This window comes from Pteropus medius, unplaced genomic scaffold (genome assembly GCF_902729225.1).
Source record: "Pteropus medius unplaced genomic scaffold, Ma_sr-lr_union100, whole genome shotgun sequence".
In the NCBI taxonomy this organism is placed as follows: domain Eukaryota; kingdom Metazoa; phylum Chordata; class Mammalia; order Chiroptera; family Pteropodidae; genus Pteropus; species Pteropus medius.
Genome location: NW_024342473.1, coordinates 8,860,999 through 8,921,152, shown reverse-complemented (window position 1 = coordinate 8,921,152; position 60,154 = coordinate 8,860,999). Strand labels below are relative to the sequence as shown.

Here is a 60,154-nt window from a genome sequence, read left to right as displayed (position 1 = left end):
GCAAGCAGAGAAGTCATTGTTTGTACCCTACAGAAACTTGCTTTTAGTCAGGGAATTGTTTTATAAGTATTTGAAAGCGCGAAGGAACAAATCTAGAGTGATTCAGAAAAAGATGATAATAACTAAGATTGTCTAGTACATTATAGTCTGTGGATCATCTTCACATACCTTTCTTTGTTCCACCCTCCCATTGGTTTTCTGATAGTTATTAATATTTTTCCCATTTCACAGCTGAGGAAACTGAAGCTTAGAGAGGTCAGATGCTCAGGACAGCTAGTAAGATCTCACTTATATGTGGAATCTAGAGAACAAAAGAAATGAACAAACAAATCAGAAACAGACTTATAGATACAGAACACTGGTGATTGCCAGACCAGAGGGGACTGGGGACTGGGTGAAAAGGGAAAGGGATTAAGATGTACAAATTAGTAGTATGAAATAGTCACAGGGATGTGAAGTAGAGCATAGAGAAAATAGTCAGTAATAACTATGTATAGTGCCAGGTGGGTACTAGATTAATTGGAGGGATCGCTTTGTGAGTCTAACCACTAGGCTGTACACCTGAAACTAATATAAAATAAGAGTGAATGTCAACTCTAACTGAAAAAGAAAAAAGATAACTAGTAAGGGTCAGATGCAGGACACTGTAGTGGTACCATGGGCTCTGGGGTCAGGCACATTGAATCTTAAATTTTGGCTCTAACTTATTAGTTTCGTAAACTTGTACAAGTTGTTACCCCATCTGAGACTGAATCAACTCATTTTTAAGGTTGACAATAGTATTCACTTCCTATAGGTGTTGTATTAAATGAGAAATGTGTTGATGGTGCTTAGCACAGGGTTGGGTCCACTATATGCATCTCATGAATGTAGCCTTTGCTATGAGGAAGTGGTGAGCCAGGACTGAATCCTAGCATCGCTATCTTCTCAACTAGAAGGCTCTGTATGTACTGTGGACTCCAGTGTCTTCCTCCTTAAGTTCAAAATATGACCCAGACACTTATAAGTATGAGCATGGCCAAGTTACTTAATTGTGCTGTTTCTGTTTCCTCATTTACAAAATGAGGATCATTTTGTGGCTACCTCACAGGCTGATGTGAAGATAAAATGGTTTATGTATAAAATGATATATAGCACTTAGAACAGTGCTTGGCATACAGTAAGCTCCCTAAAGGATGAAAGATGGAGGTGGGGTGAGTTTAGCTAGGAAGGCTTCTTCCTAGCAGCATTTGTCACTTACATTTTGATGGAACAAATGTCAGCAGAAACTGAAACTGCACATCTTGCTGATCATCCACCTTGCACAGCTGGGGGAGGCATTGTGGCTAGCTTTGCAAACCTACCTCCACTGCCTCCTTGCACCTGTCAAAACTGCAGGGGCTGCTGAGCAATCCGTAAAAAATCTGATTTGCAATATAGTAATTTTTTTCCATATATGTCTGTCCACACTTGAAGGCAGCAAAACACATTTGAGAATTCGCCATTCTGCATGAACTTGTCAGCTTGTTCTGTCAATAGGCTTGATGTCTGAGCATTGTTGTCATCCCTGCTTGTTATCTGCCAAGCTCCATTGTTTCCCTCTCAAGTGGGAATTGGAAGATTCTCTAATAGAATTACATCTAACAGATGTAATTAAAAGCCACAGCCCTTAACTTTGTAAAGTGGAAGTTTTCGTCTCTGCGTGTGCTCAGCTGTGTTTGACCCTATGGCCCTAAAGCCCTTGCCCTTTTCTCTCATCCCCTTCTTTCATTTTTCATTCCCCTTTTCCTCTTCCAAGGCCTGTCTAATGGGGGTGGGAATCAGCTCGGCTTTGCTTGCCACTCTGTATTTGTCAAATTAAGTTGCTATTTATTATACATTTATCAGGTGCTTACCTACATGATCTTGTTTAGTCCTCAAGTGACCCCCTGAAGATTTGAACATCCACCTGCCTGATGACAGAACCAGGAATTTAAACCATGATCCTTGCAAGAGTTTGCCTCTTTTACCTGTAATAGGGGACCGTAGTTTAATTGTATTACTTAACGTTTTGGACAACTAAGAAGGGTCAACTATAAGCAAGCTCACGTTCGATTCTAAAAAAGAGGAGAAAATAATTCTAGATCCAGAAATAAAATTAGACAAATTCTGGGAGCTTCTTATATATATAATTCAAATGAGTTTTATTAAAATCTGACTGGGTAATAAGAAGAAAGGGTAGATGTCTGGCTTGGGAGTCAGACCTATGTAGGATCAAATTCTGACCCTGTATGTGATCTTGAGCAAGTTATCGCCTCGATTAAAGTCTTAATTTCCTTAATTACAAAATAGAGATAATAATACTTAAAATTATAGTGTGGTTATGAGGACTAAATAAAATAACATGTAAAGCACTTGGCTCATGGTTACTACTAAATTAGTTTATATTGCCCTCTCTTTGAATCACACCTCTCTTTAGTGGGCATAGAAGGGAAAATTTTTCAAAAACAAAAAAAACAAAAAAACACAACATGAATGTGATTTTATTATAAAAGAAACAATAGTCTTTGCCATGACCTGTCCAGACAGGTAAGAATGAACTACTCTAAAAATTAACAAAGTTGACTAGTGAGGATGTATACACACACACACACACACACACACACTCACACGCACACGCACACGCACACACACACATACACACTAGTGGCATCTTGCCATTGAGTAAGAGTGATTTTTGGCCATCATTATAGCCATTTCAATTAGTTTCTTGGGAAACCATTGCCAAATAGCAAAAGAGATCAAATGAAATTAATAGAATGTTCAGCTTCTTAGAGGAAGCTCCTTTGGTACACAGCATAACTGCCAGGAGAAGTAAGGGTACATTTTAAATATGGGCAATGACCTTAGGAGATCCAGGTTGGACTTAAAGAAAGCAATTTGAATTTAAGTTTATTTTACTCTGGAGGGTTCGGGTTTCCTAATTGATGATGCTCAGCGCAAAGATCATCTATCTTAGAAAACAAATGATGGAGACGTGCACATCTTTTTGTTGTTCTGTTTAACATAAAATGCATATTCACAGCCATTTGTTGGTAACCTAAGAATCCTAAAAAGTAACTTGGGAATGCTGCTTTTGCCATAGACTGGCTTTGGGGACAGTTACTCACTTAAAGCTGTTTCACTGTAGGAAAAAGACTAAGTGAAAATGCCAATTTCTTGGTAGAAACAGAATCATATTTTAAAACAAAGATATGTTTAATAAAGATTCAAGAACTATTTTTCTTTCTTTAGAGTACTGTTTATTGCTTCTTCTTGGCAACTGCTGCCATGTCAGTTTTAAGAATAACATATGGAGAAATTATCAAATTCCATCCATTAGGTAAATGTGATTTATCCTTTAGTTTTATAAAGCAAATAGCTTGGTGGTTTTTCACAAAAGGAGATGTTCTGCTTGTGTTAAATGACTAATGGTACAATTTGTTTTACATTATCAAAAAAGGAGAGTAATTGACTTGAGAGCTTGCTTAGAAAGGGTTTTTGAAGAAGCATTTCACCTTTCAAGAATGGGGCGCCTGAGGCATTAATGACAGTCCTAATCAATCTTCTTCCATTTCAGATAATTGAAGACTGTTTTAAAAAATGGTATAATGCAAGGAAAAGACAGAATCTAGAAAAGGCACTGAGCAGAAAGAAAAGCTGATGAATTTAAAAGTTAAGGATTTAAAATGTCAATATTTTCATCTTCTCTTTTTGTAGTATCTTTTCCATAAGCTTTTAAAAGTACAAACGTGAGGACAGCATGTTAAATCAATCCATGTTATACATCACTATAAAAAAGGTTTGATGTTTTTTCAAGATCAAAATAAAGAAATATTCATCTCCATCCTGTTTTTTTTTGTTTGTTTGTTTAACTTCTCTTACCATATACCTCTTCCTCCTATATTTGAAACCAGTTCTGTGTCAACTAAGGTCCTGAGCCACTGATGAAACTAAGAGAGGATGGGAGAAAAAGAAAACTCCCAAGCTTGTGACTTTAGGAAATCTTCTCTAAAAATTTTTCTCTTTCCTTTGCTCATAATCACTGTCCTCTTAATTTCCACATTGTTGAAGATAATGTAGCTTGGTTTCAAATAGATTACTGGAGGTTGATTTAAGAAGACTAAAAGAAACAACTAAATTCTAAAAAAAATTAGGTTCATAGAAGATATAATAATTAAACGACTCTAAGGATAATAGAGTATCCTGAACTTAGTGAGAGATTACATTTTAAAAATATTTTTAAAGATAGTGAATGTTAATTCATAAGCATAAGTAGCTTGAGAAAATATACATATTTTGGGAAAAGGTAAATTGGCAGATGTCAGTTAGCTATTCCTGAATAACAGACAACTCCGAAATATAGTGTAAAACAACAACCACTTATTATTTCTCATTAATCTACATGTTGATTGGGTGGTTCTGCTGATCTTCACTTAGTTTGGCTGATGCTTTGATTTTAGCTGGGGCTTAATCACTGTTTTGACAAGTAGCTGGCAGTTTGCTCATCTACGATGGCTTCAGCTGGGATGACTGGACTTCATTGCATGTATTTCATCCTCAGCAGACTAGCCTAGTCATGTTTCTTTGTTTTCGGCCATCACAGGGGTCCCACGGAAAGTAAGAGTGAAAAGTGACCTTTATTTACTTTTATACTTGGCGCTCCTTTCGTGTTAACACTTTTCTTCTTTAGCCCAAATCATCTCTTGTTTTTCTATGTAAATTTATTTCACTCCTTTTAATTTTTAATCCTCTTATTTGATAATTAACCTTTTCGTTTTAACCTCTCCTTAGTCTACCACTGAACTTTTGCTCTCTGAGTGACAGCACGACAGGGCAGAATGGAGGCTGTCTCTGCAGTGCCCTCCTGGCCCTGTCGCCTCCTTAACGAATCTCTTACTCTTCGATCTTCACTTTGGGTACCTCAGAAAACTAAATAGCTGATCTCGTCCAGGACAACTCCTATTTTCTCTTTGACAGATGGCGCTTTATCCTCGCTGAAATGGTGACAGTCTTGATAACTTATTCTATCCAGAAACTATTTCTAAAGATTACTTCTGAGAAGTGGTACTGGGGGGTTGTGAATGGGAAAGGAGATAGAGAATCTGTCCTTTGTACTTATACTTAATGCTACAGTTTGGAATGTTTCCATAATCATGTAGAACCTTCATAAAACACACAAAAACTAATAAACCTTGCATTCTTCAACATTTATAGGCAATGGCTATGGGACAAACCATGTCACTGGCATGCCAAAGGTGACATGGGAAGTAAGTACTCTGCTTTGACGTGGGTGAGAAACCTCTTGGTAGATATTTCTGAGATGTGGCACTATAGAATATCTGTACCCAGGTGGTGGACATACCCTAATGTGGTCCCCAATGATCCCTGTTTTCTGGTATTCATGCTCCGAATAATCCCCTCCCTTTGAGTGTGAGTGAGACCTGTAACCTACTTCCACCCAAAAGAATATGGCAAAGATGATGGAATGTCACTCGCATGATTATATTACATTAGGTAAAACTCTTTATTGCTGCCCCTTGCTCTTGCTCTCCTGCTGTCTTTATGGAAGGAAGTAAACTTGCCTTATCTTTCTCTTGGAACTTCTTTTAATTTATTTCCTACTGAGGCTATTCTCCTCCCTCTCACCTTGCAAACTAGTTAATTATTCAAAACCCAGCCTAGTCATCCCTTCTGCAAAGCTTTTTCTACCCATTTATTGCCTTGCACATCCTTCTATAAGTAGATTCATCACATTACACTTTTGCATTTAAATTTCTATCTTCCTAAGTTATGAGCTTTTGTATCTCTAATGCCTGGCACATTGCTTAGCTCATAGTAGGCACCCGACACTATTTACTGACTTTAAGTTAGCAGGATTTCAGTGTGACATCAGAAAATGTATCAACACTGACTCATAAGGTTGGCACTACTGGCAATCTTCCCCCAGCACCTTGAAATTAGGAGAAGTGACACAGAGGTCATATCTTTTCATAGGTATTAAGAGAAGTAGCTTTATGGAAATGTAAAATGGTGCAGGTGCTGTGGGAAACAGTTGGGTGGTTTCTCAAAAAGTTAAACATAGAATTATTATGTGATCCAGTAATTCCACTTCAGGGTATATACCCAAAAGAACTGCAAGGAGGGACTTAAACGGATACTTGACACCAATGTCCACAGCAGCACTGGTCACGACAGCCAAAAGGTAGAAACAATCCAAATGTCCATTGAAAGAGGAATAGATAAACAAAAATACATAAATGTGTGTATATTGTATATTAATGCAATTATAATTATTATTTTATATTTCAGCCTTCAAAAGGGAAAAAATTCTGACACATGCAAAAACATGGATGAACCTCGAAAACATTATGCTAAGTGAAAGAAGCCAGAAATATAAGGACATATATTATATGATTTCACTTATATGAGAATAGGCATCGAGACAGAAAGTGGAATAGTGGTTGCCGGGAGCTGGTGGGAGGGAATAATGGGGAGTTATTATTGTTTGTGATGATGAAAAAGTTCCAGAAATAGATAGTGATGATGGTTATACAATACTGTGAGTGTACCTAATACCACTGAATTATATACACTTGGTAAAAATTTATGTATACTTTGCCATAATAAAAAAAAAGTAAGTTGGTCTCCCCCCCACCCCGGGGTAGAGGAAGAGTAAAATTTATCTAGAGAGTGAACCCACATCTAAAGGTTTGGCCTCTTGTTCCCAGGAAAGAGGTGACATCTACAATTGGAGCCTACTTTTCCCCTGCAAATTATTTAGAGAGAAATAAAGAAAAAAAAAATATCTCGTTGCTTTTTCTGAAATGAATTCAGATTCAAAGAACATTCCCATGTCATCTGTATTAGCCCTTAATATTTCCAATTAATACTGTGGTGACTGAATCAATTTTGTTGTTAGATCAATCACTCTGCAGTAAGAGACTGACTGGTAAATGTTTACAGTATAACTGGAAATTTCAGCCAACTGGGCTAAACCTATGTCAGCGATTGGCTTGTGCTACATTTCCTGCTCAGGCTGGGGAGGAAGACCTGAGCCTTCTTTGTTGTAGACTAGCTTGAAGACCTGGGTCAGAGAACGCATCACATTCTCCTCCCCAGAATTTCACCAGATAATCCTAATGCAAACTGACAGAGGTAGTCGGAAAACAGACTGTATCTGTCTTCATTCGGCATGTGTTAAACACAGACAGCATGTGATTGTATTATAAACTCTTGAGACAGACCTGCTTCTGGAAACCTTCCCTAGTCCTTTGCTGCTGCCATGGCAACTGCTAGAGCTTTTGGTTGTGTCTTGGCCCTTCCTCCAGCACTTGACTGCTGAAGCGTGACTTCTGTTTACTGCTCTAAAAAGTCCAATTTCATTGATTGCGTTGCAGTCTCTCTAATGTCTCCTATTTGCAGCTCAGAGCAAAGTTGCTATTTAGGGTCTGAAGCCCTCTATCTGTGGGTGCTGCTCAGAGGCTGGGTGTTATGTAACTTGGAGGTATGATGGAGTCGGCTCCTTTTTCATTGTAACTCCTACAATGGAAAAATAACTACGGTCATGGCAGTAAGTAGGGAGAAGCAAAGAACTAAATGATGTGCAACTACTTGTTCTCTGACATCATATGACAACAGTCGTGTTCTGGGGGCAGGGTTTCATGGGGGTGGTATCATTATAAAGCTTCAGGATAGAAGCAACAGCCAACACCGAGAAATATCTAGCAACAATTTATAAAATGTTGCTTTCAATCTCCAATTACATTAACATGATTTTCGAAGTTAGTGGATTAAATACAATACACAATCTAACAAGTTGATTTAAAAATTCTTTAGACTTCGTTTTAATACAAGATATATATAGGTCACTGTGGTATGTGACTGGTAATTTTTGATGCTGGACTACTGTTTTTTTAGCGAGAAAAATGATTGTGAGAAATTAGGAACAAATTCTTTTTCTTCCCCCTCTTTAATTACTCCTACCCCCATTTCCACCCCTGACCTATGGATGTTGCTGTTTCTCCTTAAGAACTGGATCTCTGAAGATGGGGCGTCCCCTCCAACACACTCACAGCATGCACCCACATCTGGGGCCTGGCGCACCCGGGGCCTGGCCCGTGGCTCCACCTGGGGCATGAACCCAGGACTTTCTGTGTGCAAAGCAGATGTGCTAACCACTACACTATGGAGCCACCTCTAGGAATAAATTCGTATATTTAAAGTAATTCCTTTCATAGGAATACATAAAAGGTACTGGGTCTAGGGATAGTCAGATCTTAATATAGTAACAAGAAATTGCTTTTCTGCATAATAAGGGTTTAGGAATTTGTAATTTATGGCCTTTATCGCTTTGCCGCGCTTCATAGTTTTGTGCTGCTTCTCAGAGTATATTAACGAATATTCATTAAGTCCCTGTGAGCAAAATCCAGAGAGTTAAAAGACTGACATTATCATTGTCTCACCTACTTTGTAAGAGGAGAGAAGTGAAGATGGATTGAGTCTATTCTTTCCTTCCTAGAGGAATGTGGCTAGAATAGTAATTCACTTGCCTAGAACTGGCTGGCAAATATGGGAAGGTGGTTAAAAAAGAGGCTGGAAGGGAAGAACAGAGCATCTATATTTTAAAATTTTACTTATGTTCCAATGCACTGGAGAATGAAAAGCAAGGCTCTTGGCTTCATCTTAACTTCAGATCAGGTTGCTTCCACTGGTGACTATGTAAATGAATTCAAAATGCTTAACACATCCCAACTCATGGGTCCCTTCTGTTTTCTTCACACCACTTTAGAGATCTGCTTGTTTGTGTTCTCAGTCTCTCTGAGGCATTCACCTCAGATGCCTTGATGCCAAATAGTCTTTTGATCAGAATGATGGAGGGTACAGCACAGAAGTGGATATCCTGCCCTCAGGGAAATGCTCAGCAGGGAGAATCCCAGAGCACCTGTTCCCAGCCCAGAGGCCACTTCTCTTGCAACACAATGGACCTTCCATCACATGACCCTTGAGAGTGAGGGCCAGTGCTAGACAAAGCAGTTGTTATGATGTGCCATCAGTTTATCAAATCCTCGAAAGTCACCACTGCTCTTCTGATTGGCCTTCCCCTTTAGATTAAACTTTCTGTTGTTGCTTTTGTTCAGTAAGCCTTTACTGAAGACATTTGGTTACATTCTGTAGTTAAGGAAAATATCTCTGTTTTGGAATTGAGGTTCAATTTAACACTTTTCTTACAACATTCATTTATACAGAAAAGTTAGGTACAGATGCATTTGCATATGTAGCAAGAAGAAAACTTGCTATTTTGAGGCTTGACAGAGCAATTAAGGGGGTGCAGGAAAAGGAGAAAGGAGAGAGGTCTCTTTAGGGAAAGTAAAGAAAAGGAAGTCAGAAAAAGAAGGTGATTTTAGAAACAGTGATGTCTGATATGGATAAAATCAGTCACATATTTTTATACAAAAATAAAAAATTGAAACCTCCCTCTCACTCCTATCCCCAATTCATACAGATTACCTCTCCCACTAACCCTGACCAAGTAACAACTACTATTTTCTCAGTAAGCTTTCCAGAGTTTCTTTGTGCATATACAAGCAACTATGAACAAATCTATTTATTTCTTTGTTCTTTCAACAAGTTATCAAGGGTTCTAGGTGCAAACAAAGATTCCTGTCCCCCCAAAAGATTATATTCTAGCTGGAAGAGACAGATGATTAAGCAATAGATGTAATGTGTAATATGTTTTTGCACTAGTAGGTTGCTTCAACAATAAATATGTGAGGCTTTTGTTAAAAAAAGATGTAATACATTTGAAAACTGTATCTTCCGTTACATTAATGGAGCAAAAGAAGAAGAAAACATCAAGGAAGGAGAATCGATATGGGGAGGTGGGTTGCAACTTTAACATGATAGTCAGAGGAGGCCTCATCGAGAAGGTGATATTTAAGCAATGGCTTGAGTTGGAAAGTACCCATGGGGGAAAAAGTTCAATTCCATTCATGATGGTAAAATTGGTCATTTGTGTTTCCTATGTGCACAAGTGGCATTCTAAATTATAGTGGGGCGGCCAGCACATACTGCTGCACAGAAATGGATATATATGTTCCCTCTCGGTCAACCCTCTTCAGGAAAACTATTTCTTTCTTGGTATCTCACCAATGTCTAAGCAGGACTCACAAATATTAAGCTGTAATACATAACTTTCTTCTTCTGGGAAGAAACCAGAAACTGCTGCAGTTCAGCTATGGTGACCACATCTATGAGGTAAAGCAAAGCAAAGCAAAGCAGGAGCAGTTCTGTTCTTTTGCTTCTAGCAGCGGCAGATGGTGCATAGAGAGGGTAATACAAAGCCCTTTCATTTATTGAGTACTTACCACCCATCAGGCACACTACTAAGCACGTTATCTACCTCATTTGACTCTTACGACAGCCTTACATTCTTGTGGGATAGGTATTTCTATTCTATTTTTACACTTTAAACTTATAAATTTTATAAAAATTTTAGACTCAGGTTATGGAAACTGGCCAAGGTCACAAAGATCCTAAGTGCCTAGTTCTGAAGCCCAAGGTTCTCAAGTGGAATAGGCTCACTGCAGTCCTTGCTTTGCAAAGTAAATACCAGGCAGGGGAGTCATTCGCTTTTCTTCCCTTCAAGTTTAGAGCAGCTCGGTACTGGCTTGGAGTAGTATAGATAAAATGTACACTACCTCCTGGCAGGTCATTCTGTTTTTGCTTATGAATGCCTAATACTTCACATTCAGCTTGATATTTTTCCCCTTCTATTACACAATACCATATCGAATGCACACCTGTGCGGCTATCAAATGTCCTCATTGGCTGTCAGGTCTCTAAGCTTACCTGTAGATTGTTAAGGCAGTTTTAAAATGAATTTCAGGGTTCCCATGTGGAACTCACAGAGTCATTATCTTGTCACTATGATAAAATAGTACAGTTGTCACTTAAAAGTTTTTTGTTTTTTGTTTTTTTTTTAAATGCATACAGCTCCTCGTATTCTTAGGTGGTCTCCCATCCAAGTGCTAACCAGGCCAGATCCAGCTTAGCTTCCAAGATCAGACAAGATCGGGCACGTTCAGGGTGGTATGGCCATAGACTAAAAGTTAAGTTTTAACAATACAATCTCACATAGCTTCCTCTGGAACACTATTTGTCAGGTTTAAATTCTTTGGCTTGTTGCTGACAGAGTTTACAGGAGAAGGAACAAGTTTTAGTTAAGTAGATCTATTTTAGGAAAAAAAATAGACCCTACTTTCAATAATGTTTACATTAAAACTATATCTCTGATATTTCTATCTCTATCTGAATTGTAAGTACTCATTAAAGACAAGAAACATAATGTCCTTATGGGGTAAAACCTACCCCTAAGCCAATGCCAGGTGTCTTATTTGAGTTGCTGGAGATGGATTGTCAATTATATTGTTACAACATCAATATTTAGTCTTTCAAAAATGTGATTATTTGCCTATTATTCTGTTCCTTAGGAAGCAAGACCTAAAATAAACTTAAAGTTTATAACCTGGATAAAGAACTGACTCAAACACTTCTGTCATTGAAGATGTATTTTAGATATTAAAATGTCACTTTTGAAGTATTCCATTTTGTGGAGAGGAAAGGTCTGAGAAGTTTCTCGGTTTTATGTGTGCCTGATTTATTAATCAAATGCATATGTGATTTCAAAAACATCATTTTAAGAGATCTATTTATTTACTATTTCTCAATATGCCACATATTCACTGCTCATTTAAGATGCTTCAACCATAAATGATGCTGATATAGGAATGGTATAGGTGGGGACAGAGATAGAAAATAAGTTTCTGGCATTCTGTGTGTTTTTAAAATTATTTGGAAGCAATATTGAGAAATATTCCTTAAGCAGTTGCCAACTTATACTTTGCAGTAAATTTTAGTTTGCTGTCCAAAGACATTTCCTTACAGGAGGAAAACACAAATCATAGGTATAAATCTACTTAGTATTTTCTGGAAATTCTTGCAAACTGCCTAACCGTTCTATCCTTTAGAGCTGAAAACAAAGCAACTGAAATCACATATGTGGTTGCAAATGCAAAAATTTTCTTATCTGTTTTGTTGTCATTATCCTTATTATGATCATTAATACTAAGGTTAGGAAAACTGCTTTCTATTGGCTTTAGGTATATCTTTGGTCACCTGCAAAACCATTTTTAAAAAATGAATAAATGAATGAATGAGATGTATATGCTTATGGCTGAATTGGGGAAAGAACTGGAGGATCTTAAGTATTTTGTAGTTTCTATGTGAGTAAGCATCACCACACCCATGTTCATCTTTTCCTAAGCTGCTTCCTGCATGAATCGTTCTAAAGTTCTCCCAGACACAGTGGGACTCCCAAATGCCTGTGATGTAAAGCCTCTGCAATGTGAGAATGTGTAGGAAGTGTTTTTAAGATTTTCTTTCCCAATCATCTTGCTTTCTGGCAGATGACACAATTGAGGTGCAATATGTAGGTGGACATTTTCTAAATTATAAAATATAGGAGAGTAGTGGGTGACTACAGAGGCAATGACATTAACAAAGTAGCAAAGAAAATAAGATTTGAGAGTTAGAAAAAGCAATAATTCTTTCACAATTAATAAAGAGCTATGAAATGTGACGCAAATAGAAAAAATAAAGCAACTAAAAACATACACCCAGCACTCTGCAGTAAGAAGTGCCAGAAAGGCAAACATGATTTTATTTTTGAACCCAAAACTTTCATTTTGTATGCTTTCCCACTAACCTAATTGACTATCTTTGGATTTTACACACACACACACACACACACACACACACACCCCTACATACAAAAGTATAATGTAAGCAAATGTGATTATTTACAAAAGAAAATTAGAACATGAAGTGCCTTCCAAATATAAAATAAAAACCAGAGAACGTCCTCTTTGTGGAGGATTTCATGTGGTAACATTGGGTGGTTCAGTCCCAAGCCACTGGACCAGGGAGCATGCCACTGTGAGTTTAGCAGCAGCGGGGGTTTCGATTCTCAGCCTTGGAGACAGAGACTAGGTTTTGTTGTTACAACTAAGAGCGGATCCATCTTTCCAGGACTGACTGACTGACTGCAGACTGATGTGTAAAATCAAAATGCCAGTTTCTTACTGTACCATGAAACATAAAACTGTCACATAGGCAGGAGTCCTTGCATTGACATGATCAGCTCACTTGCTCTCTGTAGAAGACTAACAGTGGAAGTCAGGCTGGCACTAGAAGATTATATAATGAACATGGACTCAGAACACAGGAAGTGAGACCAACTGATCAGCTGAAACTATTCATCTGGTGGTGGCCAATGCAGATGCCTCTAGGGGCCAAGCAAATGAGAGAGCTGAGTGAGGGTACTGGTGAGGGCTGTGGACAGCTAGAGAGTTGTCTGCAGGGGACAGCTCTTAGACAATTCTAGCTGAGTGTTGCCATATGGGAATGTGGGCCTTTTCAAGAAAATTAATAAATAGAGAATCTTACATAAAACTTTTTCATTTAAGAAAATGTTTCCAGTTAATTTGAATATTAAAAGAAAAGCTACAGGAGCCAGACAAATCCATCCGTGAGCCAGGTTAGCTGTCCGGCACTCCAGATTGCATCCTCTGCCTGGAGTTTCCATAGGCGGATGTGTCTGGCTCAAGGAGGGGTGGTCTTACTATGAGACGCGAGTGATTAGAGTCCCCTGAACAATGTTTAGACAGCTATAGCCAACACTTGCCTTAATAATACTAGTTTTCCTATATTTCTGTGATGGGCCAACATCACCCCCTTCTACACACCTTCCATGAACACATTTTTTAAGTATCATAACATATTCACTCTTTCATAGCCCAGTCTTGCTGACCTGACAGCTGTTTGGTCTATAAGCAGATTTGCATTCTTAGCTCTGATCACTACATATTCATTGCATGGTTTAATGCTCAAAGTCAATCTCCATTTCCCTTATATTCAAGTTCTGGGGGGACAAATCACTGTATATCCATGAACTGACACCACTGTCTTATCAAATGTATGTCATTTTATCAGAATAATAATTTTAGCTTTTCCTGTTGGACCTGGGATAAATTATTTTTCCTACCTTTTGATAAAAGCAGTGATCTCCTAGGTAGCTTGCTTAAGATAGAACTCATCAAATGGGCCATCTGTATCATATCTGTATTATAGTTTTGAAAAGATAGAATAATATTTGAGATCTGTTTAGGATAAAATAAACTGCAGAAATGATTATTAACGTTTTTTTTTTTCTAATCACAGCTGGCTCATTAGATATGTTATTTTAAAAATCAGCAGCACAGTCATAGAAACATTTTCTTCTCAATTTGCCACACCAGTAGGCATATGGTGCTGATGCCAGCATGACAAAATTAAGGCAGCAAGGCCTTAAAAAACAACTCACATTATTATGTTTTACTTGCGTGCTAACTTGAGATTGAGCAGCTGTTCAACAAGTGTGGGAGGCATTTCAGAGACAGATTTTAGATCTGGACCTGAGATTCTGCAGGATGGAATGGAAGGTTCTGTTCTCTCAGGTGCATCAGTGTGGGCATCGGCTCCTACATTTGCAATTTAACCTGTACCTCACCATCTCCAGCCCTCCAGAGAGAAATTAAAATAAGTTTTATTTTGTCAGTCTGATCTGAAAGAAGCATTAGGATATTTGGTATTTGGAGACATTTTACCTGACAAATGACACCTGGCCCTAAAGTTTTAGTTTACTTAAACAATTATCCTATGCAGGGAGAATTTCCAGAGCAGCTAATTGAAGAGAGAGGAAGCTGCTTCAGTAATCCTTTATAGAACCTACAAGTCCATCATTTTTCTTTTGCTTATGAACCTGGGATAAATTATTTTTCCTACTTATCCAAATCATATCAATAAAAGAAATTTTTTGTTGTAGAAATTTTCAAACATGCACAAAACTGGAGGGAATAATACGATGAATCCCCATGTATTCTCCAACCATTCTCACCAATTTTCAACATATGGCCAATTTGTTTCATTTATACCCCAACCTAACATTTCTACCCCCAATGGATTATTTTAAAGTAAATCTCAAACAGTATCTAAAGTATTTCAGTGTGTATCTTTAAATAATACTCTTTTTCTAAAACACACAGTAGCAGTCATTTTAAAAATTAGACAATAATTCCTAAAGATAATCAAAGATCTAGTCAATATTCTAATTTTTCTGATTATCTCCTAAATATTTTGTAATTGGTTTGTTCAAATCAGGATCCAAACAAGTTCCACATATTATATTTGGTTGTTGTGTCTCATAAATACCATTCTTTCTTTTAAAACAATTCTTTATTGGGATATAAAATAAAGATACAGAAAATTACACAAATGTACAACATGAATTTTCATAAAAGCGAACACCTTAGTAACTACTATCAAGGTCAAAAAATAAAACGCTGCCTCCCATTTCAGAAGCTCTTTCCATAAGACTCACCCCAATGATAAAAACTTTCTTCCCCAATTATTTTTATAGTAATTGCTGCTTTGCAAATAGCTTTACCACTCAATTGTGATAAAATGATCCTGGACATTATAATATAGTTTTTCCCATTAAAAAAAAAGATGTATTTTAAGTTTTAACCTAATCATCGCTTTCTTTTCCTTACATTCTATCTGATAGGTTCTCTCCCCTGGCAAATAGGACATATGGGATTGGGAGGGATGCCAAGAAATCTTTGGTCCTGTAGGGCAGAGGGTGTTCTTCAGGTTAAGGGTTTGGAGGAAGGGGAAAGGGTGGAGCTGCCTCTGTCCTTTAGTCCTGATGAAGGTGAGGAGATGCAAGTCCATTAAAAAACATTCGCTTCCAACCAGACTCCTTTCTCAGTGGTGTGGGTGGGTCCCATTCCGTATTCTGGTTTCTCTCCATGCTCTTTGCTCCTTTCTTGTTAACAATCATCATGCTGGTCCTCATTATGAAGCAGGTCCCAGTGCAGCCTGCTGTTCTGGCTAGGTGACCAGCTATGTGACCTCCCCTGGCACTCACACTGCAGGACTCAGCTTCAATGTAATGAAGATACCTTTCAAGAGAGGAGATAAGGACCCAGCAATGCTCATCACTGACAACCTTGTGAGACTGTTTGATAATGGTAACAGCTGTGAGCAGCGTCTAAATGGCCCTATAATCCTCTGCACTGGCTCCAGATGTCGCTTTGGAAATAACATTGCTGGAAATTGTTGTTTCACTTGATGATCTCTTCAAATTCAGCTTCTCTCACCATAGAGGTTGGAATGCCCAAATCTTGGCTGCCATGGTGGTTCAGAGAGTTCAAAGCCTTCATGTGAATATCTGGTGGAGGCTCCACTGTAGCATTTGGTGAGAAAATGATGGCTGGACTGAGGTGAAGGGCAGGTGTACTGGCCCAGGGGGAGGTACAGCTAAATGAGGAGGTAACAGAAAACACATGAGATGCTAGTAGTGGATGCCAGAAGGAGTAGGGACTCCAAAGTTTGAGGAGAGAAGTGGTGGGGAGGGAAATAGGGGCGGGGTCAGATCCATCAGGTGAAGGGCTGAAGGAGAGCGACTGAGGTAGATAAAAGGTTCTTGGAGGGTATGGCTCATCCACAAACAGAATCGCTAGAATCTCGGGCATGGTCCTGAGGAGCTATTCCCACTTGAGACTCAGACATATTCAATGTTTCTGAGCCTGTGCCTCAAATTGTGACAGATTCTCCTAGGTTGCTGGCCTTATGTCCATTTTTTCTCCTTTCAGAACTTTTCCTGGGAAGAGGTCCAACAATTTGTGGACAGAATCTTCAGAGGCTACCAACTCCCATACCCTTCAGACTGGCCACAGACTCCTACCAAGCAAATAACCTGGATCAGCTGCTGGTCTCCACAGTAACTTCCATTACTTGTTTGCACTGCCATTTGTGAAGACTCGCCTTTCCTAAATTATTATCATTCTTATTTATTCTGTATCTGACTTATTTTCAGTCTGTAAAACATTAAATGGTTCTGTTTCCACCTTCGCCGAGAAAAAAAAATCTTTCCTGATTTAGCTCCCAGATCTTGAATCTCCCAGAGAGCTGTCAAACCCTAAGTAACTACTTAGGGCAGACCCTAAGTAACACTTGTTAGGTTTCCTGGATCCCATTTCCTTCACATATCTTCCCTCTGAGGAGCACAATATTGCCCTGGCTCCAGCCTCCTCAAACTCAAAATTCTTCAGAGTCCTCCTTTCCTGACCTCTTTCGAGAGATCCTGAGCCCCTGGCAGGCATTGAGATTCAGACAGGTTGTTGAGATATTCCTTTGTCCTCAGTGTTGTGGTTTTTCAATTAGAAATTCCTCAAAATCAAAAATAAAGTCTTTGTAATTCAGTTCCTAGCATAAGGCCATGCACAAAGCAACACTTAATATAGGTTTTGTATGAAGATTGAACCAGATGTAAATTCAGGGAACACAGAAGAAAAATTTTAAATGTGATATCTTAATATCTAACAAGTGAACAATATTTTGCCTTGGGTTAATATTAGAAGGCTTAGTGAGCAGTTTCACATAACCAAATACTTCTAATACTTATAAGCCAAAAGTAATTTAAAAACACAGACAACAATAAGTTATATGAGTTAAAGAAAGGAGAGTCACAGGACCAGCCATATTCCTATATAATGTTGAGTATTCTCTGTATAAGATAGTAATACAGTAATAGCCTAAAATCCATTACCAGTGGTATTCCCTTGTGTCTATACAGCCCTAAGAAAAATTATGGCATGGGATAGGAGCTAAGTCCACTAAGCAAGATATTTAAGTAATATTAAACATGGCAGAATGATAAGGATAATCTAATTTAACTCCCTGATTTCACACTCTTGGACTCTGAGGTAAAGAGACTTCTATTGTGTAATAGCAAGTCTTCCGACTGCTGGGCCCATATTCTTCTAACGTGTTATATGGATGTGGGGAGTAAGTCTGTTGATTCTTCTCAAGCTGCACACTTATCAGGAAGCCAGGAAGGACTTCCAGGAATCCATATAAAGGAAAAAAAAATATCTCAAATGTTTTATGAGCAAGGATATATCTAAATGTTTTATGAGCAAGGATATTCATTATAGGCTGTTTATAATATCCAGAAAATTAGAAGTTATCTGAATTCCAAGAATAAGGGAATGGTTGAGTAAATAACAGAATAATGGAATGAAAGGATTATGCACGATGGAATATTGTACAGCTGTTAAAAGTATTCTATAAAAAATTTTAATACCATGAGGGAAAGCAGGATACCAAATTTATGTATATATTGTTATCTCACCTGTGTAGAGATACATGTATATATATATTTTCTCTGCATATATATGTATATGTATATGCAGAGAAAATACAGACAAAAGCATACTAAAACGGATAACTATGGTATCATAGAATCTTCGGGTGCTGGAATTAGGTGGTGGTTTTTATTTATTTTTAAATAATGTTCTATATTTTCATAATAATTTTCTAACAGAAAAAACTTTTAAGCAGAAAAATGATCTAAAATATATCAGTTAATCAAAAACTATAAATTTTAACATGAAAGATAGTTTTAAATAACTCTGCATCAATTTTTGAATAATAGAGGGTATATGTCAGGAGAAGCCAGACTTTCTTTTCATCATAATGTGCTTCTGTGGATATTTTTGACACAAATACTAAGGAAATAGCATCAGAGATTATCACCTGGTTTTATAGCTAATTTGTGACCCTGACAAGAAAACTATTAAACTTTCTGATATTTTTTTTACCTGGGTCCGACATTATTTGAAATTCATTCATACACCATGGGTTACCTTGATTTTGCTTTGTGAGATAGTATAAAAATCATGGTCATTGTGAGTTTGGGTCCTCCAAGAAGCAGATGCCAAGATGAGTTAGATGTGCAAGAGAGGGTAACAACTGTGAAGGGTAAAGGGGGAGAGAGTAGGAGTAGGCAGAAAGAGTCCTTGGTGGGAAACAAAGGTCTGACCACTCGGAAGCGGACAGGGAAGTAAGGTTCAGTAGTAAGAGTCTCATACTACAGTGCAGTTCCAAGAAAGTTTCAGCCAAGCCAATGGGGAGTTCGTGAGCCAAGCTACCCGTTGAAGGAGTTTCATGTTGCACAAGAATAGCAGCACATCATTTGTATTGCATCATGCTCAGTCATTGACTGGGAGCGATCCGTGGGAATTGTGACCTTGGTGCAAATGCAGTGGTGCATAAAGAGGGGCAGCTACTAGGACCATAGTTAATTATGCTCCTCCTATCTGAGCAGCACGAGTTCAGGGCCATCATAATCATTAAGGTGCACATTACAAAAAGATAGGTGAATGGTTCCCTAAGTCTTCGAAACACAGAATGTGTGACCTTGACATTTTCTTGAAGTTCATCACTATAGGAAGATGTGCCAAGAAGCAACATTTAAAGGAATTTGGAGTGAAGCACATTTGAATTTGTGGGCTGATAATGCCTATCACTTTCTAATTGCTTTACAAGTATAGAGATAGATTATGTGCATATTTAACCTCTTTAGATGAACTGTGGCTGGGGACTGGCAGCTCTTCTATTCTGCTGTACTTTGGTTTTGTTTTTGCTAATTGTCTACTTCAGGTAAAATAATAAAGATAATAATATATTGTAAATGAGACACCAATTCAGAAATTTGCAGTTTTTCCTTTGGAAGTATTGGCTCATCAGAGACTATAATTACTGGAAAGCAGAAATGTAAAGTTGTCATGCAAACTGAATTGTTTCTACTATTTCTCTGAGGCCTTTAATCAATCAGCCAAAGCAATCAGCAAAACCAGTTGTTTATTATTATACATTGCAAATTGCCTAATGACTAACTGGGTTTCTTCAGATTTCATTAACTAGATGTTGAACTGCTGTGATAACATAAACCAGCATGCCCAAATGGCTCTTAAGGTGGGAAGATTGCTGAAAATTTACTGTAACTAATATTAACGAATAAAACTCCTTTCAATTATTTTACATTTGAAATAAAAAAAAAACTATTAAATTGTGAAATGGTCAAAATAGCCAGGAAGTATGGATAATATAATAAGTGCTTATTAATTTTTAAAATCACCTTGTGACAACTGAAGGGTTACTAGTTTAAATATTTGTCTCTGGGATCTTCTTCATTGGTGTGCCTTTGAGTTTCTGGGGCAGAACAAACCTGTATGCCCTGCTCATGATGTGAATTCAATGACTGTTTTTTTTTTAGTTTTATTTTATTGCGGTTAAGAACATTTAATATAAGATCTACCCTCAATAAAATTTTAAGTGCACGATTCCGTATCACAATACGTTATCAGCTTGCTTAACTGAAACTGCATACTTGTTGATTAGTAATTCCCCATTTCTCCCTCTCCTCAGTCTCTGGCAATCTCCATTCTACTCTTTGATTCTATGAACTTACCTATTTTAGATACTTCATTAGATAAGTAGAGTCATGCAGTATTTGTCTGTGTTTGGCTTATGTCACTTAACACAATGTCACTTAAGTTTCCTCCATGTTGTGACATATTGCGGAATTTCCTTCTTTTTTAAGGCTGCAGAGCATTCCATTGTGTGTGTATGTGTGTACACATTTTCTTTATCCCTTCATCTGTCGATATACACTTAGGTTGTTTCCACATCTTGGCTATTGTGAATAGTGCTGCAATGAACATGGAAATGCTAATATCTCTTTGAGATCCTGATTTAAATTCTTCTGGGTATATTCCCATAAGTGGGATTGTTGGATTTTATTTTATTTTTAATTTTTTGAGTAATCTCTATACCGTTTTCCATAGTATGGAAAACACCATTCTGTGTACTCACCAATAGTGTGCAAGGGTTCAAACATTTCTCTACATCCTTGCCAACACTTACTGTCTTTTGTTATTTTGATAATAGCTATCCTGAGAGATGTGAGGTGATACCTCATTGTGGTTTTGATTTGCATTTCCCCAATTAATGACACTGAGTTTTTTTTTTCCCATTGGCTATTTATATGTCCTCTTTGAAGAAATGTCTATTCAAGTCCTTAGCCCAGTTTTTAATTGAAGTATTTGTGGTGGGGAAGTTGCTGTTGTGTTAAAGGAGTTCCTTATCAATTTCCAACATTAACTGCTTTTCAGATATACAGTTTGTAGATATTTTTTCCCATTCCCTGAATTGCCTTACACTCTGCTGATTGTTTGACGTAGTCTGAATTGCTTATTTTTGTTTTTGTTGCCTATGCTTTTGGTGTCATATCCATGAAATGATTGCATAGACCAATGTCATGAAGTTTTCTCTTTACGTTTTCTTCTAAGAGTTTCAGATATTACATTTAAATCCTTATTTTTTGAGTTGATTTTTCCATGGTATAAGATAAAGATCTAATTTCACTATTTTTGATGTAGGTATCCGGTTTTCCCAACACCATTTGTTGAAAAGACTATCCTTTCCCCATTGTGTATTCTTGGCAGTTTTCTTGAAGTTCGGTTGACCATTTATGTGTAAATTTATTTCTGGACTCTCTATTTTGTTTCATTGGTCTTTATGTCTAACTTTATGCCAGTACCACATTGTTTTGATTATGGTAGCTTTGTAATATATTTTGAAATCAGGAAATGTGATGGCTCTGGTTTTGTTCTTTCTCAAGATTGATTTGGCTATTCATGGCTTTTTGTGGTTCCATATGAGTTGTAGAATTGTTTTTCCTCTATCTGTAAAAAACACCAGTGGGATTTTGATAGGAATTGCATTGAATCTGTAGATTGCTTCAGATAGCATAGACATTTTGACAATATTAAGTCTTCCAATCCATGAACACGGATGTCTCTCCATTCGTCTTCTTTCATTAATGTTTCGTAGTTTCATCTCCTTAATTAAATTTATTGATATTTCATTCTTTTTGGTGTTACTGTATATGGGATTTTTTTCTTAATTTCCTTTTCAGATTGTGTGTTGTTAGTATGAGAAACAACTGAACTTTGTATTTTGATTTTGTATCCTGCAACTTCACTGCACCAGTTTATTAGTTCTAATAGTTTTCTTGTGGAGTCTTTAGGGTTTCCTATATTTAAATAAGATCATGTCACTGCAAATAGGGACAATTTTACTTCTTCCTTTCTCCCCCCCCGCCCCAATTGCTCTTATGAGAACTTTCAGTACTACGTTGAACAGAAGTGTCAAGAGTGGGCATCTTGCCTTGCTCCTGATCTTAGAGGAAAAGGTTTCAGTTTTTCACCATTGAGATGATATTATTTGTGAGCTTTTCACTTTTGGCTTTTATTTCAATGACTACTTCCTGATTTGATTTGTGTTACTTTAGAAAGTCAAAGAAAAAAACAAACTACTTTAGTCTGTGATTCATTCTAAAACTGTGGTTCCTGGACCAGCAGGATCAATATGCACCCTGGAACTTGTCAGAAATGCAAATCTTCCAGGCCCACCCCAGATCTACTGAATCTGAAACTTTGGAAGAGGGGACAGACATTTGTGTTCCAACGAGCCATCTGGGTGATTCCAATACATGCTGGGATGAAATCTGGCTAACACTATTTCTCATAGTGTATTCTTCGGAAAAGTATTCTATGGCATATTAACAAGTGTTTTGTGATAGAGGAGTTCCTTATTTAAATAAGTTTAGGAAATTCAGGGCTAAAAAGGTTAAGTAGAGCCTATGGACCATAGCCCTTCATAGATGTCCCCCGAAGGTCATTTATCCTGATCTGTCACTACAAGCAGGCACACGATTATGCCCCCAAATGCCACATCCCATGTCCTTTCTCCCAAGAGCCTAGTGTCCCACCTCTCTCAGCCTTTCAGAGAGAGAGAGAGAGAGAGAGAAAGAGAGAGAGAGAGAGAAAATCTATGCTCCTTCCCTCAGTCCAAAACTCACCTTTCTGTTTTGAACTCCAGAACTCCAGTCTGACTGACAGGTGGGAAACTCAGTGTGGTCTGATGCCTCACCCCTTCTATTGCAATGCAATCACAGTAATTAATGGGCAACATATTAACCAAAGTCTAGATTATTCAGTGCTAAATAACTACCCTTTGGGCACATATTCAGTGTAGTTCAAATATATATTTAGAAAAATGGCATTTTTCTTCAAGGACATAGTCTTGCTAAAGACACATCCAATTCCTATTTCTAAACTGAATGAAAATATCTCGGTCTGAGGCATAGATTTTGTTTTATTTCAGTGGTTCAGCAATTGCGCAAAATTAATGTGGAGTTATTTGCTTTACATCTATCTGCAATGTAAAAGGGCTTGTCCACGTAATAGATTCCAATTTATATTTTAATGTGACAAGGGCTTGTCCACGTAATAGATTCCAATTTATATTTTAATGTGCAGAAATTAGTTACAGACCCTCAGATAGCAGTTTTTCAGTTTCAGCAACTTAAAATTCAGACCCTAGCCCCAGCAACAGAAACTGCAGGTAGCTTAAACACACTAGTTTGTTCCTGATATAGGGGCTTACTTAAGTAAGACTTAAGTAAGAAAGTCCAAATTACTTTTTCACTTACGAAAAAAAATTAATATACTCCAATGTTTTTACATACTAGTTTGTTTCATTGTTGGTTCAGTATCATAGGCCAAAGAGCAGAAGGACAGTATGCAGAAAAACAAATTATTCCAGTTTCTAAAAATAAACAACACTGCATTTCTGGTCTGCCTTTGCTTAGGTCAAGATATATCCCCACATAATGAAGTACAAACATATAATGGCCTTGTAAGAAAGAAGGCTTCCCATGCCCGAACCCTGAAGAAAGCTGATAAAAATCTGAGTGAGACAGAATTTGGAGATTAATTCAAGCATGACTTCAGATTTAAAGCTTCTTAAAAGAAAATATCAAATTATGCCAAGCTGCTGGTGCCCAGCCATTGTAATGAGAACAATTCAATTCTGAAGGAGAAAGGGCATTAATTTAAGGGTTGTTGGCATGGCAAACAATAGATGACGTCTCATCCCTTTATATCCTATAATAAGTGCGTGTCACCCCAGCTTTTCCTTTACTTCCTCTGACTCAAATTCATGCATTGTTAAAAACTTATTAAAATGCATTGAATGAGAGCACTGCAGACAACAAAAATAGAGGCAGTTTTTGATGCCAAGCCAAATAATTTTGGCTTTTCTTTCCAATGTGCATGTAAACAAACTGTCAGATACCCATACATATGAATGGACAATTATTCAAAAAGGAAGATGATAACTGAGTTTTTCAGAACAGTTACAACAGAAGAGAATTAATTCACCGGCATGTTGTCTGTGAAAGGCTGTTCCTTCACTTAGTGTCATGTCACATTAGCAGATATTTCATTTCATGTTGTCCATCACTAAACAAAAAACTCTAGTGTAAATTACAGTAATTAAAACTCAGGTCTTTCTAAGCAAAAATATTAAGTCTTTCCCATGTACTGCTTGTTCTTTCTCCATGAAAAAAGGAAAGATTAAAATAATTGTCTTGAAAGTTTGGAAGTCAGATCACAGAAAATGATCATTGATAAAGCAGTTACATCTATTAAACAAGGGGTATGGAGTATCTAAAATGCATAAGGGAGTCAGAGGAACCTGCGTCTAGGGAGATGACAGCCGTAAAAACATAACTGGATTTGAAATGTGCTAAATAAACGTAGGTTAAAGGTTTTGTTTTGATTGGATGAGGGGTTACAGATTCTAATTAATCCTTGAAGGGAATCAGAAAATCAAAGTTTTAGTTATAGCAGCGACTGCCAGATGCCTCTCAATATCTGTCCTCCCCATCTTCTATAGTCATAGGATTTGTAGCTGGGTACATGGCCTCCCAGGATGTCTACAGATCTCAAGCTCCCTTTTAAGACAGGTGTGACTTAAGACAAACTTCTGATAAAAGCGAAGAGGGCAAAAGTGATATATGCATCTTCTAGGCTGTGTCCCTAAAGAGAAATGTGAATGAGGATGTAGGTACAGGTAAAGATAACACCTAATGAGAAGGATCAATAAGATAGAATCCTGGGTCCTGAGACTGTGGTGTTGTCAAAGCAGCCATTGACTGCTTATATAATCAGAAAAATAAACTATTTTGTTTAAGTCATATTGTTTACTTACCTGTCATAGAAGTTAAATGTATATTTTATTAATGTAAGGTGTGTTTGTTAAAAAAATGAATGATATAGAACATCTAATCTTCTACAACAAAAGTTGGTAAATTATGGCCACAGGCCAAATCTGGCCTGCTGCTTGTTTTCGTAAACAAAGTTTTATTGAAACACAGCCATGTTCATCCACTTATATATTGTCTCTGGCTGCTTCCACACTATAACATTAGAATTGAGGAGTTTTGACAGAGACTGCTGGCATGCTGTTTGTTTTTGTAAACAAAGTTTTATTGAAACACAGCCATGTTCATTCATTTATGTCTCATCTCTGGCTCCTTCCACACCATAACACCAGAATTGAGGAGCTGTGACAGAGACCATATGGCCTATAGAGTCTAAAATATTATCTGGCCCATGCAGAAAAAGTGTCCCTGCTGTAGAGAGAAAGAAAAAGAAAACCTGGTCATCCAGTACAAGTTAAGAATGAGGGAGACACAACAGCAAATAGGAAATCATGAAAAAGAGAATTGAAAATAAAAGGCCAGGAATATGACTAAATATATTGGTGGTTAAAATAAATGTGAGTGGGCTAAAGTCCTCCACTAAATATGTTAACATTCATCAGGAATGACAAGTCAAGCCTGGAGTTGTTAGGAAATTTGGAGGCATTTAGATAAGGAATAAGAAAATTTCAGGGGAGCAACAACAGGAGGGATTTGGTGTGGGTAGAATTTTCCCAGGAAAGGAAGGACTTTAATATCAAGAAATCCTGTGTGAAAATTCCAAGTATCTGTTAGTAAGCTGACTGAGAGAATCAGTAATCATGTCAGCTGAATAGGAAGAGGTGGAGAGAAAGGCAGTTTCATTTGTTCAGTGATCCACAGAGTCCTTGGTGAAATATTCTCAGGGCAAAGTGGCTCTAGGAGAGGTGGACGTGATGTAAAAGTCAGTTCTACCAAAAACACATGCCAAGTTCAGTTAAATGGGATCAAGTGCTTAGAAATCACCTGATTATTAGTATATCTATCGGCCCTACTGTTCCTTTACATTTTAATAAAAAAAAAAAATTGTTTGCATAAGTATCTCATGGAGCTCTTACCACTGGAGAAATACAAAGAAGGAGCCATGATTCCAGTGATGGGTAAAGAAGAAACTCTCATCCTCTGGGGTTACCCAAGGCAGAAATAGTGAGGAAGCCTTCATTCTCTGAGCTTTTCTGGGATTATTCTGTTTCTGTGCTGCCTGAAGGAGCATGCTAGCATTCTTGTCACTCACTCTAGTCTTGATCAGGGGGCACTTGACTAGACTTCTTTCTAATGCCAGCACCTGTTATGATGTCATCTCCCCAGCCTCAACTACTGGTACCAGAAAAGATTACACAAACTCTCTAATTATTTACAGAGTAAAATAAGTGGATGCTGACATGAGATGAGCAGCTGCCTGGGCAGGCATGATGAAGGAGATGAAGATGCAGAAATGATACCTTGACTCTCCTCTCATATCACCTTAGAACCACGTGTCTTCCAAAATTGTGATAGAGTAACGCTCTTTAAATCCAGTGTCAAGGTGAATTTTTACTGGATGTTAGAGGTTATACTTTGAAGAACTGGTCTTATTATTAGTTCATTCAATAAATATGTCCTCAATGTCACCTGTAAGGTATTGTGTTAGGTAATGAGGATGCCAGGATGGACAAAATGTGTCCCCTGACATTAATTAATTTACATCTAACAGACAAAAAATCAGATAAAACTCTCTCTTTTCTCCTCCCACCACTTTCTCTTAATGCACAAATATAGACAAATATGCATAGTGTGCTAACTGTTGGTCATAAAATGGTCATAAAATTTAGTTTAGACCCTAAAACAACATGGGTCCATGTGTGAGGCTAGAATCAGCTGTCTTTGAATGCAAGGGAACAGAAAATAAGTTTCATGCTGTTATAAGCTAAATCTCTTTTGCTGATATTTTAGCATTACCAAAATTTAAGGGTAAAGGGAAAATTTAGTCTGAGTTAAAAAAAATATTTTGTGTCCCTTAAAGTCAATATTGCTTGAGTAATATGAAAAATTACAACATTACATTACAGAAATGACCTGAGCTCAATATTCAATTGTTTTAGAGAATTTTTGTTTGTTTCTGGATTACTAATGCTCTTCTGAAACAAACAAACAAACAATCGCCCAAAACTCTACTTTCAAACTTCTAATAAAAGGAAAAAAGGTTAATTAAGAAGCTTTGGGACAAATTAGAAGTGTAATTTTGAGACAACAGTTTTTCTTTACCACTTTCAGAGTCATATTTATTAATTTTTGTGGCCTCGAAACTAATGGTCTTAGGAGAAATGTCTTTTTTTTTTTTTTTAAGGAGCCACCTCAAGTTTTCCTAGAAGTTAGCAGATTATAAAATATCAATTTGATTATAAAATGTCATTCCTCCCAGTATCATATGGAAGCAAATGAAAACACAAAGCAGTAGTTATTATAATAATCTGAGACATGACATGATCTTACAAAGGATTATTTTAGACTAGCAGTCTTTTGGTGTCCCCAAAGCATACTCTCAGGGTGCTGCTTTTACAGGCCCACCTTTAGGCCTGGCCCAGGAAGACTCTGCTTGTTTTGACTATGTCAGGAAGGGAGAATTTGGTGCAAGCCTCCTGGAAGCTGAGATAGTTGGCTTAAAAGAGCTATTCAAAATGAATGTGAAAAGCATATCAATTTATAATCTAGTCTAGCCTGGAAGGTTATACAGGAAGACCCTATGAGGGGAGGAGTTGGAAGAGAAACTTATCAACAAACTCCTCTGGTATAAATATTCAAACCTAGTTTTCATTGGTCTAAAAGCTATTTTTGTGTCTAAAATCAGGTCCTGTGGGAAAAAAATCAGGGCAACTAGTCCATGCCTGTGAACACTTGGGACTTTATAATCGTTCTTGTTCTAAGCAAAGGTTCTGTTTCTTTTATTCGCCACCCCCAACCTAATTCCTGGCTAGCTCCCACTTAACTTAGAAGAAAACCTTCATTTAAAAAACACCTTCATTGTGGATCTCCTTTACATGATATAAAATGGCCTCTTTTAGGATTTAGTTCTGCACAGCTGGACAAGCAAAGGGGCGATGCAGGTTGCCACAGAAACTGCTGTTGGTGCTAGGATTCTTTATACTTTGCTCCTAAAAATAAGATGTAAAATGTACTGAGGGTGTGATTAGCGCAGCACAGAAGGGAATTTCTAAAAGGAGAGCCAAGCCTCTCACCCCCACAGGAACGGGGGTGTTCTTCATAGCTGGAGGACAGGACAGAAATCCAGGAGCAGATGCTCACCACGGCTCCTCCCTCAAAAGGTGCAGGAAAAGACAAATGGGAAAGTGCATTTTGAAAAAAAAAAATCTTCAATCAAGCATAATTCATATAAATTTCAATGTTGGGATGTCCTGAAGTTACCCAGGAAAGAAAGAGAACAGTTCTCCCCAACCTACAAAAAAGCCATAGAAACTTGGCCAAGAGACTGGATCAGAACATTATAGTCCAGTCTCCTGCCCAGTACAGGATGCTGTCATACACCACCCTTGTCAGGTGGTCCCTTAGGGAGCCTGGGCCCATTCAGTGTCCTTTACTTCTTTAGCAGACATCTGACAACTGGACTTCTCTCTCTAAATATTGTTGGGGTCTGCCCTTCTATAACTTCCACTCTCTCACTTTTGTTTACCTTCTGGAGCAACCAAGAAAAGTCAATCGCCACGTTATTTTTTGTCTTAATAATGATAATTTTTCACTTACTACGAAAATGAAGCAAGTAGCCCAGTGTCCACAGTTCAGGGAGGCTGACCGACTTGACAAATCAGTTTCATAGATCTCTGACGTCAGTGTAAAATGAAACGCCACGAAAACTGTTCATTTCTAGTTACATACAGAATATCTGTATGTGTTTCTAAGCACATTCAACATCTGCTCTTGCCAGGCACTGTGTTTACATTATTTCATTTTATCCAGTTATATGAGGTAAGGACCTTTATTGTCCAATGGCAAGGGCATAGACTTTGGCGTCAGAGGGGGTTGAGCTTGAGCACCAGTTACTCCATTTGCTAAATCTGTGATCTTGGATAAGTTATGTAACCTCTTCTAACTTCCAGTTTCTCATCTCTAAAAACTGGGATGATAAAATGTCATGAGTCAGTAGAAGTAAAGAAAATTATATGCTTAATATGACAAATGTATAGTGGATGCTCAATAAACCTTAGTTCTCCTTCCCTTCCCATGCAATCCTACAGATCCTTCACTATTGTCATGTAGCAGAGCTGTCAATCAAGTCACCTTAGATCCATATGCAATCAAGCCTGGAGAAGCTACCTGCATCAGTATTAAAAGTCAATCTAAGCAAATGAACCATTAAATGACTAAATCCTTTGCAAGCAGAATAAAGTGAAATGACGTGAGCAGATAACAAAAAAGAATTAACTTCTCCCAAGGAGGTGATATGGAGATCTCATTGACTATTAAAATGGAAGGAAAAAAGTAAATATGTACATACCATTGACCTTCAAGGCAAAGGTTAAAATAGTCTTACTGTGCTAGGTCTAAAATTCCCTGTCGTGACTGCTACTTCTCGTCCTTCTATCTTCCTAGTCTTCGGTGCGCCTCGCCTGTTCCCTGGAGGGACTGACAGCCAGTCCCTGGGCTCAAAGCCCTTTGGTCCTTTTGCCCTCGCTTTCTTCCTACCCAGCCGGACCCTACAGACAGCCTTTTCAGTGAGACTTAGACTCTTTTTCTCATGATTACTTTCCTGGGCCCCAGCTCTAAGATAATGCCATTTATTTCCTATTTCCCTGATTGCTCATTTCAGCGTTAGTAAGAGCACAAGGGAAGACTGGAATAGAAAATGCTCTTCCTGACCTTCAAGGGATCCTAATAAATGTAAATTCTCAGGGATGATAATATTGATTAGGGTCTCATTATTTTTATATAAGTACGAGACTTGTTTAAATAACAAAGACATCTGTATTTTGAAACTCATGTATAGTTCTATGCCAGACAGTCCTGGGTTTAAATCTTAATTCTGACACTTTGAGTACAGACATGGGTCAATAGCTTAATCCATCTGGGCCTTGACTAATATAGACATTGATTTCTCTTACAACAATGCAATGATGGTAGATGGGTTGGTTGTTCTGTTCCACAGAATCATCCATGGACCCAGGCTAGCAGGATGGCTCTGCCATCCCCAACATTCAGCTTCACCATCACCGTTTGTCACCTGTGATCACTATTTCAAATAGCTGTGAGGAAAGGGAAGAAAGAATACATAAGTCTGAGATAAGGAATTTCCTTTTAACCAAGTAAAGCCAGGATTGGACACATTGCTTCTGCTCTCATTCCAATAATTAACACAAAGTCACATAGCTGCATCAAGTTAGGTCTAAAAGAGGCTGAAAAAAATCTTTACTTGATCAGCTAAGTATATGCCTAGAGGGGAGAGAATGCATGTGAGGAGACAATGAGGATGCTCCACCATAAAACCTTGTAAGATAAACAAACAAACAAACAAACAAACTGAGGCACAGAGACCTTAAGTAACTTGTCCAAGGAAACAAAGTTAACAAAGGCGAGGTCAGGATTTGAACTCCAGGCAGGATGGTTCCAAACGGTTTGCTCTTTTCTACAACATTCTTGTCCTCTCAGAAGCTACTGTATATTGTGGTCATTTACTTTTTCTCTCCACTGTTCTATAAAAGCTCCTTGAGGAGGAGATCCCATTCATTTTTAAATTTCTTACATTGTAGCTTTGCATATGAAGGGTGTGTCAGTTCTCTGGCTAGTTTAAGCAGAAAAGAAATGTAGCAAATGATTTTGGTTGCAAAGACTCTTCCAGAGGACCAGAGAATCAGCTTTCAAAGTTATATAGGCCCAAGCAACATGTACCACAGGATAGTCCTGTGGAGTCACCAGATGGAGGCCATACCACAGCTCACTACTGCCCCTGAAAACAAACTGTAACTGGTAGCAGAACCTTGGCCCCAGCTATCTCTGGAAGCTTAGGTTTTTGCAGTCACTTTCCCCAGAATGAATTTGCCTAGTGCTAGCTTAGTTAAGTTACCAGTTTCTGAACTGAGACGCCGCATGAGGGTGTCTGATAGTGTGGCCTCTATCACATGCTGGTGCCTAGTTGCATGGACAGTGGGAGAGTTTTGGGTAGGACAGGACTCAAAAGATAGGGAATTTCCCAACATAGGAAGGGTGTTCCAAGGAGTAGGGCAGCCGAAAATGTATTAACTGTCTACCCTGTGCAGGCTTGAATAAACGGTCTTTTTCCTCCTAACTTTCCCAAATCCTTCCTTGCCTTAGAAGTGCAGCGCCTAAAATATTTCCTATAGCTGCTTAAGAAGTTTTTAGAGTTCAGAGAAACCTCAGAACTTTCCAATTCTAGAGTTTTTAGGCACTGATTTAGTAGGACAAAGACAAAGGTAACCTAGCCCATTTAGCTGCTACGGAAGTAATTAGCAACTTAAATGATTGCTGGAGTCTTTAAATGGACATCAGTCTCTTCTATGTACATTTCACCTCACTCACTTGTTTTTCTTCTTTTATTTTAGGACTCTAGTGATAGCTATCTCAGAGTAAAGTTCCACTTTTCTTGTTGATATTTTATTAATTTAAAATTAATCTAAAAAAGAAAATATAAGTGAAAGAACACTGAATCAGCATAATATATATATATATAAAAGTTCTTTGAAAACATTGATAGAAATAGCAATTGTTGTTATAGAATAGTACATTATCAAAGTATAATAAAATAAGACTTATTAACCAAATGCATCCTAATAATCTATTATACTGATCAGAAATTTGGAGATAGAGCAAACTTTTAGAAATGTGACGGCCTTACTCTGGGTTCCCTAATAGCAAACAATGTCTCAAGTGCAGGTAGTTGGATTCGGGAAGTGAAAAGAGCACCAAAAAGAAAGTGAAGAAATGAGACAAAGAAGGGAAGACAGCCAATCAATGGTGTATTATCAAGTCAGCTACCAATGTGGGAGGCTGAACTTGATCCCACTGGAGGAATTGGGGAGCCAGCTTGGACCGCACTCACACCTTGGAGCTATCCCACATAAAGAGTGAGGGAGTGCCTGGGGGCTGCTCTCAGGGAGTGTCCATTTTCCTGCCTGCTGCCCATCACAAAGTGATGATAGTAAAATTTCATCTCACTGGTTCTGGCAACCAGAGTTCTTGTCCTCAGGTAAAGAAATGGAGGTGCTGGCAGTTGGAAATCATGCTAGAGTAACCTGGTGAGGGCGGGGACTGTCAGCAGGATACCAAGTGTCTGCTACCATGATTTTGTAATTGATCCAAACCTTTTAAAACTCAATTTACACAAGGTATTGACCTAGTAGTTAATCTCTTTATGTGTTAGGAGAAATATGTGGGTCAGGTGTTTTCTAAAGTTTCTGTGATGTTCTTCCATTTCCTCATTTGCTTGAAGTCTGTGGCCAGAGTTATGTTTGCTTATTGTTACTATTACAATATAAATGGAATGTTTAGTGCTTCTGTTATGCAGGAAAACTTAAGTTCTAGGATACTATTTGTGGTATGTGGTACCAAAATATCTGGTTTCTTGGTAGGATGTTTTTTTTTTTTTTTTAGGGAAATTGAACTCTTTTAGGATGTTATTTTGATTCTATTCCACTGCATTTTACTGCAATAATTTTCCTAAGCTATGAATAAGACAAGATGTTTGTTACATATTCAGAGAAGCTCATTTTGGAGAAAGTGGATGCGGGGGGATGTTACAGAAGCATTTTTCATAATAAGAAATCAGTCTGGGCCCCTGGCTTGACTATGAAGTACAGATGTAAATGCTTGTTCAGTTACTTCCCTTTTGGGCCTGGGACATTACGTTTCCTAGATTCTTCATCCGATATGCATGTGATCATAACTTTTGAGATTGGAGATATCTGTGGAGCTGGAGCTGGAATGGCCATATAGCTCCCTTCTGATGGGCTTTGACTCCATCTGCTTCTGCTGAGTTGGTGAGAAGGCCTGTGTCCTCGCCTTTGTGGCTCCAACTTCCTTCTCTTATTAGATTTTCTCTCCTCCTCTGTCTTCTTCCTTATTCTCTTTTCCCTTCCATTATATTTCATCCTTCTGTCTTCTTGATTCTTCCCTCCTTATCTCCCTCTATTTCTCCTAGAGTTGGGACACTTGCCTAGTCTATTTCTTTCATTTTTACCAGTTAATTTCAGTTCTAGTAACAGTGAAAAAACTCCCAGCTTGGTGCCAGCTTTTTGTATGAGTTACACTCTCTTTTTTGGTAAAGTGGTTGGGATTGTTCTGTGGCCTTAGAAAAACAAGTAGATGAGAACTTATTTGGCTTCTCTTCCTATCTAGGGTTGCTATAGTTAGCAGATAAAAAATATCAAACACATGGTTAAATTTTAATTTCAGATAAACAAAATAATTTTTAGTATAAGTATGTCCCATGTAATATCTGAGATACACTTGTGCTAAAAGTATCTGTTGCTTATCTGAAATTCAAATTTAACTGAACAACCTATATTTTATTTGGCAACTCTAGTCTCACCCACTTCAAAATCTGCTTTTGCTTTTATTATGGCCTACCAGCAATAACTGTAGTTCGATTTCCATTTTAGCTCTTAAAGCCAAGGAGATATTGGCATAATCTCATCATTTATGATGAAAGTGCAATTATTATAGCATGAAATACTTCATTTGAGAAAGTTTTCCTTTGCCTTTTTCTTTTGATATTGAAGTATTTCCAGGGTTATGTGAAATAATAAAATGAAGAGTACAGTTACTATGCTGTTAAATTGTGGAATGGAAATTAAAAAGCTATTTCCAAAGACAATTCTCATCCATCACATATGGCCTTTGTGATTACTTTGTGTATGCTTGGTAAACCTGAATATTTTGATATGTACTCAGGAGTTCTGTATAGTGTCTGTTACAATAATGATAATTCCATATCTTTCCATTTTTTTTGTCTTTGCATCTTTATTATTTATTGTGCTTAATTTTAGAATTGTGATAGTTGATGATATTGGGATTCACAAATTCTGCCCTGTCAATCATCTTTTCCTCTTGCTCTGCCCCCAATGGATGATTCAATACACTAGTAAAAAAAAAATAAAATAAAATAAAAAACAAGATAATGTTATTTCATTATCTGGGCCAATGGCCCTATTGTCAAGCCCTGGTAAAGATGGTTTGGACCATGTGGTTCAGACTCAGGGGCTATATGAGGCTCCTACCTCCCTTTGAGTGGTGTCAAAGTCTGAATGGGTGAGGAAGATCTCCATGCAGGAGGGCAGGCCTGGCATGAGGGAAGGCCTGGCATGAGGGATGAGAGTATTGGCAGAATGGGGAGGGCATCCATTTGGAAGGAAGATCTGGGGTCAGGCATTGGAGCTCAGGTGGGTGAGAAAGGTGTCCATATATGGTAGGAGGCAAAAATGGCAATATGAAGTAGGTCATACATAGGAAAATTATAAATGTCCTATAAGTAAATTTATTAAGGATAATGGAAACCAGGTTTCTCACGATTGGAGAAAAGTTACAAATGTGGAAAAGGAAAAACTAGAGTGAGTGCCGGCACATTGGGCTGAAAATGAAAGTATTAGTGTAAATTTATTGGTGTATGTGTGTATGTGTGTACCCTTGCTCAGCCCAGTGACAGGGTATGAGAATAGAAATGTTCTCTGGAAGAGACACATGAATGGGCTTATTAGAGTGGAAACAAAGTGTGAAATCTTCATATTGCACATTAATGCCCACCAGAGAGCCACTGTAGAAGAAGCACTAAATATATCAAGTAGACAGGATCACTTGGCCAGTTAGATGTCAGCCAGCCTCTGTCCTTGGCCACTCCAGTGCTTCCCCTACAGACTCATAAACCGAGTAGCCATAGAGGCAGAGATGGAGACTATGTCTGGGCATAACAGAAGATTGAGCCATTCCTGGTGGAGAATGTCTTACCTTCCAGGAACAGAACCCAAACTGACTCTCTGATATGGTATCATCCCTTGAGGAGACAAACCAGTTACCTGATGGCAGAGTAATTCCACCAAGTACCTTCTACCCTGCAAAATTCTATGATTCATACTGATCAAAGTTGACACATAATTCAGGTATGGGTTTGCCTTTTCTACCCATAGTGCCTAATGAGCATCATAGATTGTCCAATATCCTGACATAGAATCCTGAAAAACAGTACCCTCAACTAAGTGAACCATTTATGGCAAAGAAAGTGTGGCAAAGGATACACAAAAATGAGATCTACTGCTCCTATCACATATTCATCATACAGAAGCTACCTGCTTGATAGAGCTATGGAAGAGACATTTGAAGGCACAGTTGACATTCCAGGGTAGACGTAGACACCCTGTGAGGAGGGGGTACTATCTTTAAAGATGTAAACCAAAAGCCATTTTATGGTACTGTCCCAAACAGGCAGACCACATGGGCTAGGGAACCAAGAGACAGAAAGAGCAGCACTGCTATCCATTAATGCTCATGACCTACTTGGAGACTTTGTGCTTCCCATTCTCACAACTTTTAACCCTGTGGGTCTAGAAGTTCCTTGTTCACATAACAGGGGGGCCTGTTTCTAATAGGGGGTACATCAGAATACCCACTAAACTTATTGCTATGGCTGCCATCTGGTTGCTTAAGGCTCCTTGTGCCAGTAGGCTGGCAGGCACACAAAGGATTTCCCACACTGCCAGATATAGTTGATGCTGATCATTATGAGGAGGTAAACTTGACACAAAATGCCGGTGGGAGGAAAACATTTGGCCCTCGGGAAATCTACTGAGGCATTCTGTGATTCTCTCATAACCAATTTTAACTGTAAATGGGCAAGTATAGCAACCACAGACTGATAAGTTACAGTAAGGTGAAGCCCAGACCCTTCAGTGTTGTAGGTCTAGATCACCGTACCAAGTAAGCCACTTAGGCTAGTAGAAGTCCTAGCCAAGGATGAGGGGAAAGAATAGGTGGTAAAGGAAGATGGTAATGAGCATTAGGTATAGCCTTGGGACCAACTGCCACAGCAAAAATCTACTTTCTTCCTCTAACTTTCCTCTTGTAAGCTTGCCCAGAAATTGTGATCAACTAGAATTCTGGACTAATTCTATCTAGATGTTGTTAACTTAATGTGAGAAGTCAGTGGATCTGAGCACTGCATGGATGGACCACAGTAGGTGCTGCTAGTTCTCCACCCAGATAATCTATAGCAGACCTGTGCACATATCTTCTACCCTCTTCAAATCCTGTGGCTAGGATGCTTGGAAGGCTATGTATACTCCCTTCCTGGGGACAGACGATGATAGGCTATTAGTTAGGACAATTCTGCATTGTGATTCTTATACCATAGCACCCTGCAACCTGCCCCACCCCCAATATATCAGGCCAAGGCTAGACTACCTGAGACCACATCCTTGCTCAGCTCTTTGCTCTTTTCTATCCTGCCTCCCTCATCTTTACAGGTTTTTTTTTTTCCCCTTGAGGAGCGCTCCCTCGATAAAACACATGCCCCAAATCCCAATTGCAGGCTCTGCTTCTAGGACCCTAACCTAGCCTGTGGCATTTCTGACTCTAGGAGGCAGACTAATTCAACCATGAGTGGATTTCAGAAGAGAAAAGAATTCCAAGGTATGTTTAGGAGAAATTAAAAAAAACAAGACAAAACCCTCCCCAAATATAAATTTAAGATACAAAAGTATTGGTTAAGCCTAAACACTGGATAAAAAAGAACCAGGTACAGCTGAGAGCAAAAGCCAAATATTAACCAGCAATGACAGTACTGTTATTTAAAATATTATTAAAAACAGCGATATATTGAAGAAATTTAATATCTGAACAGCCATGAATAAGTCTTCCATTATTTTCTGAACTGGTCATACTCTTAATAAAGTAGTTTATCCTATTCGATAACAGAGAGTATAGAGAAACTTGAGACCATGTAAGATACAGCAACAAAATTGATTAAAGTGAAAATAGTAGGGAAATTACTAGGCTTGTCTTGGGCAATTGCAAGATGAGTAGATTTCCACCCTACCTTCCATGTGCCCAGTTCCATCATGTACCCAGTTCGGAGAGTCTCGACACCACATTTCTGTCTCAAGGCTGTATCCTCGGAGCAGCTTCTGGGAGCAAGGAAGGCAAGCGAGTGCACAGGGGAGAGGGTGAGGAGCCTCCAATTGCCCAGGTCCAGCTTGCGGTCAAACTGGTGGCCATATCTTTTTGATGACCTTCTCCAAAGTAAGTACAGAAATTGAGAGTAAGATCTTAGATGTTTTTATAGCAATTTGATTTTCCTAATATCCAGTATTGTTTTCTAGTAATTCCTTTTAATTCTATTTTACAGAACTATGGGTTGGTGACAGTGAGGAAATTAAAAAAAAAAATCATCCTCACCACAAATACTTTGAGAAACATTAGTTTGTAAGTCCCTTGCTGAGTTACAAGATATATTCTAAAGTGCCTTGATTAAACAAGATGGTGAATGAATCTCTGAATCTAAAAACATACCAAATGGCTGGGCTTGAGCAAAAAATGAACTGGAAGTCACCAAAATTGATTATATTGGAATATAGAATATCATATCAGGACAATTTTAAACATCAGATCTATCCTGGGACAAACAATATGGTTCTTCCATTGTAAAGCTTATTAGTATGGAGATCAAGATGTGAATATTTAGATGGCTGGTTTCATTATTTACTTACCTGAAGGCAGTAGATTACAACCAGATAAATCCTAGAGAACAGTTCTCACCTTGAATCTTTCATAGACCAGACTATGGGTAACTGGAAGGACTACAGAAATAAAATTAGTAATATATGGATGACGGTGTGCAGAAAAGAGTAGGAGGAATTCAGTGTTCACTCCCAGAAGAGTGATAAGTGGGATGACTAAGGCAGAATATAATGGAAGACACTTCCAACTGAAATAATTAGGAGATGAATGAAAGCGTCAGTCTCTTAGTGACGGAGATTTCTCTCTACCACAATTTTAGTTCTGATTATCCCTTGGTTCTTCTAGCATTTGAAATCTTAAAAGAGTGTGGCATTATCGTTTCAAAAATGCCACCAGTCGTGATTCAAGTAGCAACTTAGCTCTACAATGTTAACTCTATGTTAGAACACAGAGTAAAAAGAAGGAATATTTATATCACAGGGGATTTTAAATCTGTGACTTTAATAATTTCTATAATAGATATTACACAGTATAATTATTAGTTATCTTCACTTCATTATTCATCCATTCATTTAACATTTTATGGTGTACTAGGAAATAATCTTTTGTCATATGAACAGACTAGATGAATAGAAGTAGACTGGAATAAATTTAAGCCTGAGGAATGCAAGATATTCTTGCCTATGGGAAAAGGGGGATTTTTTTTTTTAACCGTTCGAATCTATTATATTTAGAAAACAGTCTGAGAAATCCATAGTTCCTTCCATTCATTCCAGCGGTCAATTGGGCTAAAAAATGTAGGTACATCATAGTCCAAATGCTTCATGCTTAGAATGTCTCATGATCATAGACATGTTTTATTGGTTTTTGAAAAAGAGAGATCAGAGATATTTCTTACATAATGGTAGGCACTGTACAAAACATTTTTGGTCTGATTACTCATTATCCAGTGTTCTGCCTGTAATCAAATTGCTAGAGTCATAAAACAGACTGTAATAAAAGTTATATTTAAAAAAGACCTTCATATTAGATAGCTATCTCATGATCTTGTTCAACAACCAGTTCCACTGTATAATCAATCTCTTCTCCATTAATTTTTTGTATGTCTAGCTTGAATTTTTCCAGGAATCATTGAATCCTCCCCTTTCTACAGTTTCTCTCAAGAATATTTTTGGTAAAATATGGCTATAGGGCAATATATGGGACCCACATTCACAACTATTTGACAATTTTCTGATTGAACTTGAAATTTGCTGGACTTTTCTTACCCATTCGTATACCATAGGAGGCAAAGCAGGACTCTTCTGATAGAAGCAAAGCAGAACCTGCAGGAAGAGACAGAAGGAAATAAAGATGTTGGAGGTGGCTGTGTTTCCTGAGAGTTAAGTCCCCATGGAATGCTCTAAATCTCTAAGGTTTCTTATCCCTAATCCAGTACTCCCCTGTGGCTAACAATTTCTGACTGTTTTTCCTGCATTATTTCCAGGGGGAACATTGCTCTTAACAGCAAATATGCTATATCAGAAGAAAGACCCAGTAAAAATGGCAAGTGGGTGAACGCAGAGCTTACTAGCTCACACGTTAATTATCCCTGGTGAGGTAAAGTGTGGGTGAGCTTAATAAAGCTTTTAAAAACTAAATTTCAAATGGCTGATAGATCTCTACAGACTCTGTTGAGACATAGGCAGTGTAGGCATTATTTTCATTAATAACACAGAATTTTAAGAATAAGTTTTTTAAAGTATGCGGTATAATATACTGGACATAAAATGCATGATCCGATCTTCCCATTAACTATGTTAGAGCTCCTTCATGTATATTACTTTAATAAAGTATCCTAACTTGGTGGCATTGTATTATAAAAACTTCTATCTCTATGCAAAGATACTGAATTCTAAGGTATATCAATAGTGTTGATAATCGTCATCAATTAATTGTTGTTTGAGGCTCTATAAATAAAACATGTGGGATTCCCCCCCCGCCCCCCCCATATACTTCAAGAAAGAATATATAGGGTCAAACATTAGTGCAGAAAAGGTTAATTTTTGGCTTCTGTGACCAGGGACTCTGGAATTTCTAAATATTCTCACTCAGTTTCGATCTGTAAAATCTTCATCTTTATTTCATTTTATTCCCTTTTTGTTTTATTTTTGTTTTTGAAAATTAAACCTTTAAGTAAGTCCATATTTCTCCCTCCACACTGGATTGAAAGTGGTATGTAACTATCCATTAAAGGATGCTTACTGTACTTATATTTCTCTTGATTAATTTAATTATCTGCCATTGTTATTTTGTAGTACTTAAGCACAGAGATAAACCCTTGCATATTACTTTTATTATACTTATTATATACAGAGAATGTCACCATTTACCTTAGAAACTTTAAAAAACTTTAATAAAATGCATTTATAAAAATTTATTTTAAAATGCAGTTATAAAACAAATTTCACTTATTTATGAAAATTCCAAGTATAAAGAAGCATCAGTGAAAAAGTTTGATCTGTATAAATTTCTTTTGTCATTTATGAAAAATTAATGAGTGGGTCATGCATTTATCACACTTGGAGTCTAGCACTTTTTCTCCATAATGAGAAAGAAACACTCATTATTCTTGGCTAAACGATTTTGCATACAGCATATTTTAAAAAACAGAAATGCTGTACTCTCCGGCATGACAAGCTTATTGTTGATCTGTTGATAGCTACTATGTGTGTTCCCTGGTTTCAGTAGCACTTGAGTTCAGCAGTCCCCTCTCAAGAGAAGTGGGGAAAAGTGGGAACAACATCCATCTCTGGATGCAATGGATGCCTCTGAGCATCTAGCACATAACACATAGCAGAGGGCTGGGAGGCCCAGGGTCAACTGCTGCTCTGGTCCAGCCTGTCTCCTGTAGAAGGAGCTATGCCAAAGGCAGGTCAAGAGAAGGGGCAGATCGTATTGCAAAGAGCAGTCTAGTTCCCATCCCTTGCTCGTGCTAGTTCCTCTTGGCTGCTTTTAATATCATGTTCACATATGCTGCACCAGTGGCCATATGGGATGGTGGTGACAGGGGAGAGGGCTGTAGTAAGAGAAGATGAGGAATATAATAAAAAATTGAATGTCCACTCTTCCCAGGGAATGTGAGACTGGCCCCCCTCTCAAACAAAACAAAACAAAACAAAACAAAACAACAAAACAAAACAAAACCAAACCAGAGATAGGCTCTGCATTTCCTATGTTTGTTAAACGCCTGATGCAATATCATAGAGACACACCTCTTGTGTTATCTCAGAACTTAGTGCTAGCAGATAGCACCTCCTTGATATTAGAATCCAGTTTCCAGATGAATAAAAATTACCATATCCTTACACATCAATTCAAGTGATTCAATGTTTTTAAAATCGAAAGTTCTAGGTGGCCAACAGATCTCCTTTTAGTGGGTAATCTTCCTTTGAGATTTTTATTAAAAAAATATACAGTGAACACATACAAAGACAAAATACATTCACGTTTATGTCACTGGCACTTACAATTTATATATGTTGGAAAAATAAGAGCGGAGTTATTTAGCAATGGTCATTTGAACACAAAGAGCCTGAGATGAGTATCGACCTTAAGTTACCTCACCTATTCATCTTATGGTCATGTTTCAATTTATATTGGTCTGGTTCCTGAATTTTAATAGTTACGATTTACAGCTGTTTCATTGATTTTCTCTCATTAGTTTTCCAGAAGGCATGTTTTCTTCAAAAGTACCTCATAAATCACTTTTACCCATTTCCCCATTCCGGCAGGATATGTTCTTTTCTAACGATACATGTTGTGGCACAATTTGTTCTCAATCCAAATGATAAAAAAATTGGCTGTGAGCTACTGCTCAAATTTCTATTTCTATATCTCCCCCTGCTTTTGGAAACGATACCTCCTTTGAACACAGCTGAGATTTCCGTTCTCCTTTGTAAGATGCATGCAACATCTTAAACTCATTTTTTTTTCTTTTTAGAGGTATTTTTATTTTATCTAACTTTAATAATCCTTACATTTCATCAGGGTGAACTAGAATTTCTGTAGAATCACATTACCTAACAAAGAAGCAGCTTACAAATCCTTAAAATATGATTTTACTTCTTATGAATGATAATTATCTTGAATATTGATTGTCATCATAGGCTGATGCTGTGAGAGGAAGCCCAGTGACTTGCCAGCAGATTGTAGCACTTTATGAAGAGAGCAGGTCTTTATTTGGGTGTTTGGGTTTCCATATACACATGGAATTACTAATGTGTTTGTTCTGCGGACTTTGGGTGAATAGTACTTCCCCTCTGGCTTGACTACAAGAATTCCCTTTTCTCCCATCCAGGATCAGGATGGACTCTTCCCATGGATGGTAGCTGGTTGGCCCAAGCTTCCTGTCTCCTTCTCTTTTTTCCCTCCTCTCTCCATCTCAACTGCTGCTCCCTGAAGGGCTAGAGCAATTGTGTCTTAGACTCAGATTGACCAGAATGGAGTCCACAAAGCATCTGAATAGACAGGCAAAATACCTTCTCAATTTGCCAGACCCCAGGGGTCTGATTCCAGCTCTTGTGTCCTTTGCTGGAGGGAGAAGTGAAACCCTAGACTATGACTCAAGTTTTGAGATGGATTTGAGATGGAACTTGCAAAATGTTCACAGTCCAACAATAATACCAATGATGCTTCCAGTTTCTAGGGCTATTAGTACATTATTACAATTCACCTGTATAATCCCTATGAGAACTGGAGAGATTCAACAAGGGAAAATACAGAAAATTGTGCTCTGTTTTCCTACAACTTCCTTCATGAAGAAGAGACTAATTTCACTGAGGATTACCAAGAGCTGTTGACATATTACAGACCCAGTTGAATCTAAGCTCAGTTTACATTTTCCAGTCTATTTCATATGTCTAAATGCTATTGTCCCTTTGGAAAGGAAAATTATAATACAAATATAACATATTCCTCAGTAGTTGTAAAGTGTTTTCTTCAGTTTCTGTCAATGTATTTCAAGATGGAGAGTGCTACTAGTAATTTGCCAGTCTGTCTGAAAGTTGTAAGAGTAGTAGACAGATCATTCAGATAAAACATAACATACTTCAAAAAGCTATATAATGGCTGCAAATGGTTCTATACCTACTCCCCTTAAAAACATGAACAAGAACTTCTGTGAGACAGAAACATCATTCAAAGGAAGTCAAGACATGTAATGTACTTTGGATATACACTACGTTCATGAAATAGAATACTGAATCCTAGTAATACTATAGAAAATTCAGAGAGTCAGGATGGGAGACTCTTACTAAAGAGGTAACCTGATCCTGGGAGATATGCTTTTGGGTAGAATATTGCTTGATTGAATATATTTTGTAGAGGAGGATATTTAAATTTTGAAAGATTAATATCATTGGCTCTTCTTGATATAAAAGAAAAAGTTATAAGTTTTATAACTTTACTCAGTAATAAGTGAATAGAGAGCTTATTACTTATATTCCCAAATATGATACACTTTAAATCTCATATTAGGTCACATCATGCAGAACAAACAAGTTATAGATAAGTCTTTTTAATTTTAGCTTTATACCACAATGGGCACCATTTCCTACAACGACAGCATTAACATATTTCATGTGATGAATTAATCAGTGACACCCTGATGTGTCAGGCAGCCAGCTGTACCCGGCAGGTTCCCATAGTTAGCAGATGGCCCACTATTCAAACACACTGCAACACCTGTTCTTCAGGGGACCCCTAACCCAGGCCTTCTTCCTAAACCCAAAGAAAATTTTTTCAACTATGTGCGGAAGTCATTCTATCATCTTTTGTTACACAAAAAGACAGTTTCATATTTTAGATCTCTATTGGGGGTTGGGCAGGCAGAGATGGAAGGGACTGTTTTTGAGCCCTCAGTAGAGAGAGCAGAGCTGTGGTCTGTAAGCTGATGAAACCACGAGGCAGGCCCCCTACAGCTGCCCTCTGTTCACTGTACCATCTGCTTCACAGCCAGGACAATACCAGAAGCTGCTTCAGACAATTAACTTACTTCCGCAAAGGGCCACCTTTAACCTAAAAAGCAAACCAATTGCCCCAGATGGCGGATTAATGCCAATCCATGACTTCTTTAAGATGGTTTGGGCAGCAAAATTTTTAGATTTAAAAAACTTTCGAGGAACTTTTCATTAAAAGAAAGGTTTTATCTTAGAATTTCATTTTTTATCTACAGTTATTTAAAGATACAAGTTTGCATATTTAGATAAGTTAGGCCCAGTGGTGTAAAACAGAGCCAGTTACAGATCCTGAACCATTTCGACCAAAAAGAACGCTAGGAAGATCACTGGGGTTTGTGCAAAAGTCATGCATAAAAATCCCTTGGATAGTTCTCTCTAAGTTTTGGAATCTAAAAGAAATTTTAGGTAGCTTTACCATAGCAAATCAGTATTCCAATGTGTTCAACTGCAACTCAAAATTCAGATGTTACTGTTAGTTTGAATTAGGGCAAAATGGTAACCTATAATTTAAAATAGAACACAGCCGAGGCTGTTAAAACTAAATCTTGAAGTTCTTCCTTAAAAGGCAAATTAATGAAAACTGAATTAGGCCATGGGGCAGAGGGATTTCTAATTGTAAAATGAACCAAGCAGGTCATTCAATTGACAAACAGGATGAATATCTAATTCTCAAAACCAGGGCCCGTTTGATGATAATCACTGCATAGGAAAGCTCTTGACTAGCCGCCAGAATTGGGGACAAAGGAAAATCTTAGTAAGTTATTATATTTGCATACTTCACAGAACAGTCTGTTGCTGTTTACAGAGCTTGAGGTCATTTAATTGAATACATTCTATAAAACATTTTCTAAAACATTCCTAGAGAATCTTGGGGATGGTCTGGGGAAGGAAACAGTGTTGAAAAGCAGTAGCTCCTAACTGCAGCTTTGACTTTCTAGAACTAAATGGGTCATCAGAAAGCCAGAGTGAGCAGAAGGAAGTATGTGTCCTGCATACTTCTGTAACATGTTCCCTGCCTGTCCTCGGGTGGATCGACAGAGCAATGATTATTTGAGAGCTACGACATGGCAGGTTCATTGCTTGGTGCTAGCGACCCACTGCTAAATTCAGATATACATAGTCTCTGATCTGGTGTGGGCAAGGCTTAGTCAAGTCTATAGAGTTTAGGAGGAAAGACACAGGAACTAAAATGATTTCCAGTTATTGTCATAATCTTCCCTTACTCATTGCTTAAGTTTTGTGGTTAGGGGAAAGGAAAGAGGGAAATAGAAAAGAAGTAGAACTGAAAGAGGAAGAGAGGAAAGAATATAGATCCAAAAAATGAAACAAACACAGCTCAGAAATTATAGTGACTAACACATTTTGAGAACTTACAGTGCTGACCATGCTATTTTGTTTCTATACACACACACAACATATTCACATTTTAATATGTAATATATATTTAATAATACATATTAATATATTTTTAGAATGACTAATCCTAAAAAACACTATAAACAGTGATGTACTGGCTACTGATAAATGTTTAATAATCAGCTCTCAGACAACAACAAAAACCCCTCCAGATTTGTAGTGATTGCCAATTTCCATGTGTAAATACTCCCTCCCTACTATGTCCAATTTCAAGCTACCAATCTGATGTCACTGAACACAGGCACCGGACAGAAAATTGCAGTAGCCCACCACTACATGTTATCTGCACCAGACTGATACGATAGATACACATAACCTCAAAAACATAGATAATAGTAAAATGAAGTAATTAGGAAGTGATGAGTTTTGCGTATTTATTACCTTTAATATAACTTATTAAATTATATGATTAAATTTTTAATAGGGGCTGTATTTAATGATGACTTGCAAAATTTTGGAAAATTTAACAATTGACTTTTGCAAACAGATATAAGCCCTCGCACCTTATGAAATAAGTACTAATCCCATTTTACATTAAGAGGAAACTGAGGGAGAGAGAAGTTTAGTAATTTGTCTAAAGTTCCTTAATTTATAAATGGCTAAGCTGGTATAACACACTCAGGCTTCGAAGCATGTTCGCTTCTCTGGCAGAGAAGTATAGTTTAAAAGAGACCCTAGCGACCCCAAATTCATCTCGATTTTCATTTTAATTCCTGGTTGCAGCCAAAATTATTCTGTAGATCTTTAGTGGAAAGGGTAATTTTCAGGAGGTGTGGGTGATTCTCCGGCCTGGATGATTAGAAGGCTGGTTAGAGGGAGACACCAAGAAGGACTGCTGCTTCTCCGCTCCGTACCCAAGCAAGAGGCTGCATCTGAACTCAAGCTAATATGCAGCATCTGGATGAATATTCTTTGGGGGAGAATAGCAATGAGAAATTACTTTTCCTATTACATTAACATAAGCATAAGATGTCGTTTCTAGTTAAAATGAATAAATTTATAGAAGCATAACAGTCAGTTGGCTAAATCCATATTTTCTCCAGAATCCTTGCAGAGATTTCTGAAGGGGTCATAATTCAACGTGAGAAAGACACAATATTCATGGGGGGAAATATTCTCATTTAAGCAAAGAGTTTGTAATGAGTTAACTAAATATTGCTAGTAGTAGCCATTACTAACACTAAACTCATAACTACAAATTACTTTCTGTCATGACTTTTAGTGATTCTCATTTTATGTGTAGATTTTGAAATAAAAATTATTATTCTAAAATTTAGAAGAAAATCATATATATCTTATAGAATATTAGAAGATTTAGAATAGAATATTAACATTAAGCCTGATATTATGTGTAACATTTTTCATTATAATTGTACATTTTAATGATCTGTAACTAATAAAAAGCAATTTATACCATTAATTGCTTTTTTGTTATAATGTTTTGTGATGAATTAATTAATAACTCTAGATTTATAAAATGAATATTTCATTAACTTAATTTCATATTTATAACCTATGATCCTGGGCTGCATATTTATGAAACTCAAGTAAATAAAAAAAAAATCCATATTCATTTTGACAAAAATGTAAATCACTTCAAAAATTATTTGAGGTGAGTAAATGTATAAAAACATTCATCGCTTAGAGACTAATTCATTTGAGTTATGAATTTATGAAGATTGTGCCTCCTGTGGTCTCCATGGCAACAACCATAAAACAAGTTAACAGAAGAGGTTTCTCTTAATCTCTGTAAAAGGGGTTAAGGCACTTTTATGACATATTCAAATTTAAACTATCAAATTAAATTTACATTCAGTCAACTTCAAAGATTAAAAAGGTGATCAATATATTGGAATGCAATCTTCAATGACCAAACAACCCAATTATCAAATTCAGTGCTAGTCTCAAGTGTCCTTTATAATACAAGGATAAAAACAATGTATTATTTATTTCAAACATCACTAAACTATTCATTGATACATTTGCTTAATGAACCTATAACTTCATTAATTTTCTTGCTCAGTTTTTCATTTTTCATTCTATTAATGAACATTGGCCACATTGCCCAAGAGTTCTCTGGCTGCCAGAGATGGAGGCCAGGTCACGCTAAAGGCAAGGGAAAATGAATTCAGAGAGCTGGAAAGATGGTGGTAGAGCTCTCATTCTGGCATTTGGGCAGTGCCCTCAGCCAAGTCAGGTAAATCTGAGACCCTGTGTTGGCCACTGCATATTCATTTTCCCTCTCGCATGCCCATTTACAGCTGCTGTGTGCTCTAAAGCCTCCCAGGGCCATATGACATTTGAGATTTCTCAGTAACAGAATTCACTACAGTCTACTGAAGGTTCGAAGAAGTGATAGAAAGGCAGGGATGCAGCTTGAAAATCCTGTGGTCTCAAACTTAAATTGCTTCTGCATAAGGAAGACTTGAAAGAGTTGCTGAAGGTAGCTTCTTTCGCAGAATTACTGCTATGGGCTAAGCAAGGACTGCTACATGTTCAACGAAACCTTTTCCTTTACCTCCAGGTCACACAGCTAAACAAATTTCCCAGCTTCCCTTGTACCTGACTGAGTTATGGCCAGTGGAACAAGGGCAGAACTATTTCTAGGCCTACCATGAAAACTTCCTAGGTGAACCCCATATTTCTTTAGTCCCTATTTGCCAGCTGGATACAGAGGATCCAGCAGATAAGTCTCAGGTCCTAGCAGATGATGAAGACCGGTTCCCTGAAAGACCATACTGAAGGCCATCCTCCAACTCAGATCATCCTCATTAGACTTTACATGAGGGCAAAAAATAAATAAATAAATAAACTTTTAGTCTTAAGCCATTGACATTCTGAGATTTGATTGTTATAGCAGCTAGCCTTACTCACTCTAGTACAATGGGGAAGGGGAAGCAATTTTATACAAGATGAAATTTTTTATCCTTGATGCCTTTGTCAATGCTGCCCCTTTTTTGTTAAAAAACTATACTATTTTCAATGGGGCAATGGCTCTTAATGTTTATTAGGTAACTGAAAATAGCTATTTTAAATAGGAAAACAGAAGACATAATAGAGGTTCAGGGAAGGGGAGAAAGGTACAGACAAATATATAAAATGTCTGACTTTTACTGGTCTTATTGCATAATAATACATAAATGAATCATGTAAAAACATAAAAATTCAGGCAATAGTCTCTTCCTAAACAATGAATGGATGGAAGAGAATATTATCCAACATCTAGAGGAAATAAGTAGACTAAAATAATATTATACAAGATAATTACAATCTAAATGCACAGTATTTTAAATTATAAAATTAGAAGAGAGATCCCTACTTATATAAGAAGCCTCTCAAAATTGTTATAGGTAAATATAAGTTCTTAAAAAAAAGAATAAAGGAGCCAGCAAATCACTTATGAAAAATCAATTAATCAATAAAGTGACAGTAAACAGCTTTTAACTGCTAATCTCTAATATACTTCTGTTTGTTTCTATAGCTTAAGGAAATAACATTAATGTTACTTACAGTGTGATAGTAACTCTTTCTCTCAAATTCCTAAGACATTAGATTCTTGAAAGGTTTATTTATTTTTGTTTCATTTTTAGAAAAGTTCTTAATTACATACATTCACATTTTATTGGCATCCTTAAAATGTACAGCCATACATAGACGTTTAAGGTTAACCAATGTAAAGTTTGAATATTTAAAAGGAAACCAAATAAAAGAGTATTATTTTTGAATTTTCATTTTGCCTATTATAATTTGAAGATCTTTATAATGAAAAATAAAATACACTGAAATGTAGTTTAAATAATAATACAAATAAGTATCACATTTAACATCCAACAAACTACCAAACTCCAGTGAACTGCCCACGACCATTCTAATCTGTTCATTTCTCTCCTTTCTCTTATTTCAAAGAATGCTTTCAAAGGTTAAAAAAGTTGATATTTTTGAAAGCACCTTCTAAATTGTAAAGCAGTGTATGAATGTAGTATAAGATATCATTCAATCTAGATGATTTGAGGATAACGTCATAACTTAATAACATATGAAATGTAAACTTCCTTCTTTCAGCCATCAGTCCCGGCTTCACATTCAGAAATATAAAGATTTGGAGACACTCTTTCTCTTATTTAAATAACATCTGTGTAGGTATAAGATATGACCTTTACCCTCCCCCGCCTTTTTTGTTCCAAAGAAGAAAAATAGAAAGGAAACACAAAGATAAAGACGTGAAGTAAAACTTTACCAATTAGGAGAACCAGCCCTATAAAATTTCTACATGATCACTGCCCCATTTCAGATTTATAAATATTCATATATTGCCACAAAGGTTAAATTAACTAATATTGTCTCCATAATCTCTCATTTTTCCCATTTTTTCTTTAGGATAGTTATTAAATGTTATTTAGGAGGTAAAGAAAAATGACTCTTCTCTATAATGGATGCTTTCTGTTAGCTTGAGGCTTTAGAATATGGTTTATTTTTCTGAAGATGAGCATATTATATTGCAAAAACTATTTTTTAATGAGTCATTTGATGTCACTTTATTTTCTACAATGTGTACACTGACACCATTATAGTATTGTTCCGGTCAATTATACTGCTGCAGGGAACTTAAAAATTTTGGGCTAGAGAAAGATCTAAAAAACATGGTGGGAAAAATTGGCTTTCATTAATAAATTGCTTTTTCCTGGCATACAGGCATAATGGAAAGGATGTTTTGAGGAAATTGACTTAAAATGATTATTAGAAATTGGGTTCAAATGGTCACTGAATGGGAAAAGAGATAAGACTTAGGCTTACACACATGTAGAGTCCTTAATAAACTATTTTATAAAGTCAGTAAGGATTAAACTAAGATATTAATGTCTAAAATTTTAGAAAATATCTAAAGTTAATATATGCCTAAAACTAATTATATCACAGAATGATTAATCCTACTAAAAATTTAAATATTTTCCCAGTTCTGCAAGTCTGTGGAGTGAAGTTGTTAACCTCTCAGACTCTGAAATCCAACAGACCTGGTTTGAATCTGGCCTGTTACTTATCAATGTTAGGCACATTGTTTATGCTCTTCAAAACATAGCTTTCTCTTTTGTAAAAAGGAAATTAACAATGTTTGCCTCCTCTGACTGCTGCTGTAGGATTAAACAGCATAATGTGTGGACACGACTTAGTCTGGTGTCTGGTATAGTGCTCATTAAATAAATGTAGTTTTGATGTTGTGGTTGTTACTACAATATAGCCAACAGGCCAAAATCCTTGATTGCAGGGCCATGAGATACCAGTGCAGTATGTTAACGTATGAAGTCTATAGTGTGATGCTTTTTGTTTTCTAAAACCTATTTCACACCGAAAATTGTTTAATGTTTTCTCATTGTTATCAGAAGCAGCACCCTCTGCCACCTAGTGGCTCCTTATGACCAGTCAAAACATAAAGACACCCCCTTCAATAACAATAACAGTAATAATAACCTATGTTTATTTTAAACAAAGGAACCATGCTGTAGATTTTCAAAAGAAGAAATACATAGTAGAAAGAAAAACTGCTTAAATTTAAAATATAGAAAAAATTTTCCATAATATTATATTGGTCAAGTTGCATTTGAATATTTAATTGTTAATAGCATCTCTGCACAGTGACTAGGAGTCTTTATGGCTTTTAGGTCACAATTAAGTTTCTTGGTTTCTTCAGGGCAGAAGTGATCCATAAACATAAGGATTTTATCTTCTATGCTTTTAAAACACAAACATCACAGACGCTAATGTTTAAAAAAAATGTGGAATGCTCAGGGACCTTCTTTTTCTGTTTCTTAACCTCGGAGTAGAGCATGTTTATTTTATTACTATTCTTTAAGCTAAATGTATATGTTTTACATAAGTGATAATTCACTGGGCAAAAGAAGCAAGGGTCATCTAGAAAGATAATTCACTGGATGTAAAGGCAGGGTATGTGTAAGAGCAGGTTCTGGAAGCTGCAAGTAATTTCATATGTTTGGACTGTAAGGTTCACGGTGAGGAGTGGGTATAAATTCCCAAAGGCCTGGAATATCATGTATATGGACTTTAACTTGCAGGATATTAAGGGCCATCATAAATCTTTGCAATGAAAATTAGTTGATGGTAACAGATAATATTCATAAGGATAAAAGCTAGCATTGAATTACATCCAATGTGCCAGACCCTTTTTATTCTAACTACTTTTATCTGATTCCTCACAATAACACTTGAAACTTATTCCTCCTCACTTTACCTATTGGAAAAACCGAAGCTCCTGAAAGTTAAGTACTTTACTTGAGGTCATACAGCCAGTAAGTGAGGGAGCCTGGATTCAAAGACGATCTATCTTTGAAGTATGAGTCCATTCCAGTAACCTAGAAGGCCTATGCCATGCTTCCTGATACGGTCTCATGTATTTTAGGACAATAAATACCTTTCTCTTCTTTTGATCAACTTTTTGAAAATTAGGGAACGTTTGGGGGTGGAGTTGTCTTTTTAAATGTTTTTGTCTACCACTGTACACAGGAAGTGTTCAAGTGCTTGTTGAATGACTCAATGCGGTCTGTCAGTCTCTGACTCCAGAAAGAATGGGTGGAAGGCATGAAAGTGAAGCATTTTTAGATGAAACTGCACTTTCATCCAGTTGCTCATAATCGCACGAGGAGGCACTGTTTGAATAACCCTCCCAGGTTTTTTTTGGCTACCCTATATTAATAAATAATGTGTACTGAGTACATATTACATGTTAACTCATGTTTCACTATAATCCAAGGCTGAGACACAGAAAGTTTGCATAACTTGCCTAATATCTCAGGTTATTAATTGGTACAGGCAGGATTCAAGGCCAGGACCTCTCACTTTAGAACTCTCACTCTTAAGCACGTTGCTATGTAGTCTGCTCTCTATGTAGTGCTAGACTGCCTCTCAATGAAGACTTGTTCTACTCAACATGATTTAGCAGAGTAGTCAACTCCCAGGATGACAGTAGAGATAAGGGCAGCCTGCGAGCAACATGAAGGAAACAGAGACTTCTACTGCCTTCCACTGTGCTCTATGGCCTCCAGCCAAGGGGCTCAAATTCAGCCTGTGTTCTATGGGCAAAGCCATGTGCCCTGGCCATTGTCTCTACCACACCAGATCCCCTTGGAGTTTCCAATGCCAGGAGGAATGGCTGCCTTTTCCTAATTTATATAAAGGTATTTAGGCAAGCAGCTCTACATTGGGATATGATTTTCTAGGGACAGTATGGGTAGACAGAGGAAAAAGTGAGTATGTAAAAAAAAGTACTAACCTTATAGGAGAACTCCAAAAGTTGGAAGGTCATAAAACATGACCTGCTTCAGAGTTTGGCCTAGAAAGATCCAGGGCACTCCTCAATCACTAAAGGCTCTTTTAAAAGTCGTTTTCAATGAATTAAAAATGACTAGTTTATAATACGTGGTTTTCCCTGAGGATTGCTTATTTAATAATTGTTGGCCAGATTAAAAAAAAATTGGAAAGGAAATTTGTATTAATACTCAACTTGTCTGAAAATAGAAATACTCATAGCTAGCACAGAAGTAGGAATTAATTTAGAAGATTCTTTGTAATAATCTTGTACTGAATTATAATAGCAAACCTGAATTTTAAAAAACAGTAGCAAATCATGATTATTTATTAAGATCACTGATATTATTTAATTGTTGTAAATTTTCTGCATTGGTACATTCCTTGAAGATTGAGCGTTAGAGGTGTACATCTGATAGATATTAAATGTTAAAAGAATAAGAAAGTCAAACACGCAAACAGCTTGACTTAAAAGGAATGGCAGAAATTCAATTAACAGAATAATGAAGATGGTGGAATCACAGACAGTTGGGAACGTGCAACTTGTCCAGCTAAGCTAAGGCAATGTTTTGTAAGGGCCTACATTACTCCACCCCTTGTCCTATCTATTGGACGCCAGATTCCTAACTACAATTTTCATTTGAGGCAGGCCCCATCCCCAAATATATCTTTAAAGGATTCTTTCACTAGATATTTTGTGAATAAAACAAAATATTATGTTGAATAGAAATATTAAAAACCAAAAGCATATTGATTTGTTGACTTTAATTTTTTAAAAATAATTGTCCTAGTCTCCTTGGGCTGTTATAAAAAAATACTATAGACTTGGTGGTTTAAATAACAGACATTTATTTCTCACAGTTCTGGAGGCTGGGAGTCTAAGAGCAAGATGCTGACTGGTCTAGTTTGTGAGGGCCCACTTCTTGGTTGCAGATGGCTGCTTTCTTGCTGTATCCTCATATGGCAGAGAAAACAAATTCTGCTGTCTCTTCCTTTTCTTATAAGGGCACAAATCCCATCATGGTGGTTCCATCTTCATGACCTCATCTAAACAAATTATCTCCCAAAGGCTTCAGCTCCTAATGCCATTGCATGGCGGGGGTTAGGGATTCCATATATGAACTTTGGGGAGACACAAACACACAGTCCATAACAGTAATTAAATGGTCATTTTCTACTATTATTGAATTTCAGAGAGATACTTATATGTAAGTGTGGTATATCAGTGTACATATATAAAATTAGATACTTAACCTACTATAATTAATATGATAGCTAAATATAAGTTAATATGCAACGTTATTCTGTATTAACTGCCAATTCTTATGAGCAGAGAAACTGAGACATCTATGGTGTGCTCTGTCCTGGTCTAGTTCAAGCATTTCTTGTCCTGACTGCAATATTTCTAATCCCTTCTATGTCTTGGGCCATCTGTGCAGGAAGAGCTGCTACTTGTATCATAGAGATTTTAAATCTAAGTGAACACGCTTCTCTTTCTCTTTCTGAAATTGATTAGATTTCAGAATTTAAGTCTGGTGTCTAGCTTTAACTTTCCTTGTGTCTTTTGGATAACTGCAGTAACATATATTAAACTAATCTAAAGCTACAAATCCCTGTCACTTGCCAAGTAATTATGTCAGTGACTAGTAACCCCTCAGATGGCCAAATCTTCATTTGTTAACTGTAATTTAGGGTTTCACATGATAGTATCCCTCTGAATACTTCGTATTTTCTCTGGCTAGATTTATACATTTTATGCATGAACAAGAACATTATAAAACATTTAATAAGCTTCTTTAAAAGTTAAAATTTAAAGCCAACCTCATAAATTTAGAATGGTCCTTTTTTTCCCTTTCTGCATCCAGATAGGAAAGGAGAATAATTCATCTTCCTAGTCGTGGCTTAAAGTGCCATGAGATCATCTGAGGATGTTATCTCACAGATGATAGAGTTGTTGGAGAGTTTAGCTAAGCTACCCCATAATATTGCTGCCTTGGCACCCATTTTGTGTGGGCCAAGCAACCTGCAGGGACCTTGAACTGACACTAGCTCCTTTCGTGAACACATGCCTAGATAACAGCCCCACAGAATCACAAGTAAATATAAGTTCCTGATATGACTCCCCCCTACAGTACCCTTGTGATTAACATTCCCTGCCCCTATGCCTCCTAGGGCCTTCACTCGGTAAGCCATTTCAATAAGACTCCTCCCTGTGAAGCTTACCAAAACATTGCTTTTTTTGGTTTGAACTGACCAATATGGCTTTAGCCTTGGAACTCCAAAGTTTGACCCTAAATAAGGCATTTGCCAGAGGTCTTGTTGCTCATTATGCCTGCACCCTGCCTTGACCTCCCTGTGTCAAGACCCTCCCTAGACCCTCAAGAGATGCTGTGTATTTCCTCCAAGACTTGTGAGTAACACTTCTCTATTTCAACTTTCCTTGTGGTCTTTTGTTGAACTGTGGCTAACCATCCCACACCCCAAGGCTCAAACAACAAGTATTAATTTAACAAAGTCACAACTATACTAATATCAGACAAAATAGATTATAAAACAAAAAGTGTAACTAGATATGAAGAGGGAAATTTCATAATAATAAAAGAGTTAATCCATCAGAAATATGTAACAATTATAAAGATATATATAATAGAGCCCCAAAATACATAAAACACAAACCATCAGAATTGAAGAGAGAAATAGACAATTCAACAATAATAGTTGGAGACTTCTCATGTTCAATAATGAACAGAACACTGTGGCAAAAGGTCAGTAAGGAATTAAAAGACTTGAATAATACTGTACACAATCTAGACATACAGATATCTATAGAGCAGTCTGCTCAACAAGGACCATTCTTTGAGAAGAACGCAAATTCTTCTCAAGGGCTGGAACATTTTGGGGAATAGACCATATAATAGGAAATAAAACAAGTCTCAATACATTAGAAATAACTGAAATCAGAGTATGCTCTTTGATCACAATAAAGTAAAATTAAAAATTAGTAACAAAGATTTTGGAGAAATCCACAAACATATGGAAATGAACAACACATTTCTAAATAACCAATTGACAGAGAGGCTATCAAAAGGGAAATTAGTAAATATTTTGACATAGATGAAATGATATAACATAACAAAAGTTATAGGACATGGCTAAAGCAGTTTTAAAAAGAAACTTAAGAGGTTCAATGCCTACATTAAAAAAAGAAAAATGTCAAATTATTAATATAATCCTCCACCTTAAAATACTTTGGGGAGAAGTGGGAAGCGAACTAAATCTAAAGCATGCAAACAGAAGGAAATAATGAAAGAGAGAATTATAAAAAAAACAACAGAGAAAACCAATGAAACTAAAAGTGGGTTCCTTGAAAAGAAACAAAATTGACAAACCTTTAGTAAAACTGACCAAGGGAAAAGGAGAGAAGACTCACAATACTAAAATTAGGAATGAAAGAAGAGACATTACTACTGACCTACAGATATAAAAAGGATTTTAAGAGAAAACCCCGAACAACTGTACGCCAGTAATTTAGGGTATCATGTGAAACCCCAAATTACAGTTAACTATAGCAGCATTATTTATAATAGCCAAAGAGTAGAACAAATCATAGACCCATCAACTGAAGAATGGATAAACAAATATGTTATATTCATACAATGAAATGTTATCCAGCAATAAACAAAACTGAAGTACTGATACATGCTACAAACACGGATGAACTTTGAGTATATTATGCTAAAGGAAATAAGTTAATTAAAAAAGACAACATATTGTATTATTCCATTTATATATCCAGAGTACACAAAACCATGGAGGCAGAAAGTAGACTGGTGTTTGCTTAGAGCTGGGAAAAAGGGTGGTTGGGTGGAAATAGGGAGTGACTGCTAATATGAGGTTTTTGTTTGGACTATGTTCTAAATTTGATTGTGGCAATGGTTTCACAACTCTATGAATATACTAAAAATCATTGAATTGTACATTTTAAATTGGTGTATTGTATTGTATATGAATTATATATCAATAATGATGTTATTAAAAATAAAGAAACCCTGAAGACTCCAAAGGGGAAAAAAAAAGATGATGGAATATATCAAAGCTGTAACAGTGAGATAGAGAGATTGGAGATCACTTTGGGAGTTAGAACCAAGAGGACTTGGTGACTTCACTGATTAGTTAGGAGGGTTAATCTGGTTTTAATAACTCATAGTATTTTCTTGAGAGCCTCCATGGTAAAATGAAGCAGTGAAGCTAGATCATCAGTGGCTCCTCTCCCTAAACCTAATGAAATAAAACAATGAAAAACTAGCTCTCAGAAGAGAAACAGCCCTACCCTGGGATAAATATCGTCACATTGGGACAATAAAGCTGCACCAGTTGTTAAAATGTTGAAATACATCCACCATGGTTGGTAAATTTTAGCTGCTACCTGGAGCCACCAACCTTCTCCCACCCTCGTACCTCCTCAAAGCTTCCAGCTAATGCAGTCATGTTGGCTTCTGCCCCTGCCTTCTACCTTCACTCTTAAGAGACCCCCTCAGCAACTAACGAGTTAACCTTTAGTTAGCCTGGCACAGGGGACCACCAGGACATTGCTGGAGCATATAGCCTGCACTTGTTCTAACTGATGATATTTTGGAAAGGTGAAGCTCAAGGGAATACTGCCCATGGTCAGCTATCCAAGGGTGGAGGTGAGATTTACTCCCAAATAGGCTAACCACTACATTATACTTTCTCTACTTTCCAGAATGTTTGAGTTTGTCCCTAGTCTTAAAAAAGTTAATTTCAGTAAAAGTTCTCTGAGTAACTGAGAATATTTTGTTATTAAAATTTAGAGTTTGATATAGGACTATTATATAATATTTTTCAATTACATTATTCAAATATTACTAAAGTTTTTTGCTTTAAAAATATAGTTATAAAGAATTAAAAATTATATATGTGATTCTCATATTTCTATTGGACAGCATTGCCCTATACTCTTATGTCTCCTTATTTATCAAACATTTATTAGTATTTACTATGTGCCAAGCTCTCTGTGGCAGTCATGAAGATGCACTACTCAGCCTCAAGGAAGCCTGATGTGGAGAGCATTGCTGATTGGTGGTCCTCAACTGCTGCCACTGTGAAATCCTCTCCTCCCCCCACTCCACAGTTTCTAGACAATGACCAAGTGGCAGATATACTAGTGCCAGTCAGCCTTTCTTGCCTTATGTGGGATTCCTCTAATGGGCAGCTTTGGCTCAGGACTTTCCGTTGATCTGGCTGAGCCTTCCTTAGAATTGTCTTGTGGTCTGAGGTTCTTCTCAGCCAATGCTCCTTCCCCTTTTCCCTTCTCAGATGTCAGACTACAACTGTAGTTTGAAAGCTCTCTGGCTTACACCTGCTCCTTTTCCCCTTCCCCTTCACAGACCTTTTCCCCAATAAATCCCTTGTATGTTTACTTCCATTTTTGCATCTGTTTCTTGGAGGACTGGAACACTCACTCCATTTTAAGCATGTTACCAATGTTAACTCATTTAATCCTCATAACAACTCCATAAGGTAGGATGATCTTTACACTTTTGTGCAATCACAGAAACCAAGATACAAAGAGGTTAAACTATTTGCTACTTACATGGTAAAGGCAAGATTTGAAACCAGTCTGGCTCCAGAATCCATTCGCTTAATCAGTGTACTAAGCTGCCTTTTGCTCTTTCATGGGGTGGCACTAATTTGGAAACACACTCATGACTCATGGTAGAATGTATTTTGGTTGATGCAGAGAGGTACGATGTGCTAAATAAAACTCAATGGTACAGAGTATGCATGGTCTGGTCTGCATAAAAGCTTTAATTGTTTCAGAATAAAGTAGCATTCAGCACATGAGAAAAATGACATTAATAATATCAATAATAAATATCCAATATAAAGAATACTATCTAATTATTTAATTTATAGTTATATTACATTAAATTTAGATTAATGGTTAATAATTATTAGTATAAAGTATTGATACCATGACATTACATACATATTTTCATGTTTCTTAATACTTATAGGCAAATATTTCAGAGAGCACATTAGAATTCTTTAAAATTGATAGATAAAAAACTGACTGGTAGTTGAAGCATAAGCTCATTTGTGTGTGTTTTTTAAAGAATAGTTTATGAGCATAGAAAAGTTCTGAAAGCATACAAAAGAAAATGTTAATAGTAATTGCCTAAGGGGTGCAAATTCTAGCAGGAGATGGGAAAATATTTTAGAGCATATTTCTTTTCACTTTACAACCTTCTATACTTTGCACATTTTGCACATAAGACTGAATTTCTTTAGTAATATAAAAAATTCCCTTAAAATGAAATTTTAATGATAAATTATCATGAATAATTTACAGTTTAAAAAGAATATTTGTGAACACAAACTTGTTCTATCCTTTTACTAACCCTGTGAGGTATAAACGGCAGGTTTTATGTCCATATTACATATAAGAATATATTTAAATTTTATCAATGCAGCCCATGTTATATAAAAGCGTGACGTATTTACAATTGTAATTTTCCTCATTCATTCGACAAATATTTATTGAGTACTTATTATGTACCAGGTTCTAATAGTGGCTTGACACACCTTGGGAGATTATAGTAGTGAACAAAACAAAGAAGTTTTCAACTGTCATGAAACATATTCTTATGGGGTGAGGAAAGAAAACATAATAAACAAACGAGCACATCAGTTTAATACTATGCAGAGAATTAGAGTGGACTAAAATGATGGATAATGATCCATTAACATGACACCTTATGATAGGGTGGTCAGGGAAAGCTTTTGAGGTAACATTTAAGTTGACATCAATGACAAAAAAGGAGTGATGTGAAGATGAGTGGATAAGTAGTCTAGGCAGATGGAACAGCTAATGCCAATTTTCTAATGTGAGAATGAGTTTGACATATTCAGGGAACCAATGAAGTATAGCAGGGTAGGGAGGAGGGGAGTGAGTATTACATGAGGTAGCAGTTAGGCAGTTGTCAGATCATATAGGACTTTTTAAGCAACAGTAAGGAGTTTAAGGAGTATGGATTTAACTTTAAGTGTAGTGGGAAGCACTTGGAGGGTTTTAAGAAGTGGCTAGATCAGATTTAGAGAAGAGAGGACACAGGGATTTCAGTTAGGAGTCTATTATTGAAGTCCAGGCAAGAGATGATACAATCATGGATTAGGGTGTTGGCTATGGGGAAGGAATAAGTGGTCAGATTCAGGATATGTTTTGGAGGTAGAGTTTATGGGACTTGCTGATGGAGAACATGAAGAGGAAGTGAAGAGAGCAGTAAAAAAGTAAAATGTAAATTTTTGTCTTGAGCAACCTAATGGGACTTTTTACTGAAATAGAAAAGTAGGAGAGGGAGAATAAATAATTTTATTTTTTGGCCATTATTTGTGAGCTGCCTATTAGATATCCAAGGGATGTCCAGTAAAAGTTGAATATATGTTCAACGTTCCCAGAAGGGGCAGGCCTGGAACGACAGGCATTTTGTTGGCTTTTAAAGCTAGGACTGAGGTTTCTGGAAATATGTGTGGCTATAAAGAGAAGGGCACCAATATAGCATCCTGGGGTGAGCCAATGTCTGGAAGTCGAGTAGAGGAAGGCCAGCCAAGAAGTTTCAGAAGGAGCAGCTGGTGAGGA

General features: G+C 37.1%; 1 protein-coding gene across 1 annotated transcript; it reads right to left on the bottom strand.

The window, feature by feature from the left end:
• Positions 1 to 15,641: 15,641 nt before the first annotated feature.
• LOC120604437 (cleavage and polyadenylation specificity factor subunit 7-like) lies at positions 15,642 to 58,176 on the bottom strand. Its single transcript, XM_039865136.1, has 3 exons — positions 58,109 to 58,176; positions 39,031 to 39,087; positions 15,642 to 16,416 (listed from the first exon to the last, which is right to left on the bottom strand). The coding sequence occupies exons 1-3, from the start codon at positions 58,150 to 58,152 to the stop codon at positions 16,221 to 16,223; spliced, it is 297 nt and encodes a 98-aa protein (XP_039721070.1). The 5' UTR covers positions 58,153 to 58,176; the 3' UTR covers positions 15,642 to 16,220.
• Positions 58,177 to 60,154: the final 1,978 nt, after the last annotated feature.

Coding starts and splice junctions, on each gene's coding strand:
- LOC120604437 (XM_039865136.1), bottom strand. CDS start 58,152: ATGGATTCTGGAGCCAGACTGGTTTCAAATCTTGCCTTTACCAT. Junction 39,088..58,108: donor TCAAATCTTGCCTTTACCAT/GTAAGTAGCAAA, acceptor CTCTTCCTGCAG/GTTCTGCTTTGCTTCTATCA. Junction 16,417..39,030: donor CTCCTATGGTATACGAATGG/GTAAGAAAAGTC, acceptor CTCCTCATTTAG/CTGTACCTCCCCCTGGGCCA.